This window comes from Ochotona princeps, chromosome 30 (genome assembly GCF_030435755.1).
Source record: "Ochotona princeps isolate mOchPri1 chromosome 30, mOchPri1.hap1, whole genome shotgun sequence".
NCBI classification, from domain to species: domain Eukaryota; kingdom Metazoa; phylum Chordata; class Mammalia; order Lagomorpha; family Ochotonidae; genus Ochotona; species Ochotona princeps.
Genome location: NC_080861.1, coordinates 8,056,345 through 8,128,433, shown reverse-complemented (window position 1 = coordinate 8,128,433; position 72,089 = coordinate 8,056,345).

Here is a 72,089-nt window from a genome sequence, read left to right as displayed (position 1 = left end):
TGAAGTGGCAATTTCCATCGATGGGAAATAAGATTATAACAAGGCTAGATATAGATCTGCATAAACATACTTATATTGTATACTGCACATTCAGTGAGAACAGAATTATGTAAATCATTCTTTTAGTAAAAAAAAAACCCTGAGCTCTCTACCTTGCACTCATGTAAAATTATAGCAAGTTCCAAATAGATTAACTCTCTAAATTTGAGAAGCTCTATTTAAAGGAATTGGGGAAAATATTTTTAGAAACTTGGACTACGAAGGGTCTTCTTAAATAAGACATAAATTGAAAATAATTTATAAAAAAGACATATTTTCTGGGCCAAGACAGGGGCTCACAGGCTAATCATCTACCTGCAAGTGCCAGCATCCCACATGGGCACCAGTTCCTTTGCCAGCTGCTCTGCTTTTGATCCAGCTCTCTGCTGACAGCCTGGTAAAGCAGCTGAGGATGGCCAAAGTTCTTGGGACACTGTAGCCATGTGGGAGATCAAGAAGCAGCCCTCAGCTCTGGCTTTGGATTGGCTCAGCTTTGGCTGTTGTGGCCATGTGGGGGTTGAAATAGCTAATGGAAGATTCTCTCTTCCTGACTCTTCTTCTCTCTGTAAATCTGCCTTTGTAATAATAAATAAATAAACCTTTAAAAAAGAAATATTTCATATTTGACAATAATGTCAGTAAGGCAAATGACAGAAAAAATAAAACCAAAAATTGACATGACAGTACTGATGGGAATAATATTTTTTCATTGTTTGGAAAGGATTAAAAATAAGACTATATCTTAAAACAATTGAATAAACGTTATAAAAGAAACCACCCATGCAGGTGCCAAATGAGCAGAGCATGAAAGGACTCATCTATTCAGAGGCTAGGAAGCACAGATGATAAACATGCAAGAAATGCTTCATCTCATCATTAATAATGAGAGGAGTGCCAGACAAGACGACTCTGGGAAAGTTGCAATGTTTGATAATGCCAAAAGGTGGTGAGGATGGGAAGAAAAATCAGTGTAAATACTAATGGTGAAAAAAAAACCCACACATTTGTGTAGCCATTTTGCCTTTTCTGGGTCATTTAAATAAATAAATAATCTCTGATCCAGAAATTATACTTTCCATTTACACACACACACACTGCAGCAATGTTACCTAAAATGATTGGGTTTCTGCCACCCATGTAGGAGACCTGGATTCAATGCCTGGATCCCAACCAGGGCCTCGGCCAACCATACCTCCTATTTTAACAATCTGGGCAACATATGGGAGTTCTCTTTCTCTCTCACACTCTTTAACATTCATTTATTTAAACTAGAAAAGTTGATTTACAAAGCATTGGAGAGACAGAGAGAAAGATCTTCCATCTGCTGGTTTACTCCCCAAGTAGCTGCAATGGCTTGAGCCAAGCCAATCCGAAGCCAGGGGCCAGGAGCTTCCTCCAGGTTTCCCATGCGGGTGCAGAGTCCCAAGGCTTTGGGCTGTCCTCTACTGTTTTCCCGGGACACAAGCAGGGAGCTGGATGGGAAGTGGAGCAGCTATGACACAAACTGGAATAACCACTAAGCAATCGCACCAGGCCCTCTCTTTCATCACCATTGTCATCATCTTTTTCTGGAATAAGGTATCTTTAAAAAAAATATAATTGCTGTTTAAAATAACTGTAGATATTTAATTTTATGTAATCTTGACAATCCTAAAAATTTGACAATTTCTTCAATTGAATCATACATGAATGTACTCACAGAGTATGCTTAGCTAATAAAATGTCCTATCCTGTGTGTTATTTTATGAAATGGATAAATTCTCCATAAAAAACACCTGGATTTGTGAATGTGAATTTTATACATCAACTTGAATTATTAAAGATAGCCTGTAGATAATCCTGCTTTCCATGTCTGCTTTCAGATAGAATATAGTTCACTTATATAGATTGTTTTAATTGAGGTCTTAGACCAGTTTATTTTTCATAAAAATGTTAGAATGAAGCCCTTTTGTTTAAATAACAAAAATCCTCCCCAGATTTCTTTCAGGACCATCAAACCTCCTTGGAAATTGTGTTGGAAGGCAATAGCTATATAATTTTACAAATTTTAATTTTATTGCCAAATATTTAAATATATCTGAGAAGTCCAGAAATAAGCAGGGACCTTATGAGTCTGCTCAAGGGTTTCAGATTGCTGGCCTCACAGGAACTTTGCAGTCTGGAGGGACGATGGAGACTAAATGAATTCTAAAGAAGCTGATGAAAAAAATTTCTAGAGATATTTGGCCATTTGCTTGTTCATCATCAGATTTAATTTCTACAGTATCATCCACAATGAACACTTAACCACTTTTGTGGGTGTAATGCCTAGTGAAGCATGATGCAGGTTTAAATATTTATTTTTTTCCTTTGAAATAAAAGAGACTGAAATTTATTCTCTGTAGAGTACAGGCTTTTGTTTGTCAATAACCAAACCTCACAAGCTGTCTCTTATGTGTTTTGTAACCTTGTGGTAAAGGTAAGTCAGATAATATTTATTAGCAGAAAGGCCATGGAGTTGAGCAAGCCTAGCTACAGAATTCATTGTATGTTCTTGCTAGCATCATCCTTTTTTCTCTTAAAAATCTCTTGATAGCTATATCCTTAGATACAAAGGGGAAAGTTGTGGTTCAAGCTCCAAACTTTTCTCAGGAATTAAGAAAATTGGCCAAAGTCATATGCAATAAATCTCCAGAACCACAAACTTGTTTTGTAATCAACTTGATATAGTTCAATATTATTTAAAGCAAAAATAATAATATAAGCCAAGAAAAATAGGAAATTTTAGTTTTTCAATATTCACAGAAAGTTGATATAAATATTTTTACTTACTTGAATAATGAAAAGAAATCAATTACCATTTTTCACATACTTGCTTTGGAAAGAGCAAAAGTAATGCTATGTACTCAAACCTTGTCCTTCACAGTATACCGGAAATCAATTCAATATCTCTATAACCATTCAGTAAAAAAATATGGATACAAAATTAGTATTTAACAATAGCAAAAATAGGAAATTAAATGACCCATAATTCAGTGTTTCAAAGCAGAAAATGCAAATAGGTTAAAGAATATTCAGCCAGATGTTTTTTCCTGGAAAAGCTAAAATAGACAAATGGCTCATGTGTATTTTGCTCCAAATTATCCTTTGCTGTTTGATTCACTGTGGGAGCTACATGTAAGCAAGAGAAAAGAAAAAAAAAAGCTGAAAAAGAATGTGATCAGAATGAAGCAGAGTTTCTGGGCAATTGAGCAACATAATGAAAGCATTTCTTAGGATTAGTTAATTGATCAATATCTAAACAAAACATTGCATGAACTCATTTTTACTGGGAATGCTATGGCTGTTGACAATTTCTTCTGAAAACACGCAGAGAGAGCCCCACAGTTACGGAGCCTTTCCACCAAAGGACATTTCAACTTCTGTTAAAACAACTACGTTCCGAAATCCTAACAAATTCATCTAAAAATGAAGAAAACCTCTGTGGTTGGAATGGCTAGGTTAGGAGTGCCTTCATTAAAGGCTGGTTGAAGTCAGGTAGTGCTCACTGGCCCCAGAAAGCAGGCCGACAGTGTGGTGTGGTGGGTTAATCACCCACCTGCCGCTCTGGCATCCCATGAAGGCATTGTTTTGTTTTACTTGAATCCCTACTGCTCCACTTTCAATTCATCTCCCTGCTAATGCGCCTAGAAGGGCAGTGGAGGATGCCTCATGAGGGAGGACTGGAAGAAGCTGTTGGCTCTGGACAGGCCAAAGCTCTGCTGTCTACGGCCACTTCCATTTGGAGCCAAACAACATGGGAACACTAGACTCAAGAACAATCTCTGCATCTTTGGTTTCAGATCCCTTGTTATTGCATGTAGGAGTTGGAATTAACTGTATGGTCTTAAGATTCCTTTCAAGGATAACTCTGTTATGAGTTTTTTTAAAGATAAACTTGAAAAGGACTTCTCTTTTAGATACATGAATGGTGCCATTCTTGTTTCTGCCAGGTGTTTTCTTCACCAGGGGAGGGGGAGAAGGCAAAGTTACCAGGAATGTGGTCCCCCAAAAAAGCAGTAGCAATGACCCACCCAGGTGTTTAAAGTAGGGCACCTTAGGGGTATCCACACAGCCCTGTGATGAGGCCAAACGTGAGAGAAACTAACAAACTTAGGGAAGATAAGAGGGTCACAGGTGTACCCACGGTTGAAGAGCTCTGAGCTGTAGATCACACAGCAGTGCAGAGCGGAGCAAAGGGAGCTGCCAGTACAATACACCCTTTCTAGAGAGGGAGTTTACACAGGAACAGTTGCCAGTGTGGGACTGGCCTAACGATTTTATCTCATTCTCTATCTGACTTCCCTCCAGTGAATCTTGTAAAGGAACCAGCTATCTGATCCTTTAATCCCGCTAACATTTTATAAAAGAAGATTCAAATTAGTTTTGCTTATTCCAGATGCTTTATATGCAAATGAGCCTCCGAATTGGTGGCAACTAAAATGTGAAGCAGACACTAGGCAGAAAGACTCCCACCTGAGCACCTGCCCCAAACAATGGGATCATTCTCTCCTCCTTGCTGCTCAAGGCTCCCTTTCCCTGCAGGGAAGAATTCTAGACTCCTTAGATACCACTATGACTTCTTTGATCCCAAGGATGAACTCCTCAGGTTCCTTTTATGTGTAATTGGCTTTCACTTTCTCCAAACAACAATGTGGATCACTACTTCTGCCTTCCATAAAAAGCATTACCTATGCAGTATTAAACAGCGTTTGCAAGTCAAATATTAAGATCATTCCTTGGGGTAATTCAATGGTACAACTTTGCCATCTTATTTTCCCCTTTGCAACTCTAACTAGACAAGGGAGGTTGCAACACTGAGCTAGGAATTATTTATTTAAAGCCACAAACCAACACATACAGAGTCTGGATAAAGACTGCTTGCCCTCCTTTATGATAAAAGTGGCATCTTAATGCACAGCAGGGTGGAGCCTCAACCTTGCCTGTGGGCCAACTCTTGTATCCTCCCATGCAGCCTGGCATTTGCCCTCTAGCGTTCCCATGTTGTTCGGCTCCAAATGGAAGTGCTCTTAATTTCATATGATTTATTGGGGACAAGTGGGAGGCCCGTCTGATTTAAGTCTGTGTTTGGCTGCTCGTGTCTCAGGGGTGATTTTAAGACAATCTCTTAGGTTGTAAAGTAGGGATAAGAAAAAGAAATGCCCACCTGCTGCTGGAGTAGAGCTCACTGATGTCTGACACAGCTGCCTGGTGCCTCTTTCTTTCCTTTTTTTTTTTAAGATTTATTTATTTCTATTGCAAAGTCAGATATACAGAGAGGAGGAAAGACAGAGAGGAAGATCTGTCTGATGATTCACTCCCCAAGTGACTGCAATGGCCGGTGCTGCACTGATCCAAAGCCAGGAGCTGGATGAGAAGCAGGGCTGCCAGATTAGAACCTGCGCCCATTTGGGATCCTGGCGCATTCAAAGGGAGGACTTTAGCTGCTAGGCCATGGCCCCGGGCCTGCATGGTGCCATTTTCAGCAGTAATGAAAAGAAAGTCACGTTTAAGGACAGCAGCTAAATCACCAACTGGCAGGGGATATTTATGTAGGTCCCGTGGAGCTGTCTGCCTGAAGGGAAGCCCTCTTGGACTGTTCTGAGAACAAAGAACTGTTTGACGACAATATTGGTGACTGTGACATTCAGCACAGATTCTTGGTTGCCCTGCTGTTACAGCACTCTTTAGACAATGCAGAAATGACGGTTTTCTAATTCTGTCTTCAGTGATTTCCTGTAACCTTCCCATGAGAGAAGTATTAGGTTTGGATTCTATTGAGTGCACAATAGATACTCAAGAAAAATATCAATTGAATGGACAGTAGTGCGAATGGAGTAAAACTTTTTTTTAAGCTAAAACATGTGAATTCTAATGGAATAATGTTCTATCTACATAGCAGTGCTTAATAAGAATGCATTTCAGGACACAGCATGGTAACCTAGTGGCTCAAGTCCTCACCTTGCACATGCTGGGATCCCATATGGGTAACTAGTTTTGTCCAAATGGTCCTCTTCCTTCTAGCTTCCTGCCTGTGGCCTAGAAAAGTGATTGAGGACGGCCCAAATCCTTGGGACCCAGCACCCACGTGGGAGACCCAGAAGAAGCTCCTGACTTTTGGCTTCAGATCTGCAGAGCTCTGGATATTGTGGCCACTTGAGGAGTAAACCAGAAGATGGAAGATCTTTCTCTGTCTCTTTTTCTCTCTGTATATATCTGCCTTTCCAATGAAAATAAATCATTTAAAAAAAATAATATATCACCTAATCTTTTCCATTCAGTTCTGTACTTTTCCTAGTGCACCATATGCAAAGAAACAGGACACTGTCCAATATAACTTCCAATCATAATGGAAATGTTTTATGTCTGTGCTGTCTGATCAGTCATGACTAGCTATGCACAGCCTTTGAACACTTGATATGTGGCTAGTGTCACTGAGGAATTGTATTTTACATTTTACTTAATTTATATACACCTACATTTAAATAGTCACAGGAAACTTACAGTTTTGTACTGGATAGAATTGGGCTGGAAATATTATCAGAAAACGCAAACATATGCCACTTCTTGACACTTCCCAGAGAGAAAGCTATGTGTACAGGGATACATGTTTATGTAGTTAGGTATGTTGCATGTGTTATAAATGTCTATTCTCAGGTTCATCATCATAATGGCAAAACATTTAGGAGCATTTTTGTGGGGTAAGAAAGATATCAATGTGAGTTTTTGTCTTTTTCATTTATTAGGTTTGTGATCTTGAATAACACATTGTTATTACTGGCACACACTATAGCTTCTCTTGCCAAGTGTATCATGATAGAAACTTTAATTTCTTACAGAAGTTTAGGATGTCAATATTATTCCAAAAATGAGTTGTTAGTAACATTCACTCAAAAGGTGTGTGTATATATATATATCTAAATTCATATATATATATATGAATTTATAACAGGATTGGTATACTTTAAGTATAAAAAAGTCAAGAGAAGAAATGAAAAGAAAGAACAAGGAAAAAAGAAGTCTTAGGAGGTAAATGCTCAGTTGAATGGTTGGGTTTTTCTTTGTTTTAGTCCAGTTAACCACCATCAACACTGGCTGTGTCCCCTGTGGCTTAGAGGAGGTAGCACTGATGCAGAGAAAAGAATCAGATATCCTCGGATTTGAATTCTCACTTGGCAGGTTACTAGGAGTTTCTGGTCAGGCTATTTAACCTCTGTCAATATCAATTCTGCATCAGTAAGATGCTGTTTGGTTTTACTGCAGGGCTGTTAAGAGGACATATTTTAAAAAAGGATAGTTTCTGGCACACAGCAAGCACTTAATATTTTTTCCTTTTTTCTTCTCTGATCACTATCATCATTTTACCCAGTTTCACCTCTCTAGTTATGAGGCAAGCAGATCTCACAAAATAATCAGAATGTTTCCTCACTACCAACCTATTCATATTTTTAAAAATCTGAAAACATGAAGTTTGCATTCTCCTTATCTGTCTCTTGAGATCAACAATTCTGATAAATAAGAGAGCTGAAAGATGGATTTGTTAAAGGAACTTTCAACTTCTAGTATAAGATGAACATATTTAATTCTCTTGCTTCCACATGACATTAAATTAGTATTTTGAGTAAGGTTTTACTGATAAAAAGCAACTATGATTTAGGTCTCTTTGTCCCCAACCCTGGTTATCTTGGGCATGCATGCTCTCTGTTCCTGATCTTGAACACTTAGAAATGAAACTGGGCTAAGCTAACAAAGCAAGCAGCTGCTCAGGAAAACCTGACTGTGATCAACCCGTCGAGAACTATGACTGACACGCCAGCCTCACATTGCAGTTTCTCATGAAGAATGCATAGCGTTGGGTACCCACTTCTTGTATATACCTTCAGGCACATCGTTGGGATCAAAAAACATTTCTTTGAACTACTCCCTCCCACACCAAAACCAAAAACACTTTCCCATGCAGAAACACCTGCGCATTTTAAAGAATCTATATAAACCAAAGGGGTTGATCCATTAATCAACTCAAGTTGACAAAGGCGTTAACATTCTTCACATGCTCATTGAAGAGCCTTGTGGTCACAGATGGCTATCTCCTACCTTCCTTTCATCCCTTGAGGCACCCAGGGAAACAAGTCCTTTGCATCGATATCTCTGCATCATAGGTTTTCTCCTTAGCAATAATAACCAACGGTTATGCTTCTTGGGACGAAAAACTAAAAACAAAAATTTAGACAAGTTTGGGTTTGTTGCTATACATATTTTTTAGAGAGCCAGACTGAGTTGCACAGTGCTGTAACTAGTGACAGTTGAAGTCTCACGTCTTGGGAAAAGTTGGTATCACTGGATCTATATCCAGTTACTAAAAATTTCATGGAAAATGCCTATCATGAGAAAATGCACAGTTAAAAATTTTTACAAGACAGATCTATCTTTTCCTCTCACTTTTCATCAATATTTTGAAGTCCCTGAAAAAAGTTCCCTTAAAAACTTAACAGTATTTGCTTCATTAGGAGCTGGGTGCTTTACAAACTAAAATTTCAGAGTTGGAACACATCTTTGAAATATTGGTATTCCATAAAGAAAATGTTGAAGTATAGTAGAGACATCGGCTAGTAGAAAATACAGTCTCATTTACAATAGCAAAGTTCACATCAATGAAAAGAGCTAGTAGAAAATACAGTCTCATTTACAACAGCAAAGTTCACATCAATGAAAAGAGTTAGGAATATTGTTCTTTAAATTTCTAGCACTTAGCAAAGGGCCTAGCACACAGTTTTGTAGTACCCTGGAGATTAGTTAAATGATTGAAAGATAAAACAAAAAAAGAATTCAAAGTTGAATTTGTGTAAGACTCTAAGCTTTGGAAAGATACAAACTTCTCTATGCAATTCCAAACAAAGTTAGGGTAATTCTGTGCTGTAAAACAAGAGTAAGAAAATCCAGTAATACTGAGCTTTATCCCATGGGGTTTTTTAATAAAAATTATAAAGTCTTTCAAAATACTTATCCAAAATATTTGTCCTGCTTTGTGGGATTATTTCTTCCCCTACTGGGTGATCTAGACCTGAGGGGCTACTGAACTTTCACCTGTGGGGTCACTTTCTCATCTAGTCTACAGACTTTTTCAGTGAAGGTCGGTTATTTGTGAGACTAGAAATTAATAGACCGGTAAATATAAAGCCCTTCCCCTGAAGGGCTCAGATACTACTGGAAAGACACCTCAACACAGATGCAGCATGGTGAGTGTTATAAAACACTCCAAAACAGCAATGAGGAAAAAAATCAAATTCTGGAGACATCAGCAAGTCTTTCCCAGAAATGACCCTGGAGATGGGTTTTTAAAATGATGCACACAGAGAATGAAACAAAGAATCCAATCCAAGCACACGAGGTCATTTACCCACGGGAGGTACTATCAAAACCCCGAGTGTGGGGCTTAAAACCATACATGTACCTAACTATGATACAATTATGTTTTAGAAACAATAAGAAACCTACCAGGGTAATCAATAATAACACAATGATAAGAATACATTGTCATAAAAGTTATGTAAGTGTGGTCTCTCCCCATCTCTCAAGAAATCATGCTATGCTTTTGCCTTTTTACTTACAGGAAACAAATTATGGCCTCCCCGCCCCCCTCCCCCGCCGGCATATTCAAATTGTCTCATCACTGTCCCTGTACTTCAGGATCATTATTAAGGTAAACTAAGGTTGCTTCAGCAGAAGCATTGCAATATCACACTAATTAATCTGACAATCCAGACACAGTTAGCAAATTTTTGTTAACCTGGATAAACTGGGTGATTCTAATCAGGATGGACCAGAACACCCAAGATGTAACCATGCCACTCAGTCGAACACTTAAAAATCACTCATCCCTGGGCCCTAACGTGGTAGCCTAGTTGAAGCCCTTGCCTTGCATGCACGAGGATCCCATATGGTGTCAGTTCATATACCAGCTGCTCCATTTCCCTTGCAGCTGTGGCCTGGGAAAGCAGTCGAGGAATGCCCAAAGTCTTGGGACCCTGCACCCATGCAGAAGACCCACAAGTTCCTGGCTCCTAGCTTCAGATTGGCTCAGTTCCAGCTGTTGTAGTCACTTGGAGAGTGAACTAGCAGATGGAAGATCTTTCTCTCTGCCTCTCCCTCTCTCTGTAAATCCAACTTTCCAATAAAAATAAATAAATAAATCTTCAAACATAAATAGATAAATCACTTGTTACTGGGAATTTTCTTCGTCTTTTTGGACTGATTGACTGAGGAAAGCTGGTTTAGAGAAGCAACACAGTGAAACCAAGCAGAGGGGACGACTAGTGTATGTGCTACAACACTGAGTTCCCTATAAAAAAGGGGAACTTGTTTTATATAAAACTTAAATAAAGTCAGGGGATTATTAATGGATCTCAACTGATGGGCAAAGCATTCCTGGTCTGCTTGCTTCTCCCTTGTGCCTTCATTCGCTCTCACATTTGTATACATTTGCCGGAGGTTTAGATTTACCACAGCTACTTCCCTAGTACTGCACCCTGGTCCTTTGAGGCCCCTCGTCAAGACCTTTTCCTAGGGCCACAGTTCTTTTATCTCTAAGTATCTGATATCATTTTCTTTTGCCTTGCTCTGTTTAATAATGTCTTTTATGGGTAGGATAAAGTCAGAGAGATCTTTTTGTTTGTCCACATTTATTATATTACATCAATGTAGCTACAATGCTCCTCTTAACTTGATGTGTGGGTGCTGGATGTGAGAGAGGACTTGCATAGATTCATATGATATACTTGGTGCCTTAATGTCTGAGCACCTGGATACATCTGGGAACTGTTACAGAGCTAATTGTCAGGTGTTGTGCATTGCAAGTACAAAGATCTCCCAAACTCCAAGAAAGAATGCCCTGTATCTTCAGGGTATCCCTAAACAGAAACATTCGAAAATATTCCTGTCCTGTTTGTTTTGTAGATTACTATGGTAATGGAGTGGGTTCAATTAGAAGAGGTACAGAAACAGGAACAGAATAGCTTGGTTAAAGTACTCAGAATATGTAAGAATCTAGGAAACTTGATTCTTTTGGGCTTGGCCTGGAAGACCCCAGCCCCTACATTTACAAGGAACAGCAGCATCATGCTTTTCATGACAGGAAGGTCTTTCATTCTCTGAGCTCAAGAAAATGCCAGGTTGCTCAGGGCTAGTGGGAGATGGAGAGTGTGTGTGCATGTGGGTTGGCATGGAGCAAGGGTGAGGGAATCCTGGTGCTCGTAACAGATTCAGACCATTGGCAAAAGATTATGGTGAAGAGCAAGTGGTGTGGGATGGTCCCATGCAATGACAGACGGACAGCAAATGAAACCAAATGTCACGTTGCACATTACAAACCACACAGAGTACTGACACTGTTGTTTAGGAACTAAAAGAGGAGATTCTTCCCATGGATTTTAAATCAGAAAGCCATATGACCATATTCCCATTTTAGAGCTTATAGCTTGAAATACAGGTTGAAGACAAAACTCTAACTGCAGAGTGATTTGCTCACAGCTTATGTCTGTGGTGATAAATTCCTAATATAGGGAAGCGAAAAGAGTGATGCAATTTTTGAGTTAGCATAACAGAGGCATGGGGAACATAAACAAAAGAAAAGCATTCAAGGGCATCCAGGAAACAACACCAAAAAGAAGTTGGCAGCAAAATACAAGATCAGAAAAAAATAAAGTATTTCCCCGCTGGCAAGTCAATGGGTAGATCAGGGTCAAAGCCAATAATCCAAACAAGTAAGGAACAGAAGGTTTGTAAATAAAGCTTAGGGGAAAAGAAATCATTTAGGAATAGCTGAACCTGTGCTAATTCAATTACTCTTTATCAAGCCTGATTCCTTGCTTCTGTATTAATGGAAGATAGGTGTTCTCCTCTTGATAGTATTGCTGGTATTGACATTTTGTCTTTAGTCAACACTCTGTGGCTATAAGTATGAATTGGTTGAAAAGATTGAAAATAAGAAATCTCTTATATAAAAATCTGGGTTAGTGACTGTTGTGGGAGGGGAAACATGTGTCCCAGAGCAGCAGCCCCTTTAGCCTGAACATGCTCTTTCTAATCTGGCACAGTCTCCACCACTCCTTGATATCTTTGTCAACAGGGTTGGTTCTCGTGTTTTTGTATGCCCCATGACAGCTATACATATCACATATATACTGCATTCCCCGGCATGTTGCAGAGGTTACCCCCAGAGAGCTGTCGTGGGGCTTCCAAAGCTGTATTCCTGGCACTGCCTTTTCTCACTGGAGAGCAGTTGCCACATCCATGGTTTGAGGCAAAGGTGCCAGAGACCCCTGCTATTCCACAGCGAATGGGAGATGATGGCTACAGACCCCAGCTTCCTGGCCATCCTGGAGATGGCTCTGAGCTTCACTGCACCATCTCTGTGTTCTGCCAGAGTGGATCCCAGTGGCTGACTGTGATCACAACCCAGATGAACACACTTTATCCACTGTCTACATCCTGTAGACTCACTTCTCTGATCTCTCATGGCCTCCTGGGATTATTTCTAACATAAACCCCATGCATCCAAAATTATTCTGGGGAAACTCAAACTGAGAGAGCACTGGCAACAAACTAAATCCGTCCAGCATGACTTAGCCTATGTTGTGGGTCCATACTGCTGTTTTAAAAACAAATGTATTAGCTTCAGGGAATGAGAAATTGAAGAAGATGGAAGACAAATATCTCTTTCACTTGCCTTCCAGTCCAGTGCTCCATCTGTGTCCTCAAAAGCAGACACCAATCCTACCACACCTTCATTGCCAAAAACTACTGCCTATCTAATTGCAACCCAGCCAAGCCCATTCACTGTATTGTTTTAGCTGCTTCTCATTGCTGCCACAGAGCTTAATAGTTCTAATAAAGAACATCCAGGTCACAAAGTCAAAAACAGCCACCACCTGGAAGCAAAAATTGCCCAACCACTGCACAACATCACATTCTCCTGGGCTCACTTACGCATGGCACAGTAAGAGCCAACTCTCCCTTTCTTACAGGCTCAGTGGAGCAAAAAATGGCAGCCGCCTCCTTTTTGTTCAGCTGGCAGAGCGGGTCTGTAGGAGAGCCAAAGGATCAAGACTGTTACTCTGACTTCTCTAGATAAATTAATTTATTATTTAAGCACATCTGCCTGTTTATTTAAAGAGGTGCGGTGGCCTCCACTTGTGCACTTGTGTGGAGGAAACATCACACTGAGATCTCAAGTGTCATTGCAATTAGTCAAATGGGGAAAGATGCTGCTCCTGGATGTTCAGGGACACTGCACTTGATAATCTTTAATTTGCTCAATATTACAATTAAGGTAACTTCGCATGTGTTATAACCTTAATAATGTCAACATGTTTCCATTATCTCCAGTGTACATATCGTTTTTAACCTACTTCACACATAAGAATGTATTAACACACTTTTTTGGCTGCTGCTAAAGTGGCCCTCTAACATCCTTGTGAAGGACTTAATAACCTTGTAGAAATGTTTTACTGATGAGTATTTGAAATTATTGGAAAAAAATCACTCAAAGAAGATTGGAAAAAATTGTACTGTATTATCATTGGCTGGGAGATGCTTATGTAGGAGGAGAACCTCTAACAGAATGACAGTTCACCCCCATGTAATGGTGACAAAAGAAATACAAAATGTAGACAAGGAAACACATTTTAAACTCTGACTTCACAGTGCACTGACTGTGTGATCTTGGGAAAATTGAGTTTGTCCAACAGTTAGTCTCTACATGTCCATCTGAGAAGTTCTGGTAGGTGGGTGAGTAAGCGCTTGAGTATTTACAAGTGAATGTGACTGAGATTAACCGAAGGAGTTGTATAATTTCAAGAGCTGTGCAAATCATACTATAAGATTGTACAAAGAGAACAACAATATTTGGATGAGTTGTGATTTTTTTTTAGGACCATCTATCGCTTGTTTCCATGGGTACTTTAATACAATTAAATATAAATAGGGAGAAAAAGGAGTGTAGTAGACAATTCCTGTCCTCCACCTTGGATCTGCTTGGTTGGCCCAATGAGACAGAATCACTGTTTACATCCATGCTCTGGCCCATCATGAAGGTGGGTTCTTTGAGAGAAGGAAAGCAACTTGCTATGCAACAAAAAAGTTGAACTTGGAAGAGCTCATGTTATCCTTTCCCACACGGGAGTCTGACCATCGACCAGGAGCTAGCTCATGTTTTCTTATTTAGGGAGCAACTTCACTAGCTTCACATTGTTGCTTGTGTGTCCTCCTCCTCCTCCCAAAACTGCTCAGAGACAAGCATAACCCCGTGCCTGGATTATTGAGGTAAACCTTTATGTAACTCTAACACTTTCCACTGGTGTGAAATTACTGATACGTTGGGATCCTCCATTTTCCCTAATTAGACCAGTGAGTGAGGGATTTGCAGAAACAATTCCAGGACTCTCACTTTAATATTAACTAATGTGCACTTGGCCTACTTTTTGATTTTCCCACTGAACATATAGGGTCAGTTTCTCATCTTGCCTGGCACCCCTGTGGAGCCAGGACTGAGCTCAGCACTGCAGCGTTTTCGAAGGCAGTGCCTTCCCTCCCTTTGCTCTGGTCTCGTCCTTCACTCCCCTAGGATTTTGCTCACTGTCCATCCACTTACAGACGCTGTGTTTTCATGGGGCAGTTGGAACTCTTGATATGCTCATCTAGTGAATTCAATTAAGAAAAACAGAACAGTTCAAATGACTTTTTTTATATGGAGGTTTGTATGATCACTGTATATGGATTGAAGTGTGTGTGTGTGTAGCTGACACTGAGTGAACTTCAGAGTTAGGTGGTGTTTATTTTTCAGGAAGACAAACAGGGATCACAAAGCAAAACTCTCTGAACTCAGGAACAATGGGAAATAATTTGTAGATCAGCTTGTGTTGCAATTCTGACTCCTAAACTGATTTTTTTTGGGGGGGAATCCTCAGTTAATCAGTTTGAGTGCCAGATTACCCATCAGTAAAATGGGATTAAAATTAGTCCCTAATTTGGTCATGAGATTACAACACTGTAGGCTAAACTGTTCCTCATAACTCAGCATACATGAAACACTGGATGAAACATGAAGTTTCCCAGAGTCCTAGTAATACCCACTTACTTGTTGCTTCTGAGAAATTCATGAGCTTTGTAAGAACGATGTATTTATAGGAGCACCTATTATGTAAAAAGGTAAATAGACAAACTGGCTTGGAAATCAAGATACGTGAAGTCAAGCTCCAGGAAGCCGCTTGGTCTTTTTAGCATAAGGTTTACTAAGGAATGGATGGATTACAGCTGCTAACCTAACAGCCCAAAGAGCTGTTATTGTCTCTTTCACGTATTTGGCTACTGGATAGGCTTTGACTAGAGGCTTTCTCATTGAGAGCTATTTGGCACGCCATTGGACAAGTTGATCCTAAGTTATCTTTCAGTTCTCATATTGTCAAGTTATTGTCAGTTTTTCCAAACTTTATTTTGGCAGACTGTCAGACTGCCTAAAGAATCGGGAAATCCCAAGCTGATTGTAGGGCAGGGTCAGCTTCTCAGAAATAAGGAAGCGGGCACACAATGTTTGGTCTTCAATTTCTCTGTAGCAACAGCCCTGTTGGTCTTTGGATTCATCACGGGAACAACCCCTGTAGCCCACCAGCTTCACAGGACAAATCCCTGCCTTGGCCCTCCACTCTCTCTACCTCAACCCTCCACATTCTCACATAGCTCAGCCCTTGGCTTAGGCACAAACTTAACTCTTACCCATAATGGTGCCCGGTTCCCATTTGAACTGTGACAAATTAGAAGAAGGCATTTCACACCCTCCTCCTCTAGGAATATCTTTATTAACCAGCACTAGAAGCCTCCAAGGAAAGTACAATTCTTCAGGGGCATCTATTTTCAGCTTTCAAACCCCAATGACAATTTCAGTTGTCTGGTTTGTCTGCCCTAGAAAACCTGCTTTGATATCAGATGCGAATGCATCTGCTATGGCTGTTAACAGATGAGCTCTGGGTTCAAAAAGGCTGACACTTTAGTCCTGGCTATGTGACCCCAGCGCTTTTGTGCTTTGTGCAACTTCTCCGACTTCCCAAATTTCTGCTATCTTTATGTCGTATCTGTCCTAGGGTTCTTGTAGGAAGATGCAGTTTTCGTGGGAAAAATGATCCTGAAATCAAACACACCGTGTGAATTTTTGTTATCATAATCAATCTACTCACTGGAATCTTAGTCCAAATACAGAGATTCTCTGAAAAGTAACGCTTGTCTTAATTTAAATGAACTAACGCTCTTATTTTAGTCACTATTGGGCTTCCACTATACACATATGCACAGTTATACATGCATTCACTTTCATGCTCGCACACACACACACACACACACACACAAATTTCTGCTGTTGCACCTGATCTTCCCAGAACTAAAGCATTGGTAAAATCCACTAGCTATTGCTGTTAATGATTAGTCTCCCAGCTTCTCTAGTAGGTTTCCAAGGTTCTAACTTTTGGGGTCATACTCAGGTCTTGATGCTTTGGTGAGAAAGGGAGCTCCTATGCCTGAAGTCTGCTCTAAGTCTAACACACTCAAACACCAGGGTTTTTCCTAACAAAGTAACGAGCAGTCATGTTGTCTCCTGAGAACTACCTGTCTCTTACTTCTTCCCAGAAGAGGAAAAGTTTCCCTCTTTTCACTCTCAGTTACTGAGTTACGGCTTACCACAGTTCGAGCCTGCCCTCCAAAGAGGTTGGCATCATTTGCCAGTGTCTCAGTATTGACAGTTGGGACCTTTAGGAAGATGTTAGGTCATGGGGTACTCGTAACATGCATATGGGTTAATTATTATGGAGTGAACTCCTAACATAGTTTCAGCTCCCTTCTCTGTGTAAGCCACATGCTCCTGCCATGCTGTGCTTTCAGCTAGGCCACAAAGCAGAGAGCCTGGTGCCCTGATATTGAATTCCCAGCTTCCAGAACCATTAAGATACAATTTTTTTAAACAAATTTCCACATCTTGTTATTTTGTTATAGCAGCAGAAAACAGAATAAGATAGCACTCCTCCCATTCTCGCAGGAATTAATAAAATACAGGAAGGACGCACACACTCCTTGATGATGAAAACAGACCTGATGCTTACAGATGGGTGAGTAGAAATCATTTTCCACTGTCGGTGCCACCATTCACAGAAGTGTCACCATCAATCACCTGCGTCTTCGTTATCATGACCCAGGCCAGCAACTCTCATTCCATGATCACGATAATGCAATTTTTTAAAATTTATTTATTTTATTACAAAGTCAGATATACAGAGAGGAGGAGAGACAGAGAGGAAGATCTTTCATCCGATGTTTCACTCCCCAAGTGAGCCGCAACGGCCCATGCTGTGCCGATCCGAAGCCAGGAACCAGGAACCTCTTCCGGGTCTCCCACACAGGTGCAGTGTCCCAAAGCTTTGGGCCGTCCTCGACTGCTTTCCCAGGCCACAAGCAGGGAGCTGGATGGGAAGTGGAGCTGCCGGGATTAGAACCGGCACCCATATGGGATCCCTAAGAATTATCTAAGAAACCAGCAAATCTTTTAGAATTACACATCAGCAGAAACACTGCTTGTACAACTGGAGAGAAGATGTTACAAAGTGAAGGGAAAAAAAAAAGTGTGGTTCCAAGGATGCCGCCTCCTGTTCCTGAGGGCTAAACTCCCTCTTCATTTGCAGAGTGTGGGGCCTGTCATCCATGCATGAGACCAAGAATCTTGGTCACTTCAGATCGGCTCCTCACTTCAGATCGGCTCAGCTCCAGCTGTTGTGGTCATCTGAGAAGTGAACCAGTGGAAGGAGGGTTTTCATTCCTCCTCCTCATTCTGTAGAAGTCTGCCTTTCCAATAAAAATAAATAAATCTTAAAAAAATAGATGTAGCTTAATTACTAAAGCAACTGGGATTTTTCAGGCATACAAACAACAGATGTTTAATTGCTCCCATTGATTAAGATTGGCTAGTAATTTCCATTGTCTTATCTTATTTCAGTTATACAGATATAGCCTGTGTTTTGAAAAGAAGGCTTCCCCTGAGCGCATTTAACCCAGTCATATTGTCCTGGAAGAATGTAAGAATTTGGGGCAGTGATGGTGATGATGGCAGTGGTGGTAACGTCACCAATGGCAGTGCTGGTGCATAATATTTGCAGACATAGGAATATTCTCAAAATTCTGGAGTTCAGATCTATTTTGTTGGTAGAGGATATTTCATGCAGATTTTGGAACGATAACATTCCCCATTCCAGCGAGTTTATTTCCAGACTCTCATATGTTATATGAACCCAGTGTTTCAAAACCTCAAAATAAGTTTGCCTATTTACCCATGAATCTGTCATCCATCACTCCTCATATGGAATTTTTAACTTGATGAGAGAGAAAACAGGAGAAAACAGAATGTTCACAGAGCAGGAGAAAGACTATTTTGGTAAGGAAAATATTTAAGAGGTCAACATAAACAATAATGAGATGAAAAATATTTTTAAAACTATGCACAGTGTCACTTGCTACTGTTGTGTTAATTAATGCAAATGTAGCACACTGTATCAGTCTTTGCTTGTAACCCACCAATGTACATCTGTACAGTAAATATGTTGGTGTATAACCTAAGCCACTGTTAGAAGATTCTTTTCTCAACTGCTAAATCCTTGAAAATTATTGCCAGCATTCTAGGCATATTTTTGTTTTGTTCAGGAGACTTCAAACTCGTGAGTAAAAGGAAGGAACTTGACTCTTCCCTATTCTTGGTGTACACAAGCTCTTAACTAAGAGCAGGCAAAAAAAAAAAAAAAAACAGAAAATGTATATTCTCTAAGCAGATGCTAAAGAAGTCATTTAATGTTAGCTATCTAATTTACTTTTTTTTTTAATAAAAAAAAAACAAGTATTGTTCAAGTGTCTGCTAAGTTTCCTTCATTTTGTAAAATGGCAGAGAACAGGTGAAAAGGTTAAAGCAAGGATAATGCATTTTGGCAATATCCCATGTAAGAATTCCAGCCCACTGTTTCATGCTTGCCATTTTTACCACTCCAGAAGGATTTCAATATTGGCAATCTTTTTCTTACTGAATGGAAAGCAGAAAATTAATGTCTAGGTATTCAAAACATCTTCTTCCCCCTCCCCCACACACTGTGAAGGAGAAATGTGTCTCTGCCAGCTTGCATCCTGATTTTTTCTGGTCTAGAATCAAGAGAAGAAGTGAGGCAGAGAACAGCAAGTTATCAAAAACTGTTGGAGTGATTGCCATGGCAGGAAAGAGGATTGTGGCAAACAAACAAAACCCAAACAAACAAACAGGCAAACCCAAATAGCAAGTGAAAAAAACGAGGGGAGAAGCCAAAAGATAAAGCAGATTTAATTCTGAAGGGAGATAATGGTGGGAGAACATGGAAAGATTTAAGACCCCATGTGAAAATGATTTGTCAAGGTACAAAAGGAATTAAAAACACACAAAATTTGATTTCAAATGGAATGTTAGGCTAACTTTTAAGATATATATCATACTTACTCAGTTTTGTTGGTTAGCATTAGAAATAAAAATTAACAAAGTTCTTCATTTCTGTGGGAACAGTACTATTTCTCTACTATGTCTCTGGATATTCCCCATGTTTTTTCATTGCTCAGTCTCTGTTTCTGAACTTTGGACATGCCATGTCTTTACCCTGACAAGGTAGAGACAGAAAGACAAAGAAACCATCACAGCTGCATAAGATTTAATAGACACACAACATTCCCTGTATGAGTAAAATCCAGGAACGTTAAAGAATTCACAATAAGCTAAACCTACATCTATTACTGGATTAGAATGGATGTATAAGAATCTTTTCAGATGATCTTGCTTAAAAAAAAAAAAACTAACTTATGGAAGTTGTTTAAACAACAACAAAAAAATGTATGTCTCTGGAAATAATTCTTGATGTGTGCAGAAAGTGGAGAAGAATTTATTCAAGAAGATTTTTCTAAGTCCTGGTAAGGGAAGTGAAAGGCTGTGCACTAGAACTACAATAGAATCTCTGCACCTTCCTCCTCCACTGACTCTAGTTATGTGTGAGGGAAGCTCCCTCTCTCCCTGCTGGGTGTAACTGAACCATGAGGGTCACTCTGCAAACAGATCCCAATCTATGGCCGCAGTTTCTCCTCTCCAGGAAGACACCAGCATTTCTTCTTTCCCTGACTTCAGCTGACACAACTCTATTCAAAACAAGTGTGATCTAGAGGTCGGAGGCTCTCTTCTTTCACACAGTCACTGTTTACAAGTGGGATATGCAACATCTGGCAGCTTAATTATATTGAGGCCTGATCATTCACAGGTTGCCCACTTGCAAAGCAAGCAGGTCAATTTGAGGGAAGCTGGCTACTTCCCATGACCCAGGGACAGGGCAATGATATGGAGATTCTGTCCGGATGGAGATGCAGGCTGTAAGAACAGAAAATTCAGTAGCTCTCTGTAAGGGCCGTGATGTGACTGGATCAAAGCACAGGGAAGCTAAACCTGAGAGCACAGAAGAAACTGTGATGAGATGTTAAAAAGAATATAGTAGCTTCATGATAGCAATAAGTTAATCGGCAGACTATCCAGAAGTTTAACAGAGATTCAAGAAATGGAGTTAGCTAAGATGAATCATCTAAGATGCCAGGCAAACCTCAAAGGATAATCTGGTAGAAGAGCCCATGTTTAACAGGTTTAAGCAGTGAAGGAAGTTACGCTTCAAGGCACTGTTGTAAACAATGCGGTAATAGGCTAGCAGTTAGTGGACACTCATACTGAGTATGACTATAATACTGGCAGACCAGCAAGAAGCTTAACAGGGAAATTAGGTAGATGGATGAAATAGACCACCTGGATAAAATCACTGTTATTCTCGCGGGGTGAAGCTCCAGGCACCTGTGCACACGTACAAGGCTGAAAACTCACTGTGAGATTCGCTGCATGAGGCGGTACAATGAGTGAAATTGACCACAACAGAATCAGTTCCTTTAATTTATCCATCAAAAAAAGACCAAGCATAGTAACAACTGCTATAGCAGGTGCCAATAATGAGGTTATCTAACAGTGAATAAATATTTAAATTGTGTAATTTTTATGAAAATGTATGAGAAATACCAATAGGGACTTAGACTTAGGAAAAACGTGGTCAAAAGTTTTTTTGAAAGGGACAAAATGTCACTATAGCAATGACAGCAAAGTAGCAATTATAAATATGTTCAAAAACTAAAGGAAGCTAGCTATACGTAAAGACCAAAAGCTGAGATGACACAGGTGGCACTGTGACACAGTGAGCTAAGCTGCCACCTGCAGCACACTGGCGCTCCATGTCCAATCCCCTTCTCCACTAACACATCTGGGAGAACTGCTGGAAAATGACCCAAGCACTTGGGACCCTGTCACTCATGTGGGAGACTCAGATGGAGTTCCACACCCCTGGCTTCAGCCTCCGCCATTAGTGTGTTTTGGAAAGTAAACCAGCAGATGGAAGATTCATTCATTCATTCACTCTCTGTCTCTCTCTCTCCTTATTCTTCTCCCTCTCTCTTTCTATGTCTCTTTCCATTACACTGCCTTTCAAATATATTTTTAAAGTTAAAAAATATAAAGTACGAGATAATGTCTCATCAATTTAAAGTATCAATAAAGATTCATTAATTTATTTAAAAAGAATCTAATGGAAGTTGTGAAACTGAGTAGCAAAAAAAGGGAAATAATAGCAATAGAGACTCAGCAGTAAATTGGAGTTGGCTAAAGAGAGGTAATTTGATGGCAGATTATATAATCTTAAGAACACAAAGTAGAGAAACTAGTAAATTTTTAAAGAGTTATTAATTTTCAATAGAAAGAGTTATAGAAACACTGGAGGAGAAAGAAAGGCCTTGCACCCACTGTTTTACTCCCGAAATGGCTGCAGTGGCCAGAGCTGAGCTGATCCAAAGCCAGGAGCCAGGGACCAGAAGCTTCTTTTCTGGGTTTCCCACATGGGTGCAGGGGTCCAAGACTTCTGCCATCGTCTGCTGCCATTCCAGGCTACAAGCAGGGAGCTGGATTGGAAGTGGATTAGACAAGACACAAACAGCGCCTCTACGGGATGCTGACACTTGCTGTCAAAGGACTAGCCTGCTGTAATACAACAGAAGGACTGAGAAATATGATACGCAATTAGATTCTCTAACAAAAAGTCTGTTAGAAATATCAGCAAGAGAGGTGAGAGGAAAAGTAGAAGTAATGAAGACTTAAGTATTTCCAAATTTGATGACAAATATTAATCTGCACATGCCACAAAAATCAGCAAAGTTCAAATAGGATAAATTCAAAGAACTAATACTTACATGCATCATATTTCAAAATCAAAGGTCAAAAGCAATGAGAGTTTTGAAAGGAGTAAGAGAAAACTGAGCCATCATGTGAAAGTGAAAATCAGGGGGAGGGCATTGTGGCACAGTAACTTAAGCCTCCACCTGTGGTGCTGGCATCCCACATGAGAGCCTTTTGATATACTGGTGGTCCTACTCCCAACTCAGCTCCCTGCTAATGTGCCTGAGAAAGCAGCAAAAGGTGTCCCAGATTCGTGAACTCTTGCACCCTTGTGGGAGACCTGGAAGTCGCTCCAGGCTCCTACCTTTGAACCAGTCCTATTCCAGCCTTTGTGGCCATTTAGGGAATGAAGCAATAGGGGCAAGATCTCTCTGTCTCTCCTTCCTCCCTCTTTGTCCCTCCCCCACAATCTGTCTTTCAATCAGAGATAAATCTTTTTTTTTTAAAGAAGTTAAACTCAACGATGAACTGTTGATTTCTCATCAGAAACAACAGATGATATACAGCAATTTAAAATGCCCAAAATTAAACAATTGCTAACCAAGAAATACCTGTTCAACAAAATGATTTTGCAGAAAACAAAGTTGCAAAGAAAAGAGTACAACATCTAGAAACAAAAAAGAAAAACTGACTTTGTTACTTCTAGATCTGAAAATAAGTGCGTAGTATGACACAATCTGCATCCTGTACTTGATGACAATAGAAGGGAAGCAGCAGGAACACAGCTGCACTAAAGTAACTGAAGTACTCAAGAATAAAAGAGACAGGAAGATACAAAGCAGAAAGTCAACATGACAAATCCTTGAAATGCTCAGCTTTTCTAAAATACATAAATACAGTAATTTATTATGCTTGCAAAATGTATCAACATAGTATACACAACAGCCATGACACGGAAAGGAGAATAAGTCTCTATAGGAGTGAAATTTTATAGGAATTATGTCAATATAAATCTGAAATTAATTTTGAAAATGATAAAGAGTACAAAAAATCTTTTATTGTATCGATTAGAAGCGTGCTAAGATGGATCAGTGAAGAATTTGTTGTATTTACAAATATCATGCCAGGACAACTGGATATGCACATGCAAAAGGAAAGACTTGGGCCTCCCCTCACATTACACCAAAATTAACCCAAATGGTTTGGAAAGGTAAAAACCACAAAGCTTTAAAAAAAAAAGTGATGGGAATAAACCTTTATGAACTTAAAAAGAACATTCCTAGATATATCAGCAAAAACGAAATTGGCCTAAAGGAAAATTAGGTAAATTGGATTTGACCAAAATTGAAAACTGCACAACCAAGAATCAAAAATAAGATATGGGAAGATAAGCAAAGCAGCTATACACAGAAAAATAAGGAATTGTTTTAAGGACTGAGTTATTAAAAATTTATACAGATAGTCACAGATAAAGTTAAAAACAGCAAGCCCCTGTGAACCAAGGATCCTGAGTACACGGCAGAGGACAGACAGAACAGGTGCACACCACACACACATAGTCAGGAAAGGTTGGAGTAAGGCACTTCTTCTAAACCTCTCAATTACTTCTTAGCAATCCAACTCTTAGGACTTGACTTGGGGCAGGTAGGAATGAGGCAATGGAGCCCTCATGAGTTCTGCAGGAGCATGTCCTCTATCTGGACCTGGGAGGACTTAGGGAAACTGGTCCAGCACAGCAGGCAGGAGTCATACATCCTGCCTGCAAAACATAACATCAGGAAGTGCACAGGAGCTTGCCAACTTACCGTTCATCAACATGGCTTGGAAATGTGCCAGGATATTGCTGTCCAGTGCACAAGCAAGAAATAATTGCAATTTTCTTTCTTTGAAATGATTTTAGCAGTGTCTCAGACGACATGTCCAACTCCATGTGGAGTTACTCGAGATATAACTGCTCTTCTACTTCTAAAATAGGATTTAAGTTTGAGTACATACTTGTGAAACTCAAAGATGGCTATTTTAATGACAGATGGGAGTAGGACCCATGTTGTAGAGGTGGGTATATAGATTACAGATACAGGAAGGCCCTTGAGTCAGGTCGTAATACCTAAGCTCCTCCCACCATGCACAGGGGTTCTGGGGATGAGTGTGATTCTACCAACTAATTAACAAGGCAAATTCTGACATGCTGTTCGTGCTCACTTTCAATAAGCACATACAGTAAGGCATGATGCTTCCATTTAGATATGCTAATGAATGTCATTTTAATTTTAATCCATCCTCTCTCCAAAGCAATTGAGATCTCATAACCTGGAAGAAATGATGGGAGATAGGGAGTACCAGAAATGGGCTTTTTCTCTCAAGTAATTCACCTGAAACAGGAAGCCTCAGGCCTAAGTAAATAAATGCATACTATCAATTGGTGCCTACTGGAGAAGTCTTCTTGGCCCCATTTTGGACTCCCACTGGATCTTTGTGTGTTCGAAGACTCTAAAAGTTATTTTTTGTTTGGTATTTATTCCAATCAGTTAGTTTTTAGTAGTTACTGCTTATAAACACGATGAATTTGAAATATATTGCAACTAAATCAGGATATAAGGATATGAGGATGCTTCAAAAATTCTTGAAAACATGGAATTAAAACAAATTTGTTCTGGTGTAACACTGTGGGAAAGTCACACACAGTTTCCCTATGACAAACTCATAAGTGTGGGTTTCAAAAATTTTGCATCCAAGTACATATACCCCTTAAGTCCATTTCTTCACATATGTTCCTATACTTGTGTTGAAATTCTACCTAAAGAAGTTACACCAAAACGCAAAGACAAAATGTAGATTCAGGTCTTGTGGGGTCCAAAGTTCAGCTAATATGAGGCCCTCTTTCTGAAAAAGTTAGTCAAGAATACAGAATTAGACATTGGGCCTTCAAAGGAGATGGCATACTTGAAGTGTGTCAACACTGAAATATCACTGGTTTCATGGTAGGTCAATCTCTATTGGGGACCTAATCCTATGAAATGTAATGCATTATTTGATTATTCCTATTAATCTGTGTGAAGGTGAGTGGAACTTTCCCCACCATTGACATTCGTGTTTTAAAGCGAAGAATTTTAAAGCTAAATTTTTGAAGATAGCTCTTGAACAGGCACATTTATTGTCTGGTGATGTCACAATCAAGCGGCTGAAACTGAGTGTCATAAACAAAAGAAGTGTGTTGCCTAAGTGTACTCGGGGCCAGGAATCAAACTCAAGCAGACCAGAGGCTGTGGGGACGTGTGTTCTACACTCCTGCCAGGCCGTTAGACCCAAACTTCCTCTTTGTATAAAGACAGAAGTTGATCATATTGGATTAGACTCCATCCTACGGACTTTACCTTGATATTCTACAATGACTTTATTTCTAAATGATGGTGCATTCAAATACACTTGAGGTTAGGACTGCAGCATATTTTGAGAGAAAACAATTCAGCCTGTAACAACTGAAGATGCCTTAATGATGAACTACCTTACGAAAGTCACCATGCACAGATGAAAATGTTGTTGTATATGCTCTGTACTCTATTTTAGTTCAAAATTAGCATAAGTTAGATTCTTTCCATTGTGTACCTGACAAGTGACTATGAATTCTTAAACATTCCAAATTTTATCTTCCCTGAGACACTATTTCTGGTCCATTCATCTGTTTGTCCCCCAGTTCCACTCCAAGACTTTTCCCACGCTGCTTTCTTCCTGAAAGACCTGATTTCCTGATATTCATGCACACTTTAAAGCCCTCCAGCATCAGGCCAGTTGCTGTCTATAGGTCCCTACCTAGGAAAGGGTGAAAATGAAATAAGTGGGTAAAACCTGGGGATGTGCACCCCGGCCCTTCCTGGGAACTCAGCTCTGGTTTCTTCCCTCAGATGTTCACTGTTGCTGCCAAGATCTCTGACTGTACATGTCTTTCTCCATGTAGTGCTACATTTCTCTCCCTTGGTACCTTTCTCTACTCTGGACACTGGATGTCTGCAAGTCAGCTTATACAAAGCCCTGGTTGAGGGCTCTATGTCCTGTGTCTTTTACACAGGACAAAAATATCCAAAATAAAGCAGGACTCTCCTCTTACAATTATTCTATGTTATATGTCCCATCTGTTTGTACTGGTATCCTGACTCATACATTCCTTAATCCCCAAATTTAATCATTCTCTATCCTTCCAGTATATTAAACTTAATATCTAAGATAACACACTTGATTGCATTAGATATGGATAATGGTTTTTACCAGCCTGGCTCTCTTACTAGGCTAAGAGGAGCCAACCTTCAAGGTACCCTACTTCAGGGGTACCATTAGTAATGATTTCCAACCCACAGAAGTCAGAATTCATATACCAGTTAAAATAACTAAATCTACAATAGTATTAAATTTGCCTCCTTTCTTTTCCCCCTTACTTCTGTCAACTGACCTCCAAAAACAGCCAATGTTTCACTTCACTTTAGAATAATGGATCTTCCCCATAGAGCAAATGGTTTATCAAAATCAAGTAGAGGACAAGACATAATTTTTGTGAGGATATTTGTACAGCCTTTGAAAGTCTTCAGTTCACAAACTCAAAAAATATACTGCTGTTTTTTTTTATAAATCACTTCATTTGATAAATTTAGAGGAAACATTACCATAACTTTCTTCCTGTGTTCTACTTCTGGGATTTCACAGATGGTAGGTGTTTGCAGGGGGTGCCTCAGAAGTAGATGTGGGTCATTTGTCCAGAGTTCCTCAGAGAATGGCGCAGCCTCATGAGCTCTTCTCTTTCTACCAAAGGCATAAGACCCTGGAATCCTTTTCTGAGGCTTTCACAAATCTAATATACCTGATAAACCATTTTCTTTATGAATTCCTTCTTTGGCATTAGGGCCACAGGAAAGTTCTAACACATACACAATCTCTCCCATTTTGAATATCCAATCCTCAAGCACAGAGAAATGTCTTCCTTCTTTGGGTTTTTACTGAGACATCTTGTCTACAAGTTAACCCTCTTTCTCCAATAATTATGATGTATGTAGTGAATATATTCATATCCTACCCAAGTTCTTGTCTCACACAGAGGCAAAATTTCTAAGTGGAGACTGCTAATGTGCCTAGGAGCTGTTTAATAGTGCAGGAATAAACCTATATTCACACATGAGCATGGATCACCTCACAGAGAAAATTTCATCATGAGTGGACCATAAGATTGCCCCTGAAACACAATGAGAATGCGGTCTGTGGTGAAAAGAAGCCTCATCTGTACTCTCTATCTCTTGCTGAAATAGAGGGTGTGTCGCAGAAGAGCCACAGAAAATGAGGGTTTCAACTTTGAGAGCGGGGACAGTGAAGCAAGAAGGAAGCAAGCAATTAAAACACACACACACACACAGCAATTAGCTGAGTTGGAAAGGTAAGTGGGATGCTCTGGAGTGGAGAGGAAATGAGGCAGAAGTCAGATGCTATTCAGAATAGGACCAAGACAAGGACTAGCAGGTCAAAGTTCATAGTTAAGACAGTAGAGGGTGCCAGTCCTAAGATTAGGTTATATCCAGAGTCTCTTCCTGGGGGTCCTACAGGGATCACTCTCATCTGGCACAGACAAGGAAGATGCAGGAGGAGGTATGGGCACACACACAAGCCAGGGGACAGCACAGTTATGTCACCCATGCAGAATATTTATATTAAAAGGGCATGAACCATCCAATTCATTTGTTTACCGAAAGCTTGCCCAAGTAAACAAGCAATTGACATTTTTTTTTTAATTAGCAGGTATAAGAAAGGCAGGAAAAAATGCTTTATTTGCTGCTGGATAATTGTTTCTCAACATCATGATGTGATCCCTTCTAAGAGCTAGCTGCCACTTACGTCTTTAGACCATGAAGGATCACTGTGAAAAGTTGCAACTTGGTAGTTCCTACATCATTTCTCTTACCAAACTTGCAGTTTCACCAAATCAGTCCCGCTTCAAGATTCTCATTCTCTCAGTCTATCCCTCTCTCCCCCCCCACTCTTTTATTGGCCTAGGAATTCAACAACTCTTGATTACTGATTCTCAAGCTTAAGAAAATTGCCCAGAGAACTTGCTCAAACACATATTGCTGAGCCCCACCCCCAAAATGTCTGATTCCATGGAGCCTGAGAATTTCCATTTTTTTTTAAGATTTATTCATTTTATTATAGCCAGATATACAAAGAAGAGGAGAGACAGGAAGATCTTTCGACTGATGATTCACTCCCCAAGTGAGCCGCAACGGGCAGGTGCGCGCCGATCCAATGCCGGGAACCAGGAACCTCTTCCGGGTCTCCCACGCGGGTGCAGTGTCCCAATGCTTTGTGCCATCCTCAACTGCTTTCCCAGGCCACAAGCAGGGAGCTGGATGGGAAGTGGAGCTGCCGGGATTAGAACCGGTGCCCATATGGGATCGTGGGGCGTTCAAGGCGAGCACTTTAGCCACTAGGCCACGCTGCCGGGCCTGAGAATTTCCATTTCTTACAAGTTCCCAAGTAAGGCTAACGCTTGTGTCCCAGGGAGTGTAAAACAGTAACACCAGAACACAAATCTTGATGTTTAGAAATGAGCTTATGAACTGTGTAATTCTAAAAGCAACGTGTCTCAATGACAAAGGGATCACTCTATGGTTCTTTGGTTAAGTCTCTTTCCCCCCAATCATTATACCTCTGTATAGCCTGGTTTCTTGAGAGTTTAAGAATTTTATTCTCAGAAGTCACTTTCAGAACAGTCCTAGACAATACCAGCTGAATTATTTGTATAATACTATTTAATAAGCACTTACTTTTCCAAAACCTACTGTAAGCTATACAAATATGAAACATATCCAAGAAAGAAGCAATAAAAGAGTTCTTCAGAAAGTGCATGGAAAATACCCTTGACAAAAACTGCGTGCAGGGAGGCATGAGGGGGTTTTAGTACTGTAGATGAAGCTTCCACCTTTGAGGCCGTCATCCCCTGTGGCGTGCCTATTAAAGTCACAGCTGCCCCACTTCCCTTCCTTCTCACAACTAATGTGCAGGGGAAATCAGTGGAAGACACGCAAGCATTTGGGACTCTTAGACATCCTATACTATATGTACAATGTGAATGTCCCTGAAATGCTTTGGAGTTTTGCTTGTCTTCATGTAGAAATTCAATTTTCTAACATGTAAGGAAAGGTCCTGACACTTTAACCTAATGCAGTCATCTATTACCAGTTGTTCACTGTAGCATTATTCTGTCTCATTTTCTGCAAACCACTTATTCCAAATCATATTACTTATCTCATTTGCATGCTCATGGTCTATCATCCTCCACTGTTATGTGAGCCCTGTGAAGGAAGTTAATATTTAGGCTACTGCTGTATCCTAAATGTATTTTCTAAAGCATTGTTTGGTATTGACTAAATATCCTGAATTGTTGTTCCAAGGTCATCTACTCGAATGACCAAAAACACTTCAACATGCATAAGTTAATAAGTGAATGTTATACCTAAAAGAATGGATAGCTCATGATGAAGAACTTGATGTATGATACATTTATAAGTTGATCTTGAAAACACCACCAGTGTAAGCCATAATCAACAGATCACTGTATATGCCATTACAGTGTTATTACAGAATTAAAGAATTATAGAAGTCGTGTGTATTAAAATGACTTAAGGCTTATGGATAAGAAGACATTTCCTAAGATGCTTAGGTGAAATATTACCTGGAGAAGGTTAGATGGGAGAGGAATAGAGACAGAAATGTTTAGTTAAAACTTAGGAGGCATTGGAATAGCAAGTCATTTTTATTGCCTAAAAATAACAACAAGCAATTTGCAGAGAGTCAGGTTCAGTGCGATGATGCAGTGTTAAGCTACTGGCTACGGTGCCAACATCCCATATAAACATTGGTTTGAGTCATGTCTGCTCCACCTCTGATCCAGTGCCCTGCTAATGAGCCTAGGAAAGCAGTGGAAAATGGTCCAAATGTTTGGGCTTCTGAGACCCATTCGGGAGATCTAGATGGAGTTTCTGGCTCCTGACTTCAACCTGGTCTAGTCCTGGCTGTTGCAGCTATTTAGAGAATGGGACAGGAGATGGAAGCTTTCTCTTCGAGTTTCTCTCTGTCTCTCCCCCCCACTCCCATCTTTCAAAACCCTGAGATTTCAAGTAAATAAACAAGTCTTTTTGAAAAGAAAGTAAATTGGATATAATACAAAGGGAAACAAGGGCCAAATCATGGAAATCTTAAAATCATATTCTAAATACTGAAAACTTCATTTTGTTGAGCAGTATTTCACTAAGTATGTGTGCCTCAGATCACACGAATTAGCTATTCAAAATGCTCTAGGGGGAAAAAAAGGTGTTATCTTTCTCTTGGAAAAATCTATGTACATTAGCATAGTTGGGGCTCAGGGAAGTCCTGAAGTGAGGCAATCTGTTTCATTTTGTTTAGGTGATGATCTCAATATTTGACGATGGAAGGCTTTCAATGAAAAATGCATGTTGATTCCAAGCAAAATTAGCATCCATTGGATAAATTTCTAAAAGCACTCTATCAAGGTCCTGTGAAAGTTGTCAGGGAAGTACAAGACTAAATAACATACATTCCACATGATGAGGAATGTAGTTAGGAATAAAGAATAAGGCACAGGCTTATACCATCCTTTAGAAGTTGAAAAAGTATAATTAGATTAGGTTCATGGATATGTTCTTCTTGATATGAAAGATAACAAGCTTGTGCTTAGATGCATAAGTACAGAAATACGAGTTAGAAAACATCTCTGATCATCCAAAATGAAGGCAATATGGCTTCAGTTACAGGCTAGCAAACAAGTGCACCCCTACCCTCTCTTGGGATAACAGCTGAGGAATCCTTTGAGACTCAAAGCAGAGTGGAACTATCTTCTCTGGGCAAGATTTAAGGTCTGAGGTAATTTGTCAGATGGTCCAATCTAGGAGAGTGAAACAAACCATGCCATCCTGTAAGAGTGTTAGAAGCGAAGAAACGAAAAATGAAGTGTGGAGCAAAATAAAACGAGGGCCAAGAAAACGGAACAATGAGAAGTCACAGATTAGGCAACTGGGAGAAGCTATCTGGGAGATGCAGAAGCCATTAAGACTATAGTGCAGTTCAGTGACAAAATCAGGTTAAACATTCAAATGTAGAGAATAGAAGTAACGGACGGTGACGAGGCATCCTTGTAATTTCAAAGCTTATTGGAGAGCCCAGCGCAGTGGCCTAGCAGCTAAAGTCCTTGCCTTGTACATGCCAGGATCCCATATGGGTGCCTGTTCTAATCCCAGCAGTCCCGCTTCCCATCCAGCTCCCTGCTTGTGGCCTGGGAAAGCAGTTGAGGATGGTCCAAGGTTTTGGAATGCTGCACCCACATGGGAGACCAGAATGAAGTTCCTGGCTCTTGGCTTTGGATCAGCACAGCTCTGGCCACTGGGGTCACTTGGAGAGTCAATCAACGAACAGAAGATCCTCTCTGCATCTCCTCCTATCCCTATATATCTGACTTTGTAATAAAAATAATATTTTCTTTTTAAAAAGCTGATTGGAAATAGACATAGTCTTAAAGGGGATGTGTGTTTTGGTCAAGTGGCATGGTGGATAATCTGTGTTCATTTTTCTTTATGGAGAAATGGAAATTTTGCAACACTGACATGGAAATGGACTTGTAGCTTATCTGGGCTTTCTGTGGCAGTGTAGGGACTGAACTCTAGGAAGAGAAGCAGCCTATAAGTCTACATGTAGTTAACATGCCCCTGGCTAGGTGTCAGATCTAAAAGGAACTTCTCTTTGATGGTAGCTTCCTCAAGGATTTTGTGCACATTTCTGAACCCATAGATTCTCAGTGTTAGTTCCAACAGGAGTACAGTCAACACTTGATCAGTGATTTAAAGAAGAAAGAAATGAGTGAAGGGAAGAAAGGAAAAGGGAACAGTATACCTAAATTTGGAAAAAGATTGTTTAGCAACCTGGGGGAAGGGGTCTTGGATAAAACGTAAATGCATTATGCAAAAGGCTAATAACATGGGGTCTGGTCGGACAATACTTTCTACGAATTTTTTGTGACCCTGAATCAAAATCAGGTTATTTATCAGAAGCCTTCTGGTTCTTCCTCCTCATGGCACAGTGTAAACAAAAGGCAAGCTGCATGACAGAGTCAACTTTCAGAGACTACTGTGCAGTCTATTTGCTGTGAAGGAAAGGTCTCCTCTGAATACGCACACAGGGACACATCCTTCCAGAAACAGAGAGAACCAGAGAGTGAGGCACAGCCTAGAAGGTCACGGTCATCTGATGAGTACCAAGCAGAAGATGGATATTTTATAGCTAAAATTAGCACAGGTGCTTTTACAGCTTACAATTTTTGTCTGCATGGAAGTCATGAAGCATCCTTCCTACTCCAGAATAAATAAATAAATAAATAAAACCCAGCAAGTTCTTATTTTCCATTAACATTTGCCTAATGCATAGTGTCAGCTGACATTAAGAAAAGCCAGTCAGATAGAGTTGGGGTAGCCTGAGTTCTTTGGGGGAGAGGAGGAAAACTGGATTATTCCAGTACTAAGGTAATTTAAAAATCTATAATAAATAAAGTAATGAGATTTTCAGAGAATCACTTAAGCAGACAAAATAAATGGCATACAGTTACTAAATCTATAGCAGAAAAAAAGGTTCTTTACAAAATTTAGCTCTTAATTTATTGAGCAGGTAATTCACATTATTTTCTGATTAAAAATGAAACCTCTATTTCTCTGGTTTTGTGTAAAATATAAATATTAATTTTTTAATAAATTTACTGCTGAAATTTTGGTTTTTCGGACCTGCATAGCCATTGCACGTTAGATGGATATTGATCTAACATTAGAAATAAAAAACAATACCCATTAAATCAATCAATAAGGACTTAATTCCTGATGAACTCAGCAGCCTAAGGTGGGGTTTTGTTTGCTATTTCCTTTTCCAAGCAAGCTATGTCACATTATAGGAAATAATCCAACATTTAAAAGATTATACTGAAGGAAAACAGCATTGGTGGAAGCTGCAGTTTGTAATTGCAAAGTTAATTATCTTTCCTAAACCATCAGTTGTCACTTAGAGAGACCAGCTTCTTGCAGACTCCCCAAGGACTGCCTTTATTTCATTCCTAATGGCTTGGGACCCACCATTTTGCTGTCTCTGAACATTTGGTCACTGAATGCACCATTTATGGAGTATTGTTTAATTAAGGACAAATTAAGAGAACTGTGCACGGAATTTAATTTCATAGGCTCTGTAAATTCTTTTAAAGAGGATACTAACTATAGGCATGATAAGTTTTCATTATCCATTGCTTCTATAAGGTATTGACAATTTATTGTTTGTAACAGTTCCAAGTTTTGTTTACTCTTCAGGGGATTTTTGTTGGCACTGTACTTTTTGTGCTTCGCAGAAATCTATGGAGGCATCCGGCACTTCATTAACCCCTCCAGTTCTGATTCTCTCAGATGCAGAAGCCCAAATGTTTGAAACATTGCATTTGTCTTTTGTAAAAATTGGAGATTTAATGTAACGGCCAAATGAAAACTGGCATCCTTTCAATAAAATATGTGCTTGATATTTAGAAGTTGAGGTATAAAATAGTCCATTGGTAGTCATTTATTCATTCTTTTATTTGAAAAATTTTACAAACCAGGAAATAGTCTAATGAAGAATGCATCATTTACTAAGAACTACAGAGTCCTGAAATATTTTGGCTTTAAATTTTTGTGGAACAAATTTTCACAATTCCTGCAGAATACTCTGAAAAATCAAGTATAGATTAAGAATTGTAAGCTTTCCAATTGCCTTGCTAAGAAAACAAAATAGTTACATAAGGTATAGAATGGATCTAGATATACTACTTTCAAACTTCTTCTATTTCTATTGGGAAAGCTGAACCATAGAACGGCTATTCTACTTGAAATTTATCTGAGACTTTAGCATCACTTACCAGATACCGAAATCCCCAAATACAAAGAAATAGTTAAATAACTTCTTAATGAGATATCAGAAACACATGTAAAACTAGGACTGTTAGCTTTGCATGTATCAGAATCTCAACTTAGCATCTTCTAACCCAGACAGAATTTTGTCATAAGGACTCAAAAACCTCAGAACAGACACTAGGAATTTGATCAAAAAATGTTTGCCATTTTCTAGCTTCTCCCTGCCTTTGTCATCATATTTGTTCTTTTCTTCTTCTGCAGATACTTAGAATTTTTCCTTATCAACTTGGAAAACATGGATGTTAACAGCTGCTAGATCAATAAATTAGCTATATTCTAGCAAATCAAGCACATCTACTGTCTTACCATGAAAACCCAAAATCCCCAAGAAGGTATTCATCGGAGAAACTTGAAACCAGGTATTGCTGAATAAATCCATTAGGCTAAATGGGAGCGATGTCTTGAGGGAACTATGATTGACTCTGTTGTAGAATCAGCCAACTAATAAGAGAGTTAGTGGTAGAAAGGATAAGGAAATAAGTTTTCTATGAAATTGACTTCTCTTGCTAAAATCACCTTTACAAAGAAACTAAAGATGATTTTAAGCATGCAGAATGATGTCCACTGGTAATAAGAAAACACCACATCATATTAGGTAAAGGATTTGAGCACCCACAGCTTTTTCCTTTCTTTGTGAAACCCTGTGGAGATCAACCGCAGTTAGAATATTCTGATATTCACAAAATACTTGGCATTATGGTTGAAACAAGTACGTACTGGTTTACAATAAATCATTGAGGGAGGCAGTTGCTAGCATAAGCTCAGCCATGGCACACTGTCACATCCATGGACTCATTAACTTCTTTCATCAGGTAACAGTATGGCTGTGCCAAATCTGGCTATTACGCATTCACTCAGGAAGAGAGAATCTTTTATTTTCTGGATTACTCCCCAAATGCCCACCAAAGTCAGAAGCCCTAAACTGCATTAGGATGTCCCACATAGATGAAGGTCCTTTAAGAACCTGAGTCACCATCTACTGCTTCCCAGGGTGCATCAACAACGATCTAGATTGAAGTAGATCCACCAGGACTCTCAAACCAGCACTGCGGTACGCAATGTGCGTGTTCCATTCAGCAGCTCCCACAATGTTACATTCTTGGTAATCTACTCAACACCCAGTTTTGCTCTTTCTTTACAACAGAAACGCAGTGAGCCCTTTTCAATGTTAGTGTTAAATGCTTTTGTTCCAGTTAAGAGTGATTTGTTGTTTTGAAAATGTCTATTTAGTATTTAAATAGTGACAGAGAGACTGTGAGAGACAGAGACAAAGAGAGGTTTCACATCTCCTAATTCACATGCCAAATGCCCCTAACAGCCACAGTTGGGCCAGACTGAGGTCAGGAGCCAGTAACGTCATGGTGGTCTTCCACGTGAATGACAGAGAAGGGAATTACTTGGATCATTCTCTGCTGGCGTCCCGAATGCATTAGTAGGGAGCTGAATCATAAGCAAAGTATCTGGGCGCAAACCAGCTCTCCAATACAAAATGCCTCATTGCAAGACTCAGCTTAAACCACGGCACCGCATCACTGGTCCTGCAAAATTTGGTTTTACATAATTGGAGCAGAGAATCAGAAGATTTTCCTTCATTTCAAAATGGGATGGTATCATGCTTCCAATGCTTCTCTCTCTCTCTCTCTCTCTCTCCTCCTCCTCCTCTTCTCCTTCCCCCCCGTCTCTCTTCTCTCTCCCCTCTAATTAGATGAAATTCAATAAGTAACAATGTTAAAGGAACAACTTCATAGCAAAGAATGGTCCTGTCAGGTAGAAACAGAAACACTAGAAAAATTATTTAAAACTGACTGAAGAGCCACTAGAAAACCTATATTGGAAGTAGGCTCTATTGTTTGACAAACTTTGGAAAGATCTACATTCATGACTTTATAAGGAAAGTCGTGTCCCTATTCAAAGCCACTAAATGTGCTAATACATGTTTAATTTTTATTTAACATTGGGAGAATGTAGAGTTTCTATGCTTTCAAGATGAAACTAGGATAAGGGTGGGAGGAAGAATACAGGTAAAAGCAGCTCAAATTCTTTCTGACCTTATTCCCTGATGACTTTCATCTTGTGAATAATCCCACTTAGTTTCTAACATATATGATCCTGAAGTTTTAGCATAATTACCTTGTAGTAGCTGGGTTTTGACTATTTTATAACAAGCTTAGTCTTTCCTTGAAGAGTTTCACTGCACTTTACAAAAACCTTCTTCTAGATGTCGACCTTTCACTAGCCAGAACAAGAGAAAAGAATCATTAATTTAAAAAAAAAAACTGTATGAACACCTGCGCATGCACACAGTGGAGCCAAGTGCAGGACCAAATCTTTGCGACTTGCTTTTCTGCTGGTACAGAAGACATGATGTAAACATGTGGGCAGGAGAGAGAAAACCATAACAAATCAACAGAGGTTAGCCCAACTATGGGATGGACCTTCAGGCGTGCAAACATGCACGTCCAGATTTGCAGAATGACAAAGGGACTTTTTTTTTAATCCTTGGCTATGAACTAACTGCTAAAATATTTAGATAAGACTGAGGGTACACAGGAGGAGGGAAAGGAAAGAAATAGGAGGGTGTGACAGAGACGGGAGGGAGGACTTGGAGGGGAAAGACTAAAGGGCTTAGAAATAAAATGTCATCTGAATCATAGTTAACATATTGCTCACCCAACACTAAAATGCTATAGAAAAATTATACCAAATCCAAAACCTGTCAAATGAGACTTAGCAACACAGTTCAGAAGTTATCCCCCATTGGGTAACTGTCTATAATCTAGCAACAAACCCCATAAGTGTTCACGGTAGTTATTCCATATGCTAAGGGTAGCATATCATTTCAGAGCTGTCAGTTTTAATTTCGGTTTTATTAATTTTACCATAAGCCTACAGACATATATTTCAGAAGGCATATATCATGAAGATCATAAACTCCTACAAAGAAGCTGGGAGTAGTTACAGGTTATGTCACAGGTTTGATGGGAATTTGATTCATCAAGAGAACAGTGCGAGGTTTAACGTGTATGTCAAAGCATGCATGAAAGAACCAGCCTTGGCATTCGAGAGGAGTCCAAGTGATTAGAAACAGTGTGATAAGAAAAAAACAAAACAAACGAAAACCTTTTTTAAAAAGTGAATTATACAGTGTGTTACCAAAATATGGGCTTTTTTTTTTAAGATTTATTTTTTTTTTATTTTTATTACAAAGTCAGATATACTGAGAGGAGGAGAGAGAGAGGAAGTGGAGCTGCCGGGATTAGAACCAGCGGCCATATAGGATCAAGGCGAGGACCTTAGCCACTTGGCCACGCTACCAAGCCCCAAAATATGGGCTTTAAAGCAAACCCATGAGCTCTTGATGAAGAGAGGGCATATTAAAAAAAAAAAAAAAGAAAAATCATTTTTATTTTTAAAAGCACTGCTTCTCTCTTCAATAGTCCTAGAAACTGGGTTAGTTTTTGAGAATTTGAATCAAATACCAGAAGACGTATTTCTATCACAAGAGGCAGGTGTCTGTAGAATTTCAAGCCATGTATAAAACGAAACAGATATTGTCATGAATTAAGGATAGCTGCAAATACTCCATCACTTGTCCTATTTAGAGATAGTCATTTGTCCCTGTCTTAGAATCTGGAGTGACTCTGACTGGTTTCAATGCAATGTGGATGAAGGACTCTAATTTTCGTGGCTGCCATTTAAAATGTTAGCTTTAAGGTGTCTTAAAATAGGCCCATCAATTGAAAAGAAATCATGAAAAATTATCAAGTATTACATATGGCTCATTCATGATTCCTAAACTCTTTGAATATTGTGACTCATGAATTGAGAACCAGCACCTCTTGGAAGTGGTTCTACGTACAGTCTGATGCAGGGAGGCCCAAGTTAATTAGGGAGAGAGAAGCCACCTAAAGGAATGACATGCTTCTAGATACACAAGAGAACCTTTTTAGACATTCTGGATCCACCTTGTCAATTGCCAAATACAACCAACCTGATGACTCCAGGTGACATCATGTAGCATCAATACCACCTAAAAGAGCCATACTAATTACTGTGTTGGGATGGTTTCCACTGTGGAAGCAGAAAACTCACACATACTGTGTGTATCATGCATGTGGATGAGTAACACATGCATATGTTCATAATGTGAAGGGAAGTCACACAAAATGAGAAAACCTCGAAAGGTTTTATTTAAAGAATCCAAAATCAATGTGTTAGAAAACCGATTCAAAGTAGGTAGTAAAATCAAGTAAGAAAGTTAATTTACGCTACTGTTTGAAACCTTTTATACCGTGTGATTTAACATAACCACTTAAAAATCTTAACCGAAATTCAAAAAATATCAAAGGAGCTAATGTTGTAGCAGAGCAGGCTGGAAAATCACTTGTGATGCCAGCATCCCATCTCATAGTGCTGGTTGAAGTCCTGGCTGTTTCTTTTCCAATCTAGCTTCCAGTTGATGCACCTATGAAGGCGATACTAAATTACCCAAACACCTATGATGAGACCTACCTATTAGTTATATCAATTCCACTGAGCAGCAGACATGCAGAAAGCAGGTAAATGGCCATTGCAAAGCAATATCTGAATTATACAGAAGACTGGGGGAAAGAAACAGGTAGTTTTTTGTTTGTTTGTTTGTTTGTTTGTTTTTATTGGAAAGGCAGATACACAGAGAGGAGAAACAGAGAGGAAGATCTTCCGTCCGATAATTCACTACCCAAGCGGCCGCAACGGCTGGAGCTGAGCCAATCCGAAGCCAGGAGTTTCTTCTGGGTCTTCCATGTGGGTGCAAGGTCTTTGGGCTGTCCTCAACTGCTTTCCCAGGCCACAGGCAGGGAGCTGGATGGGAAGCGGGGCTGCCAGGGTTAGAACCGGTGACCATATGGGATCCCGGGCCGTGCGAGGCTAGGACCTTAAGCACTATGCTATCACGCTGGGCCCAGGTAGATTGTTTTTAAGAACATCTGAACAAAAACTCACAATTTGCTTTTCCAATTTCTGTCTCTACCAAAGCAAACACTAGACACAGAAAGTCTAGTAGGGACTGGATGTGAAAATCTAACTAGAATCCTTGCCAAGAGGTGGAGTAGTGAGTCAAAAATAAATTGGGCCTAGCGCAGCAGCCTAGCGGCTAAAGTCCTTGTCTTGAATGTGCCAGGATCCCATATTGGCGGTGGTTCTAATTCTGGTGGCCCCACTTCGCATCCAGCTCCCTGCCTGTGGTCTGGGAAAGCACTCAAGGATGACCCAAAGCCTTGGCACCTTGTACACATGTGGGAGATTTGGATGAAGCTCCTGGCTTCAGATCAGCACAAATCTGGTGGTTGCGGTCACTTGGGGAGTGAATCAATGAACAGAAGATCTTCCTCTGTCTCTCTTCCTCTGCCTATATCTAACTTTGCAACAAAAATAAACAAACCTTTCTTTAAAAAAATAAAAAATACAAACAAATCAACAAAGAAATAAAGATCACAGACAGGGCGGTGTTACGTTACAGTACATAAAGCCATTGTCTGCAGGTACTGGCATCCCATATGGACAATGGTTCGAGTCCCAGCTGATCCACTTCTGAGCTAGCTCCCTGCTAATTCACCTGGCATCACAGAGGAGGACAGCCCAAGTGTTTGGAACTCTGTATTCATGTGGGAGACCTGGATGAAGCTCCTCACTTCTTGCTTCAAACTGGGCCAGCTCTTGGCCATCACAGCCATTTGGAGCGGGAACCAGTGAAAGGAAAAACATCTCTGTCTCTTTCAAATAAACAAACCTTCATTAAAAGATGACAAATAGATATACTCATATGTTGCCTTACTGATTACTAAGATTTCACATTGATCATAATAGAAATGCTTCAACACTCATATTTAACAAATCGAAAATAGCTCTCAAATCTAATACTTTTCTGTCATTTGACCCTCACAAAATGCAACTGGAGAAGAAAGGATAAGTATTTTTTAGTCTTCATTTCACAGGAGAGAAAGTTCAGAAAGGTGAAAAATTTCATCTGTTGGCACCCAGTGGCAAACTGCGACTTTTGTCTTGTCGGCTTAGCCCTTCTACCCAATGGCTTTCATCTCACTTAGGTCAGGAAAGGAAAAGAGCAACAATAAAGGTGCTATGCTCACCTGAAATTCAGTATCGCATCTAAGAACCATGAGATTCTGCACAACATTAGCCGTTATTATGCAAGGACATTGTCTATGTGCTCCTTTGGGTTCATTTGGTTTCGCCTGTGGTACAGATGTGTCGTTCAGAGCAATCACTCTCTCCCCTTAGTGGTTGAACTTCTAACTAATGTTGCTGACCAAAGCTGACCCTAGCAATGGATGAAGTCAGAAACTGGGGGAAAAAAATGTTCTTGGCTCCTGTGTAATGGATTAAGTAGAAGCAAAATACCAACAGTAATTAAAAATATATCTTGGTCCTAGGTTGATATTTAGCGTCTTGTCCATTAGCTTGCTGGCTTGAGAGTTCACAGCCTTTGTGGTCATACCATTTGAGGGTTTTGATTTGGGTGTTGTGGTACACTTCAAACATTTGTCGGTACTCAGTGGGGCTATTAACAGAAAAATCTACAAAATTACATTGTATTAGATTTCTTATTTTGGGGTTGGGGGGCTTTGGTGTATTTTTACATTGGGGTAAGTGAGCTATTTCCTTTCTCATTTAGTAAAAATCTGTACCGATATTCCATTTAGTCAAAACACATGAGAGAGCCTCAGAAAAGTTCATGAAAACACAGAACTAAAAATAAAATCTAAACTTTTTTCCACATAAGCTCTATCATGTTTAAAGCATTTTTGTAAGTGATATTATCAATTTAGTCTATACCTAAAGAATCAAGAGTCCTGGGAACTTAAGGTAAGTAACAATATTTTTACATTATTAACTAAAGAAAAATGGATACCATTTAGTAATTTTTAAAGACTAGGAATCAAAAGGAAGTTAGTAGGAGTCAAAGACATACATCTAACGATTTCTCACCAAAACTCACATCATCACTAAGTTGAGTGGGTAGAGCATTGCCTCTATGGAGAAGGTCTGTTTGATGAAACACCCACTTAGTAACTGCATACTGCCCTTGTCTAGTTCAAGTTTACGAACAGAATGCCTTGAGCAACTCAAACATTGGTATGACTTCTGTGCTTGACTGATATACTTTTCTTTGAAGGGGTCACTTCCACCACTTGCTATCCATTTCTGATTCTCACCTTTGAGATCATGCTGGTAAAGCCAAGTTTCATATATTACAATTCTTTGAATAAATGCTTCAGAATGTTGATCCCACTTGTTTTAAAATTTCCACTGAGAACTCCACTATTGTCTGCAGCTGTTCTGGTTGTAAACACTTTGGCACCCATCAAACAGAAAGTTTGCTCCACTTTGATTTTTCAGTCACAATTGTGCAAGCTGAATCAACTGAAATGTCTGTGATATTGGCTTTTGTTTCTGCTGATAATCATCAGTCCTCCTCAATTAGGACACAAACAAGATTAATTTTTCCATTGCAAATTGACAATGAATGATATGGTACTGTGGGCTTTATCTTTTCATCCCTTTTCCACACCATTTATCTATTTGTAAATTGCTGATTTCTTTGAGACACTGTTCACATAAACTTTATGTAGAGTATCAACAATTTCACCATTCTTCCATCGAAACCAATTTGGTGTTTATTCTTGCTTTAATTTTATAATTCATGTTCCTCTGACAGTGGCTCTTTTCAAATGATCTGATCCCTCCTAGTGCTGCAAACTAATCCTATTCCAACATGTTGTATGAAGTGAGAGCACAACTTACGTTTTATTTTATGATTTTTGAAATTAGGCATATTGTTCATACTATTAATCTTCCTTGAACTTTTTGAATATCCCTCGCAAGTAGAAATAGCATGCTTTATAGTTTTATTACTGGAATGTTTCTGAATAAAGATATTTCACTGTGTCAAAAAAAAACAAGAACAAAAACAAAAAGTCCTTTCCTAAGTTTTTAGTTTTTATAAGAAAGTGATCAAGTGTTGTCTGTTTTCGGCCCATAATAGTGAAATGAATGACTATGCCATTGTAATGGCTTGGGGACAAATAGCAAAGATATTGTTCATCACCATTCTCTCCAAAAAATTGTACTTAATCCCTATGTTTTCAGCATATTAGTAAATGTCCTCGGAATAACAATCATGATTGTTTAAATCAGAAACTTGTTGTGTGTCCATTGTGAATTTTCCCAAGTCCATCATACTTCCATTGGAGTGTCTCCCAGACATGTAGGGGACTGTCATTTCATTGTGGGTTCATTCTTGTATACTGAGGCCCTAATGTAGGTACAGTGAGGATTACGTTTTATTGTTTATGGACAGTACGAATAACAGTGACAATTCATAATGGACACACATTCTGAACCTAGAAGGGAGAACAGAGTGGAGGGGAGGGAATTTGGGGGAGTGTGAGGGGAGAGCCCAACGTCAACTGAATAGTATCAAAAAACAGTTAAAAAAAAATCCTAATGACTGCAAAGAAAAAAAGAAAAACTTGTGGCCATGGTTGGTATTTTTGAGCTACGCTTCCCGAATGAATGAATGTGAACACACAAAGTGTCTAGCACAGTTCACACTAGTCCTCAACAACTCTCCTGGATAAATACAGCCCCTAACAGCCCTCCAAAATGAGAAAACAGTCTTGTCAGACTGCAGACTAACAAACATGTGTGCACTGTCACACACAGGCATGCCCACATACATATAACATAAAATCCCCATAATCAGAAGCACAAACTGCTCTGCTCTGGTTTAAGCAGGCCCTGGGTGTTTTGAGCCAAATCTGACATTCTGATTTTATCATGATAGAACAAGCTTCACTGTGCATCTACTGTTAAACTGAACCTACTGGCCTTTTTGGTTTACCTTGGAGTCCTTGAAATCATATCATATACTTCTATGTTTTAGATCTGGACTTATTTTCTAGTCCAGCAGTTTTCTAACTGTGCCTTCTGGAATCCTTTCGCATGTACTCATTGTGGTAAAGCAATAAAAAGGATCTGATTTTAAGTTTTCCAGTGCCCCTTCAATTGGAGTTCTCATTCTAAGCTCTGTTACATATACCACTCCCACGTACAATCTGCATGATCAAGAATTGTAGCTAAATTCTTACTTTTGATTTTCAAGCCACTATTTTGATCCCCTGATTTTGAAAAAATGAAAAGTGATTTGACCTGTGTGACTCAATGAATCAATCGCAGCCTTTCCACATGAGCTTGCTGCCTTTCTAGGAGTCACCACTGTGAGAACTTAGCCTGCATGCAATCACTGTCAGACATTGTATCCACTGCTGTACAGTCAAGGACATTGTGGCAAGAAACCATCAATTATCCCGAGTAGTCAATGGGCGTTTGCTGTAGTAAAGGGACTCAATTGAAGATAATCCATAAAAAATCAATTACATTATTATTTCTTAATTAGAGCACTTGACAATATAGCTTTCCTCAGCAAAGCCATCAGTGAATAAGCACATAAATACACACAAATAAATGTTGCCTCTGTCCTACTGAGCTCCTCGATAAGTTCACGGTGACCTTTATTACCAAACATTTTCCAGACAAGAACGTTTGTGTTTTAAAGAAAAGTCCCAAGCCATTTCCTCTGTCACATACAATAGACCCATAAGTGCCTATAATAACAATATTTGTTGATTATTAAAATGCCACTGAACACTTGTACAATACATTCTGATCTACAAAGAACTATCTGCTCTTTGTGGCCCTAGCGAGCACGACTCTGTACCCTTGTGCCTATCACCAGCAGGGAAGTATGTGGCCCTCGGTGACCCTCTTCAGTGACCTGCTCTGCTCGTACTTATTCACAGCTTTTGAGCAATGACTGTCCCTTGGACTGGGTACTGGTTTTATTTATTCGTTCAGCCACTCTAGGTTGCCTGTCCTGCTGATACTTCCCCCTTCTCCCTGATACAGACTGACTTGAAGATAATAGAAGTGTGTGTCTCATATTTAACGGTTCAGGATGGGCATTTCTGATTGACAGGTAAATCTGCTGCATGTAATGATGATGTAATGATGCATGCACTCTAGGTGTTCTCATCCGGGGTCTTTCCCTTTCTCTAAGACTTCCATATTGCTGCTGTGAAGAGAGATTCTTGACCTAGAAGTGGTCCATGTTTTCTTTTGCATTTTTGTGCAGTAAGCCCCTTGATCAGGCAATTAGCTACAAGGGCATTATGATATTTTTCTGCACAGCCACTTTACAACTGCGATGCAGCATGGAAACAGAAATTAGATTTTATTTGATAGTTTCCTTTGCTATAGTAGCACAATCAATATTTTAAGTTACTCTGGGTATTTTATCAGTTAACTTAGTAGTAGTGGTAATAGTGGTGGTGGTAGAATGAATATTAGTAGTATTTGGTGCCACCATCAGAAATTAAGATGAGTTCCATGATGTCAGATGCTTTTTTTTAAATCACAGACACTGTAATTTCATTTCTTATAATAGGACTTATGAGAATAATCAACAAATATTCGCCTAAAAACACATCCAAGTAAAACGCATTGCTGGAGTTAACCTGGGTGTTCATATACAAACCCCACACCTTGCCCACCATGGTGATGTATCATGTTTGTTTGGTTTTTAATCGGAGACCTAACGGTCTTATGAAGAAACACAGAGAAGGGCTAGAATGAATGGGTTCTGAAATTTTTCTCAGCTCTGGGATTTCACATGGCCCTGATTTCCTTTGCAATAGAAAGAGGAGAGGGGCTCACATTAAGCAGAACAATCACTTAGACTCCATGGCTTGGCAAAGGTCTGGGGTACATCCTCAGAGCTTCCCTGCAGCAGTTTCTTAGAGCTGATGCTGAACTGTAAGTCTCCAGCCAGAAAAGCAAACAGGATAGGACTGGTTTTTAGGCCAGGGTTGATCGTTCTGCGACTGAAGGTCAGCTAAGCCGCAATATTCTTCATTGGTAAATTGTTTGTACTTACTTCCTAGATGTAGCCACCATTCCAGGCTAGTACCTGGCAAGAAGAGCCCCATAAATATATGCTAAATAAACATTAGAATTATCACTTATAATTAGAATATTTTAACATGTAAACACAAAAATACCAGTCAGGGGAGTTTCTAAAATCACATGTAGCTTACTAACTGCAGTCTTAGAAATGCACAAGTAACTCGGGATTTTCAGAAAGCTTAGTTGCATCCAAAGAACACTTGGAGAATGTAATAAAAGCTGGTCATCAGGACTGCCTTTCCTTAAGTGTTTGGGGTGAAAGACTATTTGGTCACAGATATCTCAGAGCCACATTCCTCTGTACCTTCCCTGCTACTCTTCTGGGCACCACTAACTTCAACATCGTCCCTAGGGCTACTATCCTCTCCTCATCTTTGTGTCTTCCAGTATATTGTCATTTTCTCTTTTTATTTCCTCAAACAAAACTAATGTGTGTATTCAGTGTTTATTGCCAAGGTCAGACACAGCAGCGCTGAGTAATATCCAACGTGAGGTAAGTCTGCCCAAGTGCAGAGACTGTTTTCAAGGTTCACTTGCTTTCAGCTTATCAGAATCCAAGAGCTTTCCACCTCCTTGTAGAATTCTTTACCAGTACTCCACTTGAATAACAAAGATCTTACCAGTGCCACCTTCTGCCTTCATTGGGCATAATCCTAAAGTGTAAGAATCCAATCCTATCTCTCTCATCCTCCCCAATCACAGGATGAGCCATCAACCATTACGGAATATCCCAGCCCCTCTCTTCTCAGGTGGTACACTCCAGTGTAGTGTTACGGACAACTCACACCAACTCCCATGAGCTGCTATTAAATTTCCAGAACGTTTATGATTCAATCACTAAAATCATAATCATTTAAAAAATTAATGCATTTTATATAAATAAATTGCACTTAAAATAAGGGTGGCACTACAAAGCTTCACTTCCCAATGACTTTACCACACTATACATGGTAGTCTATGCTCTTATCATTTCCAACCACTGTATCTGGGTGGTGGAAAAGCAATTGAATAGCTTGCTGCCATGCATCTTTCTGAGCTCCATGCTTACAGGAGAGACCTGTATGAGTCCCATGCTCCTATTTTTAACCTGCATCAACAGTGGCTGCTGTGAGTATTTGAGGAACAGACCAATGGATGGTACATCTCCACTGTGCATCTGTCTCTCTTTAATCTATCACACTCTCCTTAACTTTAAGATAAAATAAGGTAAAATAATTAATTAAAATTTAAAGATAAGTTTTTTAGAACAAAAAATCTTCTTAGAGAGTGTAAGGGAGTTTTGGCAGTCTCCAAGGTGCAGGGGACAGGAGACATTTCCTCCTTTCTTTGTTTCATTTACACACTGCTGCTCACGTCAAGACGTTGAGTTATAAGTTCTACTCTTTCAAATGTGTGATGACTTCAGAGTGGCAAAAATATGTTCTAAGACTTTGAAAAGTAAAACACCAGGAATTCTTCCTCTTCCGCTTGGATGTCTTAGAAACTTGCTTTTGAGTACCTAAGACATCCAAGTTTCTCTTCTTTTCACCCATATACCAGAGGCAGAAAATTTAAGTCACACAGAGAAGCTATTCATGGGACCTCTGATGAACAGATCCCACTGAGCTCTTAGTTGCAGGGAGCAGCAACCATCATGCATATAAGCTCATCATCTTGGCCAACCAGCACCTATCAAAGTGAGTGTGTGAACTTCAGTTTGTCACAATGTGTATGTGTGTGTGTGTGTGTGTGTGTGTAGTCTGTATGCAGTACACAATCATATGAGAAGAAAAATAAAGTATCAATTCTGGCTTTCCCAACAAAGATGAAGTCTTTTCTTTAAACTGCTCCATTCATTGTTGCATACATTCACATGTTGTTCTATATTGTGAGATTATCTTATCTTTCTTAGAACAGTAGATATTGTTACAAATGACTGAGAAGGAGTATGGGACTGATGGCAGCTGCTGGCTGGGTTCGACATTTTACCACTCATCTGGAGAATCTGGAAGAATGTTTAAATTCAAAGTATGAGGCCTCTATGAGGCCTTTCTCAGAGTATCTGACTCACCAGGCCTGGCGTGGATCTGAAAATCTGAATCTAATCATTCTCAGAAATGTTTGCTTCTGAGGTTGTTCCAGAAACAATACTTTTTTTTTTTTTTACAACTGAACACAGCATTTTCATTTGTGATGTATATAATAAAATCATTCAAAATATACACACACATATATGGATTTTTATGATGTTTAATGATAAAATCAAGATAAATCTAATTTTCATCAGCTGAAATGTTTTTTATGTACTAGGAACCTTTAGATTCTTTATTCTTAACTGATTTGAAATATAACATTTTATAGACTAACCACATTGCTGAAAATTGCAGATTGTTGTTCTTTTTTATTGTGGAATACTAATCCATTATGTATGTCTTCCATTTTTTTTTAATTCACTTATACATCAGTGTACATTAAAGTTTATTCTATATCTTAGCAATTGTGAATACTGTTACAACAAACATACAAGTAGCAGGTATTTAATTTAATAATTCATTTTCCTTAAATCTATACCTAGTGGTAGAATTGCTGGTTTGTAGCATAGATCTATTTTCACTTTTTAAAGAGATCTCAACACTGTTTTATATAGTGGTTGTCTCAGTGTTTAATTTATTTCAGACAATTTTTCCCTTACTTGGTTAAATCTATTCCCAGGCATTTTATTTTATTGTTTCATTTAAGAATACAGGTTTTGTTGTGAATATTGTTTTTAAATGGTATTGCTTTATTGATTTCTTTTTTCAGAATGTCTGCTATTGATGTTACTCTTTTCATATGTTGATTCTATATCCTACTGCTTTTTATCCCACTTACGAATATTATAGCTTTTAGATATGGAATCTAAGTTTTTTCCTATCTAAAAAAATATCTCCCACAAGGGATAATTTGATCTCTTTCCTATACTGATGCCCTTTAATTCTTCCACTTGCCTAATTGAGAGGTCCACACTTTAAAAACTATTTTAGCACAGGTGGTTGTTGACAAGTCAGCAGATGATGGTGGTGTTGAACACCTGGATTTCAATCCCAGCTCTGTACCTGCCTGTTGTGTTGATGCTATACTTCTTCTTCATCGGTAAAATGGGGCTAATAAGAATCACACATTTGATAAAGTTAGTGAGAATGCAGAGGAAGGAAACATTCATGAAGTTTGAAGGACAATTCTTGGTATAGAAGAAGCATTTCACAGCTATACTTGAACTCATTGACAAACTGCTTACTCTACCCTAGACTTTAAACATTTTCCTCCACAGGATGTTTAAGCATTCCTGCTGTTTTATTTTTGTTCTCTTTTCAGATGCTATCATATAGCTAATACACTTTCAGTGTTGGTTTGTAATTAGTTTGCTTTCATTGACTATTTCAATAGACAAACCCTACAAATTGTGACCAATCATCTGTTAAAAGTTGCTTAATTTGACACATCTACCCTTTATTATGCTTTCCTATTATATTAAAAACTTCATTGGTCTTTTCTCTATAAGGAATTCAAAGTGATATATACCTATATATGTATGTATATTCATCGGCTCAATGTTTACCTGTTATTTCTTGCAAGATGAACTGCTGTCAGGGAAAGTGTTAGCATCATCAATAAATATTTGCCTAGCAAAAATGACTTAGAATTCCTACAATTGCAAAGGGCATTTTATTTTGGTTGACAAGACCAGTAACAACTTTAAAAATATTTTTAATTCTTACCGTGAACATTGCCAGTGCTGATTTACTCATGTACTTCATAATCATTTGCACTCAATGTCAGGATTCTGTATAGAACTAATCATGTTACACCTTAGCAAAGCACAATTTTTTTCTTCAGAGATCATGCCACTAAATATCACATGTCAATATAAATCATGAATGGCGCTTATTTAAAATTCATAGTCCTTAGTTTATCTTATTAAGCCATTCGGAATCTCACCTTATTTAACTTTTCAGACTAACCTTGTCAAAACTGCCACTTCTTACAAAGGATGTGCTGATGAATGCCTAATAATCAGCTCTCTGAAGGGGAAAATAAAGAGGAACATCACCACAATCACCATTGTCATGAACAAAACCCATGGTGGGATGACCCATTTTCCAGGTGTCAATATCCCCACAGCGGCCAATCTTGAGGTGTCCATGAGCTACCAGAGGATACAAAGGCAGGAAGAAATGTGCCAGGTCCGTTCTCAGAAGCAGCTAGTATGAGCTGACACCAGCATGCCACCTGCCTCTGAAACATACATACATCTCAATACTGTATGCATGACAGAGTAGCCTGGACTTCATTAATACCATTGTGCTTTTAAGATGCTTTGTTGATCTTCAAGTTGCTGCTGCCATTACATACACACTCATGGGTAAAACTGAAAACCCCATAATTTACCTCCAAGACCCATGAAATATAAGCACTCTCCCTTAATAGTTTTACTACTGACCCCTATACAAAGAACTATCAACCCCTTTTTCTATGTTCACTAAGCTCTTCAGTAATATTTGGTTAAACATTATTATACTGCCTGAGCATGTATCTATTTGTGGATGCTATGCCTAGTTTCTGGCATTGTAAGTCACCAACACATCTATATTGCACTTGCCAGAAAAAATGCATATATATTCCGGCTAAATGAAGGCCGAATTTTGGAAAATAAATTTATTTTTGAAATAATAGTATCAACGGAAATAATTTAAATCCTATTAAAATTACAAGGTGACTTTTCAAGGTAACTATTCTAATGAGGGCATTACTCATACAGCATTTGTGTTTACATAATACAACATTTAAATATTTTAAATCTTTTTTTACTTAATTCTTATCACATTTCAGAAAGCCTAAAATAAAGACCTCATATTAGTAAAAAAAAAAAAAAAAAAAAAACACAACCCACTCTAAAGCAGACAGCTAATTATTAATAGTGTCAGGACTAAAGTTTTTCTAATCTGCCTTTTCTGTTGAAATATGAAGTTAGGCTACTCTATACCCAAAAGTACTATAAGCTTCCAAAAGCCTTATATACTCAACAGTCACTTAATAAATATTACTGACTTTTCCCAACCCCAGACTGGTAAGAAGTAATTCAGTAACACACATTTAATTCATTTTAGTCCTTCAAATGTTGATAAACTAATATAGAAATAGGTCCTGAAGAACATGTTAAAATTATAAAGTGTATAATTTTCTAATTCAGCAGTACAGTACTAATTTAATCCTTCATCATGTATGTATTGAGTACCCACATGGTAATAGCTAACATTCATTGTCTCCGTATAGGTGCCAGGCTCAACATTTTACATATACTCTCTTTCATTCTTACGGCCATTTGAGGCAAGTACTTTTATTACTTGAATTTTTCAGGTAAGGCCTAGCAAGCTGAAATAATGTGAGCGAGATCACACAGCTAGAACATGGCAAAGTTGAAATCCAAACCCCATGGCAATACCCAGCATTGTTAACTACGATAAAACAGTTTCTTTTGTTGTAGAAATAAAACTATTGAAGATTATTAGCATCAACAAACGACATATACTCTTAGATTTGGGTAACTAAATAATCAGGAAACTCATCCCTGGCTTCAAATGAGTTTAAGGTCTATCAAAACAGAATTACGGGGACAAAAGTATATTTACAAGAGGATACACTTTTACTCAGATGCATCAAAAACTCAGAAAAGGTGGGACGTGTTGGAAAAACTGAAGCTGACAACTAAGAATGGAGATCTGGGATGAGTACCAAATGACTAACAGAAGAAACACATTCCAAAGAAGTAAAAATAGAATGCTGCGAGGCAAAGGAGCAAGATGATGTGCCACTTGAACATCACCATCATTGTAACTGAGATTTAGAAAAGTAAGTTTAAGGCCAGGCATTTGGGGCAGCAGCACTTGGAGTAACCACATCTGATATCAGAATTCCTAGATTGAGTCTCTTTCACTTTCAATCCAGCTTTCTGCTAATTCCCATCCTGTAAGGCAATCAATGACTATTTCCTGGCTACCTATCTCCATGTGGAAGACCTGGACTGGGTTCTGGGCTCCGGGTTCATTTTAGCTCATTACCAGTATCTCTCTTCCTTTCAAATGAGTAATTCCTCTAAAAAAAAAAAATAAATAAAGTAAAGCAAAGCACCCAGCACAGTAGTTTGTGGCAAAGTCCTTGCCTTGCATGTGCCAGGATCCCACATGGGCTCTGGTTCTGATCCAGGCGACCCTGCTTCCCAACCAACTTCCTGCTTGTGACCCAGGAAAGCAGTTGAGGACGGCCCAAACTCCCGGAATCTTGAACCAGCATAGGAGACCCAGAAGAAGCTACTGGCTCCTGGTTTAATCAGCACAGTTCCAGCCATTGTGGCCGCTTGGGCAGTGAATCATTGGTGGAAGATCTTCCTCTGTTTTCTCTTCTCTGTATATTCGGCTTTCCAATAAAAATAAAATAAATCTTTAAAATAAATGAAGTAAAATAAAAGGAAGTTCTACACCTTTGAGTAAACTGACACTGACCATACAGGAAGGGGAAGTGCAATGCACAGAGGGGCAAGTGTCAAGAAAACCGAAGTGAGATATGACGCCAAGTACACTTAGGTTAGCACTTCCAGTGCTACAAACAGGTCCTGGCAAGCAGTTCTGAAAAGTAACATTTTGTTTTCACAACTGGTTTAAAGTGTTCATGAAGAGTTCTAATACAATGAAACATACAGAAGTTGTATTGGTTTGCTCTAAAGGCAGTGAAGAAATGGGTACAGAAAATGTAACACCTTTTGGCACTCTAGAAAGCTACAGGAAGGGTCAAAAGGATGTGGGGAAGTTTTTTGACCAACATCAAGAAAACTCAGGTTAAGAGAAAACTCAAATTGCAGAACAAAGATTCAAGATTGGGAAACAGAAGACAGACAGCTGGAATAAAGTTTTTGGCAGAAAAAGAACATGATATAGTTAAAGAAACAGTTGGAGGAACTTAGACTAGCCTTCTTCCTATAAGGCCCTGAGGGTGGGTGGAGGGGGGGGGGGAGTCAGGAGCAGAGAACATATTTTTGCAGTGCAGGAAAGGGTGTAGTTATTAACTGGAAAAATCCTTTTGATTACCTACCTGCATCCAAATTCAGTCTGCCTGCCAAGTCGTCACAATCATTGTTTAATGGAAAGGCTTCCCCTAAAGGGAGCAGGTGTGATTGGAACCAATTCAAGAGTGAAGGAGTTGACACTTCCTTTGGCAATTTCCCACCTTTTTTTCCCCTTTTCTCTCTGCCACATCCTGCCCAGTGGCCTCCCACTGGGGAGCCACATCCAGTCTGATCCCTGGGGATAATTCTCAAGATTGTGTTTATTGGAAATTTAGGCCATTGTTTCTTGCCAGTCAAGAGAATTCTGATGAAGTGCTGGGTTTCCCAGCAGCTGAGTTATGTTTGCTCTCTCCTTGCAAGTTATTTGCTCTAAGTAAAGAATTCTTCATTGCAAAGACCTGTGCCCAAAGAAGTAAGTGGAGTCTCTGGTGCTGGAGCAACCTACGCGAGGATCTTGGCAATGGTCCCTTTAACATTATGCCACCTGGATGAAATCAACATGGCTTTCATGACTACAAGTCCACACAGATGGCTGAATGGAGGCGGGCACTAGAGTACAGGGATAGTGACTGTCTGTCATATCAGTGCAGATAACATGGTATCCAATATTGTTTTTAATTTATAATAAGAGTCAATGTGGTAAATTGCTTCCATTAACTCCTCCCCCCAAAAAACCCTTTTTTTTTTAATTAGAAATGTAAGTAGGATGGGACACTGTAACTGGGAACAATGCCTGTACCAATAGTCAGGATTCTTCATGGAGACAGAACTGGTAGAAAGCACAGATGTAAAACAGACAAATGATAACTAGCTAGCTAACTAGTCAATGGATAGATGTAGAAATAGAAACTTTGCACTTAAGACTGAGAGGATGAGGTCTATCCACATTATGGAGAAAAATCCTCTACTTTAAATCTCTGGATTAGAGAGATTGCCAATCTAAGAACTGATTGAGTTTAAGAACTCTCTAGCCTGAGAATTCCTTTACGGCTTGAATATTCCTAAAATGAGGTCAGACCATTTAGACGCCAAAAATATTGACTTCACAATATTTGGCAGATTTGGGGACACACAGAAGGTAACATTTGAGCTACATAGAAAGAAGTTAATTGATAAAGTATTGTGTGTGTTGATTTCTTTTTCCTTATGAATTAGTCCCTTATTTTGAGTTCTAAAACCAGATATCACCACATCAATGATAATGAAAGCCAGAATAAATTTTTTGTTAATTTACCAAATTTTGTGGCCCTAATGTAATTCATGGTATATTAACGAGGAGGAGCAAGAGGAAGTGCTGAGCTTTCTACACACCAAAATATTTTACTGATTTTGTGATTATTGTTTTCTCTATAAGCTAAGTAGAATTACCTTGGTTTTGAAGATAAGGAACAATGATTAAGACATTAGGTAGGTAAAGAATACTGAAAGCTAATCAAGATTCACACATCAACTGAATCGAGCTTCACATGTATCATCTGCATTTGCTTTCCAATCGTGTAAGAATTACAAAACCATGATATTACATCATCCCTAGTGTCTACTAGACAGCATCAGGACTGCAATATTTCTTTAATTCATTCTTAGGATCTAGAGAACTAATTTGTGGTTCTAAACTCTCAGTTTGGTGATTGAGATCCAATCACACACCAGTGAGAAAAGAGTTCCCCATTTTAAATGAAGATTAACCTATGTAGGAGGAAAAATTTCAAGTCTAAGTAAGATAAATGTTCACTGAGTTAGTCTCCTGGGCCAAAAAGAACCAATTTTTAGGACTTCATCCCACCTCAGGCTGCCCAGTGAACACCATCAGTAAATCAGAACCTATGCTAACTAGAGTCCTTTTAAAAAGCAGATAAATAGGACATGCGCCTCAGTGCCCACTCTATTAGGTATTATAATCCAAAAATCAAAACATAAAAAGTCCTCAAATGTTATTAAATCTATTAAGTCTAAAATAGTTCATTGATGACCAATTTCAAAGTGCTTAAATGGTGCAACTGCATCATGGCTTATGTGAAAATCAATGCAAAAGCATGAATCATCAGCGAGTATGCTGGAGCCTTCCAAAGACAGTTTGTAATTAGCAAAGCATTGATCCAAACAGACAGGGCCTCGAAAGTTACAGAGACAAAGCAGGTGAAAAGCTAGAGTCCTGTCCTTTACAATGAATCTTTACTACTCCGCTCCCTCCCGACACTATATAAGGGAGCTCCATCCACACTGTCACCTCTCCATTTCAAGTGACTGGGAATGAGAACTCAACTCTGGCACCTAAGAGGGATATCGATGATATTAAAGAGAAATCACTACATAACTTACAAATGCTCCACTAAAAGGCTAGCGCTCACTTACAAGTATCTTTTTTCCACCACATCATAGTCTGGTCAATATTGCATAATATAAGCGATGATTATAATTCACAGAACAGAATCTTAGAACTGAAAGGAAGCTGAAAGATCGTTTTGCCTAACCACTTTGAATGCATAGGGAGTGGGGGGCAATTTGTCTAGAGTTACAGAGAAATAGAGACAAAGCTGGAATCGTGGGTCCTCTCCCAGGTAGTGTGCTTACCATGACATCTTACAGACTAATAGCACAGGAAGGTTAATCTAGCGGTCTACATCTTTTATCCTAAAGTGACTGATCTGTTAATTATACCATTTTCCAGAAAGAAATCTGACCTTTTCTAAGAAGGTTCGAGCAGGCCTGGATTCATACCAGAAGCACGTTTATAGATTGTGAAGTACTAAAGAATTTCCACCTTCTTTCCTTCCTCTTACACAGTGTGGCCCAGATTCCATTTGAGACCGACCCTCGCACTATTCACCAATATCCAATTTTCCTGAGGGAGACTGTGGTCAGAAGTGTCCCTTACTTACGAGTTGGAGAACCTGCACCTTGTCTCTCTCTCCACCTTGGCTGTAAGGACAGACAGCTCACATCGAAAGAAACAGTCTAGCAGGTGAGCTTTGGTGATCATAGCAGGAAATGCCAAGTAGCACCGGACAGAGAATGGACACCACAGGCACGTGGGAAACCATTTGTGACTGCACAATTACCAGATCTAAGAAGCTGATGTTTGTTCACATTGACTGTGATATTGGAAAATATAACTCACAGATGAAGTAGACAGACATAAAAATGATATATATTTGGGCAACGTTCATAAAGAAAAAATCATCTATGTAGAAGCCAAAGCCAGAGAGAGAGATCTTCCAACTTTCATCCATTGATTCCCTCACCAAATGATTCAACAGCCATTTCAGAACAGTATTAAAGTTACAAGCCGGCCAAGTCTCCCAAATGAGTGACAGGAGAGTTAGTACTTGAGCTATCTTCTGCCGTCTTCCCAGACGCATTAACAGGAATCTGGACTGTAAACCATGAAGAAGTGGTGGCTTAATTCACTGCACCGCTTTAATGTTTTCGTTGTACGCATAGTTTGAAAGACTAATCAAACTTTATCTAATAATTTTATTGCATATTTCTGAAGGAACATTTTGGCCACAGATAATTATTTACCTGAGATGTAGTTCCATTTATAATAGCATTTGGTAAAATTTGATCCTGCTTACAAGTACAGTATTTCTTTTAAATTCATTTCAAATAATCTTAAGGGATTAAGACTAATTGGGAGAAGGAGAATTGAATGTGGAGCCAGCAATTCCACAATAGTTACCTGAGAATGTTATGGGGATAATTATGATTATGTCAGTCAGTCAAATGTTCCAGAATCCTGATCACAGCAGGAATCGATGCATATTTCCCTTCTCAATATCAAGGAATCATCTCAAAATCACCAACATCTGTGAAATGCGCAAATGAAAAATGGGTTCTGTTGAAACTCCACAGTCTTGAATGGGATTCTGCTATCAGCTTCATTTACCCCAACATTCTTCTCCGAGAAGCAGGAGGAGAGAATTTACAAGGCTTCATTCTGCTAGTATGTTAAAAAAAAAAAAAAAAAGGTATAGCTACACACCTTTGCCCTTATCTTTCTCGCAGACTCCTCTTCCTCCATCTCTTCCTAGGCTGGACAAATTTTGTCATTACAAAAGAATTTCTGATGCCCACTGGAGTGTTTTTGAAATCAGATTTCCTTAGCTTTCAAACTAATATTCACGGGTCATTTATGAAGCTGTAGATCCTTCAGTGGTCAGCATTTCCAGAGATTCTAGGAGAGGCAGGAGCAGATAAGACTGTTCCCAAAAAACTGACTTTCAGCCCCCAGACTATGGAGCAGTACAAGTGGACCAGCAACCATTAGGCTTCCAGCAGCCAAGACCTCTGAGAGTTTAAAAGCAGTTCAAACACCTGGGCCCTGGCCCATGGCCACCACTTCAAAATGATTGTCAAGAGATCCAGAAATATATGCTTGGCAAATATTCCCAAATAAATCTGGAGAATAGCTTGTGTAGAGTTTTAATGAGCCCAGCAGCCTCCACGAATGCCTGTACATTTCCATCCTCATCTGGAACTCAGAGAGCAGCAACTCTGGGCCAGGCAGATATCCGAGTGCTCATTTTTTCAACTGTTCTGAAGCTTCTGTGTGATTAGACCTTGTCGATGGCAGTAGTGATAGCAAGTCATGCTTGTGTGCTGAGGAAATGCCAGGCAACTGCCTTTTCTTAGATAATTCCAAGATTAACGGGCTCACGTTGCTCAGATGAGCAGGGCTTCCCACTCCACAGTCAGCCAGAGAGAGAACATACTGTCCTCTCCGTGGGCCAAGGGGCCCACTTCCCAGCCATGCGTCTGGGCGGGAGAGATTCTGATCAGCAGAACTCACTGCCTGTTCCCAGACTGTCACCATTACCCAACAAGCGACACATTCCGTCCTGGAACTCAAGCAGCGCTCTGCTGGTCTGCGAGGCTTCTGCCACGGATGGACAATTACATCCAGAATTATAAAGGGCATTCTGTTCAAAAGGAGCAGACAGACTGGGAAACCCCTTCCCACCTGATTCTGGGAGAAAATGTCAGGGCAGTAAAACGGTCGTTTGCAAAGAGCTAGGGTGAGATGTGCAGGAACCTTCTTGGGCGTCTCACAAAAAGCCAGCTGGTCTTCAAGGCACTTAATGTGTTTTCCAGTGGAGGCCACTATGTGGACAAATACCCACCCCATCCCGCCTGAGGGAGGAGCAGCGGAGCTGTTTTATTTTTTTGTTTTTTTTTTTTTATTTCACTTGAAAATGCTTAGTTTTTTTTTCTTTTATACAATTTGGAGCTAGTGCTAGTGTGCATGAATCTTAAGGCTTCAAAACAAAGCTTTCCTCCATGGCAATGAATTCCACTGCCAAAGGTAGAGGTAAAAATATAAGTACATAAGGCTCTCCCTCGCTCAAAGCAAAAATCATGATGACATTTTTACATGACAGCACTTTGAAAAGAATGCTGCTCACTTTAAAAGCCTCTGGCCCTAAGATGAAATGGAATCCAAGTGTTCAAATATGCAAACATGACCCTCCTAAAGTACTCAATTCTGCCCAATTTTGTTAAATGGTTTGATTCTATCCAACGCCATCAGATGAAATTCAAAATGGATGTACTAGAAACAATGGCAAAAAAAAAAAAATGTTTTTGCTACAAAAGTAGCAATGGCAAAAGTCTGATTCCCTCTCCAGTCTCTCAAAAAAAAAATGATCTAGGCTGCCCATTCTAACACCTGCTGCTCACAATGAAAGCCCCAGCCAAGCAGCTCATGCCCTTCCAGCCAAATATCCAATCTACCCGCAGAGAATTCAAGCTGTCCAGCCACACACCAGCTGCTTGGTCACTGCAGAATGCTCAACTTCAACTCCCTCATCTCTCTTAATGTTTGTTCCTCCCTCTGTCTGTACCGTGAAATGGGGGCTATTAGCACAATCTCAGAGTCCCTCATGAGCCCATGAACCAATATTTGTGATTTTTTTTTTCTCAGCAAGGATCACAGAATTCTAGCGTTCCCTTTAACCTCTCCCTTGTACTTCCAGTATGGTACAAAGACAAACATTTCTAAAATCAAACAGAGAAACAGCAGGTTCCACTTAGTACTTAGGGACAGCGGTGACTTTTCGCTAGACAGTTCAGAGGGGGATGAAGTGGATTCAGTCTCATTAATCTATGTTCTTCCCATTACTGAACTACAAAACTAAGACATGGCTCTCATGATCTTGAAAACCCTATTAGGAAGCTTCTCTTCTTCCAGTTTAACCTGCTTCCTCGAGTGCTTTACACACACACACACACACACACACACACACACACACACACACAGTTCCCTGTCTTGTTTTGACTTGATTCAGGACTTTACCTTAGAGCTGCATTTTAAAACAACACATGGTAAACCTTAAAAATTGTATTTTTCTCATGAATGTACATTTTTATTTCAAAGGTTCTGACTTTATTGCTGATTGATTAATGAGCAGCGATCCTTCACATTTTAAATGTAAATGCCTCCTACTCAGGCAGTGACACATACCAATCTAACAAACCCAGATGTTTATAATGCCCTTGGGATCAGCCTTGATGACATAATGGGTGATACTTTTATATAAATAATCACTCCTAGTTGATCACACTTGCAAGCCATAGTGAGTCTCTTGTAATTCTCACAATACACTGTGAGACTCCACTCTGTGCCCTCGTCTGTGAAAGCTCAACCAGGGAGGTTAGAAGCACAGCCCTAGCTTTGTTTGCCCTTTCAGGTATCACACTGGAAAGACATCTGTTAAAACTGAAGTGTTCAGAGAGAGACTTATTCCTTCTTACCAAGATTATAGCATACTGGCTGAGGTCCCTATATCTGAAATCTGCCCTTACTGTAGCCTTTGCTAAAGGTGGTTTCTTTCCAGCTGTAAGATCTTATCCCTCTGAAAAATTGTTCCTTAACCATTATAATTAAGCCAACCTAATTCTAACCATCCAATTTAAACCAACCCCCAACTCCACTTCAAACTTGACCCCCAATTCTTTGCCTCTTCTTGTACCCAAGCTCTTTTCTGTGTAACTTTCTAGTCTTCCCATTCAACCTTTGTGACTTGCTTTGGAATGAAAAAGTAGAACCACAAGAGTATTAAAGTCTTCGCTTGTATCAGTTTAATAACATCTTATTGACCAAAGAAGCTTCATAGTCAATTTTAAAGTGATTTAAAAAAAACCCTGAGTAATGAGTGGCCAACATTGTGGTACAGCACGTTAAGCTTCCACTTGCCATACCTGAATTTCGTATCAGAGCACTGGTTCATGTACTGGTATCTCCTGTCCCCATCCAACTCCCAGCTAACATGCCTGAGAAAGCAGCAAATGTTAGTCCTTGTGCATGGGCGCCTGCCATCCACAGAAGAGACCTAGATGGAGTTTCAATTTTCTGTTTTCAGCCTGGCCTAACCATTGATGATCATGAAATAAAGCATCAGGGAAAAATCTCCTCCTTTCTCCCCCTTTATATTCTGCCTTTCAAGTTAAATAAATATATGTTTCGAGAAGAAAAAGCAGCGAGGGGTAATGCAAAATTGCTCGGCAATAGGGCATACACAGGCAGGGAAGAACAACTGGTACTGAAAAGTCATTACACAGCATTGGACAATTTCTACTCCATGGCCAAGGAACTCCTGCAACATTTTATAGGGAAGGATTCTGAAATTTCAGATAGGCTCACTGAATTGTGGGTGCTATCCTGAGACTGTTCCCCCCTAAAATGTGTATGTTGAAACCTCAACCCAGGGTGATGGCATCAAAAAGTCAAGCCTTTGGAAGTTGTATCAGGCATGGGATTATGCCTTCATGCACAGGGCTGACGTTCTTCAAGAGTCCGGGAGAGACTTTCTGCGCTTCCACTATGTGGAGATGCAGCTTGAACGCACCAGTGTTGAAGCGTAGAGCAAACCCGTCCAATCCTGTGACTGCTGGCTCCTTGATTTTGCATCTTCCAGTCTCCAGGATTATAATCCACGCCTGTTGCTTACACATGACCTAATCTCAAGCATTTTGTCAGAGCAAGCCAGACTGAGATGATGGGTTGTAATCTGTTGCCATGCCTGTCACAGTCTATGGTATACACAATGATAAACAAAGCTATGGAAGAAGAGTTCAAAGCAGACCACAGGAACCGAGAAACTGTCAACAATCCCATAGCTCAGGAAACATCCCTGGCCTGTAACTGTCATGGCCCTAACTGTGCCCCCATTTGTACCCCTTTTTTCCCTTTTCTGAAGATGGCTCTGAAGACCTCAGGCCATACATGCTGTGAATAGAGGCCTGTGTTTCCACTGATGTGAACTGATGAAGACATGGTACAGCCATCACTTTATCCTAGAAGATTCTCCAGAGGCCCTAAGTGAGTTAGCTGACTGCTGCATGTTGCTTAGCAGTTCCCCTACGATGACTTTTACAACACTGGACTGATAATTAGGCTATCTGCTATGTGTGCTCTCCCTGACTTGTAAATTCCAGGGCAACAGAGTCTATGCCTGGGTTGTTTACAGTTGTATCTATTCATTACTAAGCAAAGTAATTGGAACTTACTGGATATCCAATCAACTTTTTAAGAAAACATGGAAGGCTGAAGGGCCTTATCAAAATTTATCCCATATCCTGAGAGCATTCTTATAAACTGATTGTCCAGTTCAGAATAGTAATAGGGCACAAACTTGGGTCCTAGAGGGTCTGAACTTGAATCCTAAATGGACTACTTAGGTCATATTTTTGTTCTACACAAGTCAATTCGTTATCCCAGGCCTCAAGTTTCCCTTCTTAAAATGGGAAAAATAGTTTTATAACAGAGTTGCTATACATTAGGCATTCTTACAAATCAAATTGAACACTATATAGCATGGTAGGTGCTAAATAAGTGACTTTATTATTTCCAAACAGGAATAGTTGGTGGTGTTGAATAGGGCTTTAATTGGTCATATAAAACTATTGAAATTTGAGAAAAAAGGAAAATAAACTTAGGAAGTTAAAGAAAATAGGAAGATTTAGGAGTGACAGTTTGGTGATGGTTTAGAGTTGTTTGAAATCATATTAGCTTTGACGTGCAACTAGGATTCCAACTGAATTTGTACCATGTTCACCTTTGTAGTCAGACATGCATCAGCCTATCTGGAGGGGCAACTAATAATTTGGACTCTTCCAGGCCAGTGGAAAAAGTACAGCTTACATGGCCTAAGTCTTCACATGAATTTGCTGCAACATGAAAATACAGTAGAGGTAACACTGACTTCAAGCAAAGCTGGAACCCATGGCTTTCAAATGCTACCAAGAAGAGTCACATTCAAACGTGAACCCTCAAAATGACTGTCCAAAGCCATCACCTGCCTTTGTGTTCAGCAGGAAAGATAAAGTCTTCACCTGAGCACTTGAAATAAAGCCCTCTCATTCACTCTGACAGTTCAAACACAAGGTCGTGATGTAAACTCTCCCACGTGGAGTCACTGCTCAGACACTTGAAGGTTCTTTAATCACAGAACACACAGATTGGCTAGAATTAATCTGGACACACCAGTGAAACTGAAGTTAGGATTGATCTCATTAACCCACAGTGCAGAGAAGGAAGGTTGTTAAGACTCCTAAAAAATCACTATGACAAGTAAAGGAAGAGAATGGATGCCCACTGGCAAATAATGGTGCTTGAAGAACCAGAATGCATCCTGGAGAGACTTCTTCAAAGCTGAAGCATCGAGGATTTAGTGCTTTATCCAAAGACCACACCCAGAAGAAGGCAGGAAGAACATCATCGCACAGGAATACTAAATTATCAGAGCTTTGCCTAAAGACATCCTAACCACCACACAAAGAAGAAAGCCAAGAAACTGAATGGTTATCCAAATTACTCTGCAGGGCTGAAATACAGAACCTCTAACTCAAAAACTATGTGATCTTGTCATAAAAATTGAGCCCTCACATTTGCCAAGAAACTTTTAAAGCAATAGCTCAAAAAGTAAACTTACGGGTTTATCTAAGCAGTGTGTATCTAATTGCTACAACTGCATTTAGTACCTTCCAACTGATCATATCCGTGGGGTCAAAGACAATAGTGGAATTTCAAGAATCTGTAAGATTCAAAGCTGTTTTTCCATGTAAATGCTTAACTCTTTTCTTGGTAGCATATGAATTTCTTATATTTATTTTTAGGTACTCTGTGTTAAGCTGCCTGCATCATGTCAATGTTTGCTGTGCTAACTTTGCATCTAAAGGTTATTCAACACACCAAGATTAGGAAAAAAAAATACAGTTTTACCTCAAAGAACTGTTCTTGGATTCTGCTATGTGTTTTAATGGTGTTAAATGTCAAAAAATATAGATACTGGAAATGTAAGTACTAGGAGATGCACTGTGACTGCTGCCCTAGATAGCATGTGCAGCTGAAGCATACAAAGACGTCACTGCACTTCAGTTCAGGCTTGGTGTTCTGGTGTCGGTCTGTCCAATTTCTAAGATGAAGTGGGAGGCAGGAAAGTAAGTCGGTGGTTGTTTATCAGTGCCTGCAAGTCACCCAGTAGTTATCATCAACCAAAGCAGCAGTGACAGCAGAATGATGGGCCGTTGTAACATCTGAGTCATCACATGGCTCTTCATGGAGTGAACCATGCATTTGCATGTACTGCATGTACTCCATCAATGCTCATGCCAGCCCTGAAAACTGGGAATACCATCTCAGTTTTACAGGAAGAAACTGGCACTTGGACAGATCAAGTTATGGGCCACAAGATGATTTGTGGTCATCTCAAGCTAGTGGCAAAAGTAAGCCTTTCATGACTTGCTTCTGGATGGATTTTCAACCCTAGACCATTGGACAACAACAGCTCACATGTCTGTCTTTGGTGGAAGAAGTCCACTCTCTGGTTTCTGGATGTATCCAATGCTTCAAAGCGTAGGCAGGGTTCAGTCGTGACTGCTGCTTCAGTAACGCAATGCATTACTCATAAGTTAGGAGAGGGGCCAACCTGCTCCCAAGCTGCCTTAGGTAGACAGTGGGGAAGGAACGGAGGGCTAAAGAACATGCGCAACTTGAGACAAACATCTCCATCAATAGCTCTCTCCGTCTCTCTCTCTCAGACACACACACATACACACACATGCACACGCATGCGCACACACACACGCACACGCATGCGCACACACACACAGAAGGGCTACATACTATATCAAGGAAGGAGAAAGAGTAACTTTAAAAATAAAATTTTGAATTTATTTAGAAGTTATATATACTTAACTTTTTGTACTTAAGAGCAGGGGTTTCCATTTTGCAATGTTTTCAAAGACAAAAGAATAACATCAAAAAGGATCAGTGTTATTTGTTTTTAATACTGACAAAATGCATTATTAGTACCTCATAATTTAAACAGTTACAATTATCTTCAAATTTAATGATAATTTGATCATTGTTATTACATCAATCAAAGGCTTGTTTTCCTTCCTAATGGTCAACACATGACCATCCTATATAGCAATGAGTATAGAGTATATTGAATCAGTTTCTTTTCATGATCACACAGCTATTAGACATATCAGTTAGAATGGGATCTTCAAATTAAAGCCCCTGGGCTAAGTTCAGGCAGTAGCTGCTTCTTGTAGTTTATTGTGGAGCAAGTTCATGTGCAGTAGTGCATCTGAACTGGCAGTGGTCACTTCCACACCACAGAGGCAGAGTTACAAAAATGACTAGATACCATGCAAAACTAAAAATTTTTATTATTTGGTCCTTTACAGGAAAAGCAATCAATCTCTGACCTGTTCATTTTCTTTAAGTTGATAGTTTTGTATGGCCCATGAATGAGGTTATGAATATTCAAATAGCCTTTGTAAAAAAAAGAAAACCAACTATATCCTCACTTCTAATGCAGATGGATGACAAAACATGATGGAAACTGAAGTCTCTTTGAAAACCTGACCTGCACAATGGCAAATATTTTCTCTCTTGCCACCCAGATGAATGAGAGTTAAAATGTGGAATATCATTTGACATTAAATGATGATAGCAAATGTGCCCTTCTGATGCTGATGCCATGTTTCTTCAATATTCCAACTGTACATTTTCACCTTGCAAAAATACCAAATAATTTCAATTCTCTCTTCACAAAGATTCCAATTATAATCCAATTCCTTTCAGATTAAGTACATTTTGATAGCAATTCCCTTATACCAAAAAAATATTGCCCAAGATAATGGGCTGTGAGTATAGTTTCAATGCTAATAAGAGGCAGTTAAACAGCCTCAACAAGTTCATTCTGACTACATTTTCATCGCAGTGATAAACAGCATATAATGCCCCTCAATTATAGCTTTCATGTAAAAAATGAAGTTATAAGACCATTTATGCCATCTAAATTGTAATTTCATTTCTGAGATGTTGCCCTTTTAATAAATAAAAATTCTACTTACTCTATTCTTCTCAGGTTGGGTGTTGACAGTGAGATCGATTACAGGAAAAAAAGGAATTACAGATGAAATCAATGCTACCACTACAAGTAAACCAGTGAGTTTGTTCAAGCCACCAAGCTTAAAGCACTTCTCTCTCCTTTTCTCTGAGAGCATTACAAAATAAAACACTATTGATGATTGAAATGTAAATGGAATTGTGGATTCCAGCCTATCATGAGTAACAAAGCACACATTAGAAAGGCCTTGCAGCACATGCTGAAGCTCATTCTAAAATGCTTGACTCGAATGTCTACATTTACAAGCTGCGCTTTTCATAAGTGTACAAATTCATATATCTTCCTCCAGTTCACAGATGTGAGACAGTGAGACCTAATAAATGAACACACACCCCTGGAACCCCGATCCTGATCTCGCCCTACAGTTAACCTCGACCTGGACTTCTAATAACGCTACCAAACCATTTTTACTGTACATAAAAAGAAGTAAACTGTAGTGACTGGCTTCATTCACTAAGTATCATGCTTGTGAGACTCATCCATATTGATAAAGGGGTGTGTGTGTGTGTGTGTGTGTGTGTGTGTTGTTCATTCTAGAAGCTGTGTCCCAATGTGATTTCCCAATCAGCTTTTTTGCTGATTTATGGATTTATTTATGTTGAGTTAGGTCAAAGAGCACGGAAACACCAAATTCAAAAGGCAGTTTAGAACCAAAAAAGTTTTGAAAAGACAGTTGTAATACCATACTAAAGTGTCTGTGCAACTTGATTGGTAACAGAATACTGAAAATAATTCAAATATCCTTAGATGAGTAAACGTTTGGACACACTCTCATTTCATACAACATAATATATTTCAGCAATAAAAAATGGATAATGAATACAAGCTATGATTTACATAGATTTCAGGGGAATATTTTCACTGAAAAATGTCAATCATAAAAATGAAGATGTTGTATGATTCCTTTCTTACTCTATCCTCAAACCAATTAGAAAAACTAAAGAGATATGAAGAAAAGATTCACAAAAGTCAAAGAGATGAGAGAAGGGGTACTGGGGGAACAGGTACAAACAAGAATTCTCTGCTATCTATCTGGAGCTGGCTCTAACTTGTGTGATCCATAGCCTCATACTCTAATCTCCCTGCTGCTCTATGGAAATCCTTTCTGAATCTATTTTGTGCTTTGTAGAATCATTTGAATTCTGGGATAGGCCGTTTGGATTCCCTCTTGGGAATCTAAAATCTGCAATACTTCAACCTCATTTCGACCTCTTTTCAGGTCCTCTATGGGGTCCTCTCCAGGGCTCCTCTCCAAGGGTCATTTCCTGGGGTCCTCTCCTAGGATCCTCTCCTGAATTCCTCCCTGGGGTCCTCATCGCCTCCACTCTGGTCTTTCCCACTGTGTGTTCACCTAACTGGCTGTTCAGAAGGTGTCTCTCTTATCAGTTCTCTTTTCCTCCCAAAGCTCTCCACACCTGACCTCTTAGTCATAAGATGGTACCCCCCTTCCCGTTTCTTGCCTGAGCAGTTGAGCTAACAGCCATCCCCTCCAAATCTTAAGATTTTAGTTTCTGACATTGTGCCATTTTCTACTATCTACTCCCATTCTAATTTTTAGTGATTTCAATGCTCACATACAGGACATATCCCAAACCCTGATTTCTCATTTCCTTAAACTTCTCCGTACTTAGCCCCCTTCTTGCATTTTTGCTTTACACATTGTTCTTCCTAAAATCGCACCCCCTTCTTAATATGTTTTCCTCTGTCCACCATCTCCAGTCTCTCCAACTGACAATCTCTAACAGCCCCACTCAGCACTGGGAGTTTACAAACACTGACTCACCCTCTCTCCACTTCTCCGGATAAAACAGCATAGTCCACCCTTTCAAACACTTCCATGTATGTGTCCTCTTCTCTCCTTTGTTCTCTTTGGCCTACTCTCTCCAAAAATGCAGCCCTGCACAAATCCAGTCTCCTCTTATCCTCACCTGCACCTTTGGAACTAAATGAAGCTGGAAATAAACACAGGAATGCTGACGTGTCTCACTTTAAGTTCCTACTCTCCACAAGAGAGCCCTTTATGTGGCCAATCACAGCGCATTTCCCCAGTCCATTCACTCTCACTCTCCTAGGTGGCTGTGTTATACTTTTTCCTCCCTCCTTAAACATCTGGCAGCTTTCCCTTTGCTGTGACCTCAACTGAGATGATGGGGACAGTTGGAAGCGAGGCTCCACCACAACCCACCTGCTTCATTGCCATGGCTCTCTGCCTTCTTTCCTGTCCCTGAGTGGACATCATAAAAGCCAGGAAAAGCCCAAGACTTTTTTTTCTTTTGATCTCTTCCCATTTGAGAAAATTGCTCTAGAAACTTTGTACATATCTGCTAGCACAACCCTTTATCTACTGAATCTTTCGCATCATCATGTAAATATCTAAAACAAAGCTTTCCACAAACCCATTCCATCCACTACCTCATCTCTTCCCCATCTGTGACAGCAAAAATAATCGAGTTCCTCTCCACACATTCTCTTTAAATTCACTCTACCCAAATACATCCTCACCAGTTGATGCAAATAAAACTCTTTATAAAATACAGCTGGCCTCAATATTGTAAATCTTATGCATACGTCTCATTTCTCATCTTTCCTGATGTATCGGCAACATGTGTCATATGTGATCTCTTCTTCCTGAGGTTTTTCCTTCCCTAGGCTTCTACCTGAGCTTTCTCCTTCTCACTAGCCACTTCACCTTCACCTCCTGGAAAGGTCTACAGTTCTCCAGCCGAGGAATGTTTTGGTACCTAACAGTTCAGTTCTGGAGTTCTTCTCTCCTTGCTTTGGAGCTCTCAGCTCACTGGAGTCTGATAAGTACCCAATCTCTATATATAGCCGGACCCCCCTACTGCAAACCAGTTGCGTTATATTCAAAAGCCTTCTCAGCAAGTTTTGCTTAAAACGCCATCATCTCAGATTTACTTGGCACAAAAGTAACTCCTAGTCAGATCCTCAGTCTCCCCTCCCCCACTTTAAGCAATTTACTCCTCTCATGCTGTTCTCTTCACTTGCTAGCTAAGGCATGTCTTACAGAAAGACTTCATTCTTCCCTCGACCACACATCTGATGAATATTGGTGACTCAACTTTCACTATTTATATACCAGTATCTTCTGTCACGTTTGCTGCTACCAATCTCATCAAGTTATCTCTCATCTTATTCCCAGTTTCCTGGTTAGTTCACCTAGTTCCATGTAAGTTCTCTATAGTATCAATTCAGCAAGTAGAGTAATGCCAAATAAGAAGTAGGCCCATATACATTGAGCTGCTTAAAATCTCCCAATGTCTCCAGTCTCACTTATTAAAAACGGCTTAAAGTCCTCATAACTGTCTTCAAACAGAAAGTCCAGCAGCTACTGTCTCACTAACTTCATCTCCTACAAATCCAGCCATCATCAGTCCACTCCATGCCAGTTAGATTAACCTTCTTGCTATAATTCCCTCCTACTAGTCACAGGGTAGCTCCTAGATTTGTAGAGTTCCATATCAGAATTTGTCTTCCCCCAAATACTCACCAATCCCTTTACATCATTCAGATAGTTCTATTTTTTTTTCCTTTCAAGAGTGAAATTTTCTCTCTGCCTTATTGAAAGGATAACTTCAACACTTTCAGCCTTCTCAGCTGACAGCTTCAGTACTTGACTCATACTGGCATGCTGCTAGGATGTGCTGGTGACTGGGCATGGGACTCCTCCACTTCCTTGGGTGGGTGGACACGGCGCCAGGCCAGGATATGTGATAGAGGACCAGATCTTGGGCTCCATGCATGTGCTGGGTGCCCTGGTGAGTGGACAGGTCTCCAGGCCAGCATGCCACCCTGATGGAGGGTTGGCTAGGGAAACCATATAGGCATGGGAGCTGTGGATTGTGGCAGGTGGTACAGGATGTGTGGGAGAGGGACCACTAAGGGAGTACATTGCAGGTGATGAATGAGTTCTGGAGGATTCCCAACAAAGCCACTGTACTTGCATATAAGGGGGCTGAGGCCAAGCAGTTTTGAGGAAGGTCATTGGAGGACCTTTCTGAATCAGACCAATGTACCTTTCCACATGGAAGACTTGACCTGGGCTAGTTAATATTGACCACCACTGACCACAGCCCATTGGAATACATGAACACTCTGGCTGGGGGACATGCCTTGCAGAGCTAGATCACAGTACCAACCTGTGAGTGTTGGAACATGGTATGAGTCACATTAAGTTGGACCATGACACTAAACAGAATGTGTTAAAGAACCAGGACTGGGTACAGATTCTGTGAGAGGGGGTATGTGGGCTCACCTTTGTGGGACTGCAATATACACTGGTTTGCTCAAGTGCTGGGGTTGCTGACAGGACAAACTAAGCATGACCATGGTACTTGCTAACACTCGTGGGCACTGGGGTTGGGATTATGCCTGGCTGGTCCAGGTCACATTACCTGCAGGCACACCCCAAAATTGAGGTTGGGGCAGGCCAGGCAGCAAAACCCACCAGGCCAATACTATTGGTACAGCACCCACTAGTATGCATGAAACTTGGATCTAGGAATGAGCCTAGTGGGAGAAATTGGGGAACTTCCCTGGTGGACAATAGCTCCTGCTGGTGAGCATGTGATTCAGTCCTTGGTGTTGGTCAGGCTGGGCAGAGATGCTCCACTTGTTAGCATATATGTAGGTTATTTCGGGGGCAGACTGGGCAGGACTGGGTCCAACTGTAGCACACCGGCATATGCAGCAGCTAGGATGGAATGTGGGCCAAACGTGGCTGGGCTATCACACCTACCAGTTTTTAAGAACTAAGGGATGGAGCAAGGCTGGGAAGGCTAGGCTGCAACACCCACCAGTTAAAGTTAGGACTGGGGATGAACTGGGCCACATCCAATGGCAAAGGCCAACACAGAGGATGGGCTACGCTGGGTTGAGTCAAAGCAATCACTGGCACTTACAAGATCTGTGGCTGGGAATGGGCCTAATTGGGAAGCTAAGGGGACACTCCTAATGGACTGCAGTACCCACTCGTGAGCACAAGCCTGGAATAGGGGCTTGAAATTAGCTTGATATGAGTGCAACATCCCTCAGCATGGGTTGTGCCAGACTGGACTAAGCTCCAGCACCCACTGCTGCTTGTAAGAGCCAAGGTAGGTGCAGGACAGGCTGGGCTAGGTCTTGGCACCCACTGAACCACACAAAAGCTGGATCTTGGGGTGGACTAGGTGTAGCTGGGCTATAACACCCAATGGAAAGAGCCAGAACGGGTGTGGGCTAGTCAGGCAAGTCTGCTGTACATGCCAGGATAGGAGATATGCCAAGTCAAACTGGTCTAAGAACCCACCAGCGTGTGCGAGAGCTGCAATTGGGAGGTGACCTGACAGAGGAGCTTGAGGAAGTCCTCTGTCAGGACTCAGTCCCTGCTGGTGAGTGTAAGAACTAAACCTGGGAGCAGGCCAGGCTGAGCCAGTTCACAGCACCCATTGGTAGATTTGAGAGCCAGGATAGACCAGGCTAAGCCACAACACTAGCCAGTTCACATTAAGGCCAGGACTAGGGGCTGGCTAGACTGAGCTAGGCTGTAGCACCTGCCAGCATGAGCTGAAATGGGGACAGTCTGGGTCATGCCAGACTGGGGCACAGCACCCCCCAGTCCATGTGAGACCCTGGGACGGGAGAGAGGAGCGAAGAGGATGAGCCTGGTAAAGGAGCTACAGGGGCTTCCCTGTTGAGCCACTCCTCCTGGTAATAAGCATAAAATCTGTGACTAGGGGTAAACTAGACTGGGCAGGGCTACAAAACCTGTTGGCCGGGCCCGGCAGCGTGGTCTAGCAGCTAAAGTCCTCGCCTTGAAAGCCCCGGGATCCCATATGGGCGCCGGTTCTAATCCCGGCAGCTCCACTTCCCATCCAGCTCCCTGCTTGTGGCCTGGGAAAGCAGTTGAGGACGGCCCAATGCATTGGGACACTGCACCCGCGTGGGAGACCCGGAAGAGGTTCCAGGTTCCCGGCTTCGGATCGGCGCGTTCGGTCCGTTGCGGCTCACTTGGGGAGTGAATCATCGGACGGAAGATCTTCCTCTCTGTCTCTCCTCCTCTGTGTATATCTGGCTATAATAAAATGAATAAATCTTAAAAAAAAAAAAAAAAAAAAAACCTGTTGGCCTGCATGTGAGCTGGGTTAGTGGGAGAGCCAGGCTGGGCTAAACAACCATATCCACGGGCACATGCATGAGCCAGAGTAAATGCAGGCTGGCTGGACTTAGCTGCAGCATCAGCTGACAAGTTCCAAGACTGGGGGCAAGTCCTGTCAAGCAGAACCACAGAACCACCTGTGAAGTATGAGATCCAGGACTGGGAGTGGCCAAGTAGGGAAATTATGGCCACCCCTCTAATGGACTACAGCTCCCACCAGTGAGTGTTAGAACCAGCACTAGGGGCAGGGGTATGAACCTGGCCGAAAAGGCAGTGGCACCCACCAGCATGAATGTGGGCTAGATAGTGGGGTTGGCTGGGCTATGACAGCCATTTTGATATAAGAGTCAAGAGAGACTCAGGGCAGACCAGACAAGTCTGCTGCACATACTGAAATGTGCAGGATCCAAGGCTAAGGACAATCCTGGTTGGGGTTACTGGGGATCACTCCAAGGTACAATTTCTGTTGATGTACACAAGGGTTGAGTGTGTGGTGGGCAGGGTTGGGCTGCACTGCAGCATCCATTGGTTTGCATATGAGATGGGGTTGGAGACAGAACTGATGAGACAACTGCATCCACCAGTAGTCGGTAGTATGATAAGGGTGATGAACTGAACCAGACCCTAAACTGACTGCACACGTACGAGTCAGGTCTGAAGTCACCTTTGGCAAGGTTTCTTTGGGAACCTCCCCCCAATTAGACCACTGGATTTAAACCTTCAACTATGGGGAAAATCACATGATCTGTGCTCTGACTGTAGAGTGCTTGTATTAGAACTGGGTCTCCATTGCTGCTGAAGCCTGTGCAGTAGATGGTGTGCCCAGGTGCACATGAGGGACATGACAAATCATTGAGGCTTGTGAAGGATGTCTTGTACCACAGCAGAGGAAAAAGGTCAAAACAAATTGGACAACTCTCCCAGCCAAGTGTTGACAGCAAGCATCTGGGCTGATGGAGACTCTAATGTGGACTGTTAGCCAATGGACCTTGGAGGGATTTCCTCAACCTTAGAGCAATGAAATCCACAGCATCTCAGAACTATCAAAACCACT